Source organism: Quercus lobata, chromosome 11 (assembly GCF_001633185.2).
Source record: "Quercus lobata isolate SW786 chromosome 11, ValleyOak3.0 Primary Assembly, whole genome shotgun sequence".
Lineage (NCBI taxonomy): Eukaryota > Viridiplantae > Streptophyta > Magnoliopsida > Fagales > Fagaceae > Quercus > Quercus lobata.
Genome location: NC_044914.1, coordinates 22449195 through 22521283, shown reverse-complemented (window position 1 = coordinate 22521283; position 72089 = coordinate 22449195). Strand labels below are relative to the sequence as shown.

The 72089-nt window shown below is 33.5% G+C and overlaps 2 protein-coding genes and 1 pseudogene across 2 annotated transcripts; all 3 read left to right on the top strand.

Annotated features, from left to right (window-relative positions):
- The first annotated feature begins 13986 nt into the window (after window positions 1-13986).
- On the top strand, window positions 13987-22520 carry LOC115969258 (NADH:quinone reductase). Its single transcript, XM_031088864.1, has 6 exons — window positions 13987-14446; window positions 17621-17833; window positions 18613-18708; window positions 19976-20121; window positions 21537-21756; window positions 22045-22520. The coding sequence occupies exons 1-6, from the start codon at window positions 14312-14314 to the stop codon at window positions 22231-22233; spliced, it is 999 nt and encodes a 332-aa protein (XP_030944724.1). The 5' UTR covers window positions 13987-14311; the 3' UTR covers window positions 22234-22520.
- A 13539-nt stretch (window positions 22521-36059) lies between these two features.
- Window positions 36060-45109, top strand: LOC115969324 (7-deoxyloganetin glucosyltransferase-like). The gene is made up of 3 exons (XM_031088949.1): window positions 36060-36576; window positions 38553-39472; window positions 45074-45109. The coding sequence occupies exons 1-3, from the start codon at window positions 36060-36062 to the stop codon at window positions 45107-45109; spliced, it is 1473 nt and encodes a 490-aa protein (XP_030944809.1).
- An 8776-nt stretch (window positions 45110-53885) lies between these two features.
- On the top strand, window positions 53886-62728 carry LOC115966588 (annotated as a pseudogene).
- The last annotated feature ends 9361 nt before the right edge of the window (window positions 62729-72089 follow it).

Genomic DNA, 72089 nt, shown 5'->3' with positions numbered 1-72089 from the left:
CTGTTTGTCTCTATTTCTTCACACGGACTACACCTCCTTAAGCTAAAGCTCTCACTTTTGTGTTTCTTGCTCACTCTAGAACTCACACACAAAAATGGCCGAATGGCCTTTGTTTTCTTTGTTTTCTTCTTTTCAGTTTCAGCGTGTCTCGCACGCCTAAGTCACTGCCCAAGAAATGGCATGCTGACTTTGGAAGCTTTGCATCACTTCTCATTAAATGGAAAGTTGAATTTGAAGACTCTTGGAACCAAGCTCATAAATAAGCTTTGACAAGGTATGGGCTGGACCCACACGGTGCTTTGCACCCAACACCACGAATATAACTTTATCATCCATCATTAGTAATTTACCAGCTTAAACAATTGTGAAATTTAAGATTCAGCTTAGGTCCAATGACCAATGCACTAGACTTGATATGATGTTTTCTCGTGTCCAAGAATTGTCACGTGGCAACAGCCTATTGGGTTGAGTGCACAAAACGTATTGGACCTAAAATTTTCCCTGAAAATATTGTAAATTTGGTGTGCCTCTAGACTTATCATAGCAGGTTATTAGCACTGAAATGACATGTTTGACTGCAATAAAATAACTCTTGATATATAATAAAAGCAATTTAGCATATGCATCTAGTATAACTATTATTGAAATCGGCGAGGAATCACATATAGGTCAACCATTGATATTACTTTATTATCCATATATTAACAATTTACCACCTTAGACATTTGTGAAATTCACTAGCAGCTCTACGTTTAGTTCATGGTGGTCACAGGACCACCCTGAGTTGAATTTTTTTTATTATATATAAATTTTAAAAATTTATGATTTTTTAATCCTTAAAAAATATTTATGACCACCCTAAATTTTTTTTTAGGTCCAACATAATGAAATTTTGGACAAAATTTGGTGCCAAACTTAGTTGTAAACTAAAACTATAACTCTACTCAATAATTTTTTTATTATACGTGAATTTTGACAAATTCACAAATAGATTACATTTCTTCTTATATCCTCCATACTTGCAAAATTTGAAGAAAATCAAAGATTAATACCTATATCATCAATCCAATCTTTAAATTTCGAGTTTTTGTAGTCTAAAATTATATATAAAAAATAAATTTATGGATCAAAAGTAAATAACATACAATTAACATGAAATTTGACATGCGTTTTAAGAATATAAAAAACATGCAATTCAATAATTAGATTTTCAAAATATGTGGTCATGTTAATTTATTTAATGAGAGTTATAGCCTTAGGGTACAATTAAGTTTGTAGCTAAATTTTGTCCTTAAACTTTAGTCCCTTTAATAATATATTAGGTTCTTACAAATGAAAAGAAAAATCCCAAGAATATTTTTATCTAACAAAAATTTTGATAGAGGTGTAACTTGCAATATTGGTAATGAGACTATCATGAAAAAATTTCAAAATTAAAAAATTTGTAGAAAGACTTTATGCATTTGTGTGTGTGCGTTTTTTTCTTTTTTTGGATCAATATATGAAGTTCTCTTTAATTAAATTTTGAATAATTTAAGTTTCTTAATGACCATCTTAAAAATATTCCTAAAGCTGCCACTGGTGAAATTTATTATGAATTTTGTTGTGCCTCTAAACTTATTGTGAATTTTGAAATGGCAACATTTTTTTTTACTGTAATAACAGCAACTCTTGGTACATAATAAAAACAATTTAGCACATACAACTAGTAAAACTATGAACGAAATCAGTGAGGAAGTTTTGACATTATCATATAGTCTTATGTTCATAACCACATAAGCTATTCTCACAGAAGCAATGTAAGGTCCATCATCCGGCATACATTCAAGATAGACCCCAAGCTCAGGCTGGCACCTCCCAAGTAGTACTTGCTACCAATTGCCACATGTCCCATGAAGAGGCAAGCTCCGGCAACATAACAGAATAATGCCACAAGCTATTTCAGATAACTAGAAGACGAGCAAAGCACTCTTATTTGATCAAAACCCAGGGGCGGAGGTATGTTATAGTCAGAGGGTTCAAATGAACCCCCTGACCCGAAATTTTTTTTATATGTATATAATATTTATAAAAAAAAAAAAAATTATTTTGAACCCCCTGCAATACAAATTTGCACCCCCTCACCATCAACCTGACCCGGTGACCCCTTTATTTTTTAAAGCCCAACTTAAACTCTAGAAAAGAAAGAAGTCCAAAAGAAAATTTTGGTCTTTAATCTCAGAAATAAAAAGCCCATAAATCAAAATTTGAAAAATCATAAAAAAAGGGTCAAATAAAACCTAAGAATTTGTAGCTGCCTAACCTCCAAAATCTCTCATTATCCTTCTTCACTCTCCATACCCAAAGGAAAAAGGTTGCCTCTGCTTCACATACACAAAATTTGCCGCTGCCTGACTGTCCCTAATCTGCCGCCACCGCCGCTTGGTCTGCCTTTTGCCATGCTTGATCTAGTTTTTCAGCTCTCTCTTTCTCTCTTTCTTTCACTGTGAGAGTGTGTTTATGGTGTTTTGTACCGCCACCCCTGTTTGTTATCTTTTGATTTTTTTTGTTGAGTTTTTGAATCTTGGAACGTGCGTGTGACTATATGTGGGAGCTGTGGCGTTAAGAACTGTGTTCTGAACTTCTGATATTTGTTGTTGAGTAACTCAACTTGAGTTTTGAGTCTCTAAAGTTTGACCGTGTGTGTGACTGTGTGGGGGACTGTGTGGGGGCCTGTGGGGTTAGTGGGTTAGAGACTTATAGGACTTATTACTTTTATTAGTTTATAGTGTTGTTGAGTACTTGAGTTAGAGTTTCTTTACTGTTGGGTGTTGGCGTGTTGTAAAGTTGCTGTGAGTGTTTTATTGATTTGATATAAAGTTGGGTTATTACTTGTCACTTTGACAATATGACTAATTTGTAACTTGTGAGTCAGTGGTTGTTGGCTATGTAATTTGGTCAATACATTAATACTAAAGAAAATAAAAATATAAAATATTTAAAGAATTGTAAATTTATAAATTAGGGATCTCACTAGAAAGATGGTGGAGACATATAAAGATATTATATATCCATTGGTATATTTGCTTGTGAAGTTGGTTTTGACCCTTCTTCTTGCGACTGCAATAGTGGAAATATGTTTTTCAGTAATGAAATATATCCAGAATGAATTGCACAATTGAATGAAGGATCAATGGTTGAATGATTGTTTGATTGTGTACATTGAAAAAGATATAGCTCGTGATTGATAATGAATCTATCATGCAATGATTTCAAAATATGAAACCTCATAGAAGACAATTGTAGAGTTTCATTTTTTTTTTTTTTTGTGATATTGATATATTCAAGTCTCTTTTGTTTTAAATTTTATATAATTTATGTTTCTTATTGACCCCCTTGGACAAAAATCCTGGAGCCACCCCTGTCAAAACCAATTTTTAAATTAATCTTGGTCTCTTAATTACCTTGCCTCGTTTCTCAAGGTGGTTCTCACTTTGCTGTAGTTACCTTGAGATTGTTCTCAAGATAATAACACTAGCTTAAAATACTATCTAACTTCGTAGGGTTCAAAACTATCTAACTTCGTAGGGTTCAAAAATGCCTAACTTAATAGGACTTTTGAATTATGCACAAGTTAACAACACAATAATGAGAAATGCGAGAAATTATAAGATCCACATAGTGGACAAGTGACGTAGTCTACCATTCCACTAAAAAATTCACACTTGTTTAATTGATTACTGACTAAACAATTTTAAACAGATGTGAGTCTTTTAGTGAAATGGTGGACAAGTGGCGTGGTCCACCAAAGGACTGTATAATTTCTCAAAAAATGCTAAATGACTAAGCTTCTAAAATCAAGGTAATTATTGAATACTCTCAGAGTACCATAAATGCGTACTCCCCCATCTTACATAACTATGGGTCTCCGAGCATCCACATCAATATGTGCAAAAAAAATTTCATTTTGCACATCTAAGGGTGTGTTTGTTTTTGGTGAAAATCACTTCCGGAAATGATTTTCCGGAAATGGGGGTGTTTGGTTGGTCCGGAAAATAGAATTTTTGGGAAATTGATTTCCGTTGACTGAAAAAAAATGGCTTTGACTACGGAAATCATTTTACACTTTCATTTTTACTTCAAAGTATTTCCGGAGAGAGAGAGAGAGAGAGAGAGAGAGAGAGAGAGCAAGCGCGCGAGAGGAAGAAGACCGAGCTCCAATCCAGTTCGACGATCGCCAGCGAACCCCGAGCTCTAGTCCGATGATTGCTTCGCGAGATCGCAATTGACACTTCGCAAGATCGTGCCGTCGATTGCGATCTTGCCTTCGCGAGATCGCGTCGTCGATCGCGATCTCGCCTTCGCGAGATCGCGCCATCGATCGCAATCTCGCGATCATGCTGTTGATCACGATCGACGACGCGGTCGTCGGACTGGAGCTCGCGAAGCACCGCGCCGTCGAACCTAGTCGAGCGTCGAGCGTCAATCGTTGATGATTTTTTTTCTGGGTTGTGGCTTCTGTTTTTCTGGGTTTGTCTTTTCCTTCTTCTTTTCCAAACACCAGAAAATATTTTTCAGAAAATTTTTTGAAATGCAACCAAACACATGAAAACATTTTCCTTTCCGGAAAATAGCATTTCCGAAAAATGGAATATTTTCCGGAAATGCTTTTACACGAACCAAACACAGCATAAAACCTACTTTTTCTATTTTACACACTTATTTTTACAAAACATCCACATCAGTTTGTTTATTATACACATTTATTCAAATAAAATATTCATTTTTTTAACATTGTGAACAGTAACTGTGAGAGGAGAGAGAAAGGAAAGGAGATTAAGGTGAAGAGAGGAGAGAAAAAAAAAAGAAAAAAAAAATCATTTACACGGTGTATATATACACGATTACTGTTCATTTGCAAGACCATGGTGCATATTTAGACATTTTTACAAAAACTGATGTGGGGGGTTTTTGGGTTAAAATGTGTAAAATTGAGGACTTTTTGTATTTTAGAAGACTATTCGTGAGCTGGTGTGGTTGCTCTCACTAATTAAATTTATGGTGGAACATACAATCCATGTGAAAGGGGGGGCTACACATTTATGGTAGTTCTAGAGTATTCAATAATTTTCCCTAAAATGACTAAGTTAAAGTACTAAATTACGTTACAGTGACTAGCAGATTGAAGTGCATCATCTCATAATTAAAGAACTCAAAAGTAAATCATATCAATTAAGGCTAAACTACCACATATCATCTCGATTGAAGTTAAATCTCAGGAAATCAAAGGATTCAAACTTATTAACACTAAATTGCTTCAATATGGATGATTAATTAGATCAAATCACACCAAACAACTATAATTGCATCAAACTATTGGATATTTGATTGAAATAAGATTACATGTACAAGGAAACATTAACTTACAAACATATGATGGTGATCTTCTTACAGGTCTAAATGACTACCTAATTACAAATTGCTCCCTAAGAATCTAAACTAATAATCTCTGAAAGTGCTCTAATTTATGCTCTAATATGTTCTCTGGGTTGTGTGCAGTCCTTTCTCTTGTTGAATGAGGCCTTTATTCAGAGGAAAAGGATGATGGTTTTTTCTAGCCTATAACTACCCTATTATGCTAGGGAGGGGGTAATTATTTGCAGTAACTAACCACCACATTTTTTTCGTGTAATGACACCTGTCCTCCAATTGCTACATCCTAGACAATTGTTCCAATCCTCTTCCATGATTCGTAAGAGTCTTCGCCATGGCATAAGTGTGTGTGCATTGTGAGAGACTGTGCCCTCAAGTGGAGTCACGTTGGTGCCTCTCAAACTGATTATATATTCATCAAGATCAAGGGTTTTATATGAAGTTACCATTTATTTTATTTAAACAAAAAAAGAAAAAAAAATATTTATTTCATTTAATAATTGAACTTTACATTAAATAGAAAATAACATTACAAGGTCTTGGTGCTAGATACAATCTAAGAACCCTTAATTTAAGTTTGGAGACTAAGTTATAAGGTAAGAAGGGGTTAGACACACACCTTGCCCAGTGATACTAGTACTCTAGGTAGAGGTTTGTGATGCGGTGCGGTACGGTTTTAGACCATTTTTAGCATCGCACTTTGCGATGCGGTTTAACTAAAACCATAACTACACTGCACCTTATTTTTGCGGTCACATGTGCTATGCGGTGCGGTGTGGTGTGATTTAGAGTTTAGCCAAAACTATAACCATATCGTATCTCATTTTTGCGGGCACATGTACGGTGCTATCTATAAGATGCGGTTTGAAGTCGGTATATTTTTCAAATTTTGGGCTTTTCCTGCCCAGCCCAAAACTAATTTTCCCCCTTTTTTTAGGCTGAATTTTAAATTATTGAGCTAGTTTTTCTTTATTTTGGGTTGACTTTTCTAGTTAACACTTGCTAGGGTTATCAAACTTTTTTTTTTTTGGTTGAAAATTAGGGTTATTAAACTATTAATAATATTTTTAATATTAAAAATAAATAAATATATTAATATATAGAGAGGGTGCGTGTGGTGCGGTGCAGTTTTTGTGGTTTTTTTATTATAAAACTACAAACTGTACTACACCATGCAGTGCGGTGTGGTACACTATTATTTGCAGTGCAATGCGATTATGTCATTTTGCAGGCGATTTTGGTGCGGTTTTTGCGGTTTGCATGGTTTATGTGGTTTGATGAATACCCCTAACTCTAGGCTATGGTAGCTGTTGACACCCTATTTTGCAACCCATATTTAACCTCACATGGAGGGTAAAAGGAGAATTTCACATTGAAAAATAGGCATTTTAATTGTGGCCATTAGATCCTTAATTTCATTACATCAAAATGATCTTGATATTGTAACGATCAAATCGACTGGTCATAAACCCTAATTGGACCATCAGATTGAAAGTTATCATCAAATCAAGTTTTAATGGCCAAGAGCATTATCACAAATTGAGTCTGACTATATGTGATTATGAACAATTGATTTCAATTGTTATAATTATAATCAATTTGAGATTAATGACATGTCATAATTTGATTGACTAGGACTACATTTTATGGTAAAGTTGCACACACTTAATTAATTAGATAGTCAAACATTAATTATTCAATGAGTAATTTGTAAAATTATCTTTTTAATTAGGGTAAACTTGGAACTAATTAAGTCTAAAATGAGAGTGATTGGAGCCTATTAATGTTAATTGGAAATTAATTTGGGACCTATTAATGTTAATTGTACTGAAATTATTTTCTAACAAATGACCTTTGCTCACTATTTCGTTGATATCTCTCAGAATATTTTGAATCTGTGAGTGAGGTTAATGTTTCCAGAAACTAGACATCCGGGGGCTTCAATTTGAGCATAAGAACAAGACAATTCCGTTCAAGATTAAGTAAGATATGATTTTTTGAATTTGGCTCTGCGGGTTGTTAGAACTTACAATAATTACGGGAAAATCGAATTTTGCTTGCTCATTACTCCCACCAATCTCTACATTTAATGCACCAGTTTGCCCCAAAGTCTGAAATAGGGTCTAGGTTCATGATTCTTTTTTATCATTTGTCAACTCTCATTAAATGACCTTCCATTAATATTTTTTCCATTACTACCAGTGGCGGCTTTAGGAAATTTTCTCAAAGTATTCCTTAAGAAGCATAAATTACACAATCTAATAAAAAGAGAAATTCATATATACAACAACAACAACAATAAAAAAAAAACACGCAAATACATAAATTTACAATTGCCTTCTACGAGTTTTCATATTTTGAAATTGTTGCATGATAGTCTTATTATCATTGTTACAAATTACATCTCTTTCAATATACACAATCAAACAATCATTCATCCATTGATCTCCCATTCGATTGCGCAATTCATTCTTTATATATTTCATTGCTAAAAAACTTATTTCTACTGTTGCAGTAGCGACATGAAGGGTCAAAACTAACTTCACAAGTAAATAGACTAATGGATAAGTCTCATGCTTCCCTATCTTCACTAAATTTTTAGCAAGTTCACAAACTCCTTGAAAATCAGATGGATAGAACTATGCTAGACGTATCAACTTTTCCTTATCAAAAGCCACAAATGAATTACTTGGATTCAAGCAAGTCATACAAAGTAGCAAATCGGTATTTACCTCTAAAAAATGGTTGTTAAGCTCTTGAAGTTGCAAATCTATGACTGTGTAGAATAGCTCAACACGATAATGATGTAAATTTGTATTTTGTTGGGTGTTGCATTGCGGCCTCCCACTAACTACAAATATTTCATCCATGTTCAAGGTAGGAATATCATGTGTGGTACAAAATGAAGACACTTTAGTCAATAAAGATATCCATGCATCATCTCTCATCACTTGCAATTGTTGCTTAGACACTTTAACAAGATCTATAGCATTTACTATATCTTGATTTTTTTTTTTTTTGCAATGCTATTGACAACTCATTTGTGATTCCTAAAATGTTTTTCATCAAGTGTAGAGTAAGGACAAATTCAAAAGATAGAATTGTCCTCATAATAGATCGAACTTCAATTTTTTGGTCGAAGATGCCATCTTCTTCAATAATTTCAAGTACATCAACAACAACAGAGAACATCAAAATCAAGTTGAGAATAGTCCCATAATATGATTTCCAACGTGTATTACCAGAACGTTTAAAATTTGTCTCTTGATTCAAACCTTACCCACTTTTACGTACACCATTCCCTAATTCTTCTTTAATTTTTTCAAATTATGCATCTCGAATAACATCTTGTCTCTTACAAGAGCCTCCAACAACAGATACTAAATTACTAATCACATAAAAAAATTCAGCAATGTTAATGTGGTTTTTAGCAATGGCAACAAGAGTCAATTGAAGTTGATGAGCAAAACAATGGATATAAAATATTGATTTATTCTCTTTCAAAATTAAAGTTTTGAGACCATTAATATCACCTTGCATATCACTAGCCCTGTCATAACCTTACCCACGTAGTTTCGATAAACTCAAATTATGTTCACAAAGTAAACATTCAATAGCATATTTGAGTGACAAAACTATGGTAGTTGCTACATGTACAATACCAAGGAACCACTCTACAATAATTCTTTTTTTGTTCACATAGTGAAGAACGAGGGCCATTTGCTCTTTTACTAAGATATCATGTGATTCATCAACTAATATTGAAAAGAATCCATTGTCAAGATCCTTGATAATGGCTTTGGATGTTTCACGTGTAATTGCATTCACAATGTCTTTTTGAATTTCATGGTGGGTAAGTTTGCAATTTTTCGAACCTTTTTGCAACACTTCATTGATAGATTCATTGTGATCCTCCAAAAATTGTAGAAGTTCAAGAAAATTTCTCTTTATCACTTGAACCTTGAGATTCATTGTGACCACGAAAAGCTAATCCCCGACATAAAAGGAATCTTATGCGATCAACTATTGCATTTAATTGAACCCGATATTCAATTTTATCTTGATTTGATTGCTTAATTAAAACACTTTGAATGTGTTGTTTTTCCTTTATTAGATTTTCACTCTTCTTGACAGCTTGGTTATGAGCACTATTAACCACTCCAACATGGGAATTTAAGTTCTCTTTCTGATTCCAAAGTTTGAATCCCTTCGTTACAAAAGCCTCACCTTCTTTTTATTTACCAACATCTTGCCCAAATAGGTAACAACATAAACAAAATACTGCATCATTGTCTATACTATATTCCAACCACTTTCTATTTATATACCATTCAGATCTAAATCGACGGGGCTTTTCAGAAAAATCTGTTAGAGGGTAATCATGGTTTTGGAGAATAGGTTGACAAGGGCTTTTTGTAAATAATATCTTCTTATTTCATCATGATTATTAAGATGATAAGATGATATCTTTTCTCGCAGCCCAAGATCTGAAGGAAGATTTTCTAAGTTAAAGTCAACATGAATTCGCTTAGAAGATGAAGATGAATCTAGCACGGGAGATGAATCTTGGGTACGTGGTTTTTTTTATCAAATAGTCCATAATTCTAGTAAAAGAATAAACAATAAACTATAAGTTCATTTGAAATATTAATAAAATTATTAATTATTGTTGTTTAGTTGTTTTATTAATTTGTTTGTCTTTTTATAAACTATAATTTGTTGTATTGTTGTTTCATTAATTATAAAATTATTAATTGTTGTTTAGCCTAACATAATTTAATTTGTTTGTCTTTTATAATGTATTGGTTAATTAAATTATTAATTATTATTGTTTAATTGCTTCATTATTTTTCTTTACTAACTACTAGCAGTCTAGCACACACCCCACTGTGCAGTATCACACACCCCATGTGCATTATCCACTGCTCAACCCATTGCTTAGTGCCTAACATAATTTAATTTTGTCTTTTATAATTTATTGGTCAGTTAGGCTAACTGCCTCTGCATGCCTTTACTTCCCCAATTCAAATATCCTATCTTACAGCCCTATGGCCCCATCCACTCCCCACTCAATCGACAAGAGTCACAAGAGCCAATCAGATAAATTCACAATACACTAAAAGACAAACTCACCAAGACCCACGAATAAAGTCAAAACAGGGGCAAATAAAGTTATAAAGTAAAGCTGTAAAGCCAATTACAGTTCAAAGAGAAAGAGAGAGAATCGGATAAAGAGAGAGAGGGTCTCATTTCAGTTCAAAGAGAAAGAGAGAGAGAGAGCTTCGCTCTCACTCTCAGACCACAGCAAACCCAAAGATGTAAGAAAGAAGTAAAGTGTAAAGAACTGAAATACCTTAAGAGAGGCCTGAGGGGCAGCGTTGCGGCAGCACGTCGAGGCAAGGACTCGAGGCCAAGTGTTGCAAGCGAAGCAATCTTTGATCCGATCGGATTGATCTTTGATCTCCGATGCTCGATGTGCTCTGTTGCTCGAGTTTGAGGAGGAGGCGCTGTCGTGCCGATGTGCTTGGTCCGTTGGTCGTTGTCGTTGATGATGTTTTTTTCTTTAGGTTAGGTTTTTGATTTTAGTTTTTGCTTTACCATTTGATAAATCAGCAGACGCGTATTAGGTTTTGGTTTTTTTTTTTTTTTTTTTTTTTTTTTTTTTTTTGAGAATTCGTTTGGGTTGGCCCGGTTAGGTATTTAATTAATAATTGTTTTGATTTAAAAATTTGTTTGGGGTTGGTTCTGTTTAGGATTGATGTTGGGCATTTTTTCCCTGGATGGGCTTGCTTTGTTACTTTTTTTTTTTTTAACGTGGCGCCGCCCTTGACTACTACTATATAAACCCCCCATTCTCCATTCCAAAGCACACAAAAAACCCCATTTCTTCTCCTCTCTTGAGTTCTAGTGAAGTAGAATAGTTTTGTCATATTTTGGTCTTCTTGAGATTTAAGGTATTGAGTGAGACTCACTCTCCCTCTCCTAGTTCTTATTTTCTACTCCACTTTTAGGACCTTCATCAAGAGTCTCCTCCTCCACCATGTGGATCTTGCATGCAGGTATAATCTCTTCCCCTAACTTTTTTTGTTTTTTATTTTATATATTATTATGATGAATTTAAGATTAAAGCATGCTAGTGTTTATTTAAATTCCTTGAATATGTTTGAATGTTCTTAAATGTTCATATGTATTCTTCACATGTTCATGCATAACACTAGTTTTGATCTTAAATCCACATAAAAAAAATATGAAAAACATGTTTATTTCATAATTCTCTCAAATCCTTGAATTTAGGATATCACCATCCACACACATTCAATAGATTTATTTTTCAATCCAAATGCAATGATTGGTAAAAGAAATTATGGTTCATCACATGCACACACATTAAATTCAACATGCAATTGAGTGATTTGGATGATATGATATAAATGTCGGCTACCATAGTCTAGAAGATCAGTTTCACAAGGCAATACGGGTGTTTAACACCTTCTCATCTTGTAACATAGCCTTCGAGCTTAGATCAAAGGTAAATAAATCAATACTTATCCATGTAATTTTTAATTTCTAGATTGTAACTAGGAAACAAAGTCATGTATTTTTATCTTAAATTGTATCTAGGACCAAAGTCATGTAATTTCCTATGATCAATGTACATTCATTTGCAAATCAATAAAATGAGGAATTTTTCAATTTTGGTTTTCTTATTTATTCCAATAATTAAGTAAATGGTGACTCCATTTTAAAACCCTTAATTTAAAGGGGAAAATATAATCAATCGAACCTCCATTCTGAGAGATAATAGCATGACTCCACCCATTCACGTGAGTTTGGCCCAACACCTAAAAAGGGCCGGGGGTGCGGTCTCTCACAGCTGCCAATGGTCATGCACATCATTCATATAAATAACAAGTCTTCAAAATCAATTGCATATTAAGGTTGAAAATAAACATGTCATGTGATCTTCATTGGAATTAAAATAGTTACATGTGATTGTGAGTGGATGGTAAAAAGCCCTAAGTCTATCATGTGAAAATTTTATTTAGATTGAAATTTAAATCATGGTGCTTGTGTGTGCCAAGTGATATGAATTAAATAACAGACATGTTTTAAATTGGAATTCATAGCATCCTAAGAACTAGTGGGGTTGTATGCATGAACATGTGAAGAACATCATACAAACATATGAAGAAGATTTAAAGCATATTCAAACAACCAACATGTTTAGATTCTAATAGCTAGCATAATAGTACAACAAAACATGTTTTTCCTAACACTAAAATATAAAGAAATTAACCTACAATCAAATCTAGCAATAAGCAAAATGAGAACAAAGGGGGGATAACTCATCAAATCCTAAAAATGGAACATTTAAATAACATTGGACTCCAAAGATTTAGGAAGACCAGATTAACAATGCTATTTCTTTACTTCTTCTTAGATTCAAGGGGAATTACTCTAGGGGTCTAGAGGGGAAGTATAGAAGAGGTACTCATTTAATACCTCAAATTTTAGGAAGACCAAGGTATGACAAGTACTCCTACTCCTTTAGAGATGTAGGGGAGTGGGATTTTGGAATGAGCATTCCACCATTTTTTATAATAGGGGAAGAGAATTCTAGAGGGAGGAGGCATTTAATTTAAAGTCAACATATGTGGGGGGTTGGTGCATTAATTTCGTGGTTGGTGAGAGTGAAGAGCAAGCAAATGGGTTAAAAATCTTGGTTTTTTCCTAAAACTTCTCATAATAGCTAGTAAAGTCCATTTCAAAAAATAATATCTTACTCGTTTCTTAATGGAACTACTTTGTTCTTGTGCTCAAATTGAAGCCTTGAATGTCATTTCACATGGAGCAAATGTCATTTCTTGGAAATAAGTTTCAGCCCAATTATTATTAATAGACCCCAAATTAACTCCTTTTTAGCATTAATACTAATAGGCCCCAATTAGATGTACTTTAGAGTTAATAGGCCTCAATTATCATTAAATCAATAATTTAAAAGAGTTATTTCACCAAAGTTTAGGTCATCATTAATGCTTTATAGTTGCCAAATTAATTAAGTGCAAAGAATCCTACCATTATTTGTAGTCTTGACCAATGAGATCATGTCATGTCATTGGTTTTAAATTGAATTCTCATGCAATCAAAATTAATTGTTTGTAATCATACATGACCAGATTCGACCACGTAGATGCATTTTAACCATTAAAACTTAATTTTTATGATATATTTTATTTTAGTGGTCCGATTGAAGCCCATGACCTATTATTCTGATCTATACTACTTGAAGACTTATTTTATATGAAAGCAACAATAGGAAATCAACAGTCAAATACAATCTTACCCTTGAGGCATGAAATTACCATTTTGCTAGTAGTTTTTTTTTTTTTTTTTTTTTTTTTTTAGAAAGAAAGTAATGACAAATAAATAGAGACAAAGAGGAAAATATTTTTAGCTAAAGGTAGGATAAACTATAAAACTTATAATAAATGTCTAAACTATAAAGTCTAAAGTACATAATTGATAGAACCATTAATGGATGTTGTGATGCGGCGTGGAGTTTCTCCCCATGTGCAACCCCACGGTCCCACCCCCACTCATTGTGAATGTAAAAACTCTAAACCAAGGACGTCTTGGCTTACGTTTACCAGGAGTCCAGGAACATCAACCAACTCATTTTAAGGATCGTGCAGAGAGAGAGAGAGAGAGAGAGAGAGTGTACAATAACACTTTTGCTTACATTGTGGAAACTTCCACAACATCCCCACACGGCACAATCCGCGGCCCCCACAATAACACTTTTTTTTTTTTTTTTTTTTAATATATATACAGTATTGGGTTTTAGCCAAATCCACCATTGGAGAGTACTTGAAAGAGAGAAAATATAGGAAGAGAAGAAATGGGTTGGAGAGGAATTTTGGGTTTTGAGTATGGTATAGTGCAGGGACCATTGGGACCTGATATTTCTTCACCAGAGCTTGTTGCTGCTGTTGCTAATGCTGGTGGACTTGGCTTCCTTCGAGCCCCTGATTGGGTATTTCTCTTTTTTCCTTTTCCTTTTCCCTTTTGACTCATGTGAGTATTGGCCAATACATAACTACATCTTTGATCATATACGAAATCTTAATCAGTCTTGTGTAGTACGGTTTTATAACGATCCAATTTGAAAATCCTATCAGACTAGTTGAACTCAGATAATCCTTGGATATTATAGGTATGATTTCTCAAAATTCTGAATTAGAGCCTAGGTAATATGTTTATAGATCATTTATATACTGTGACCAGAAAAGCCTAAAATCTTTTGTGATGATAATGGACAATGAAATTAATCTTAAGGCCTCGTTTAGTTGATAGTTTTTGTTAATTCACTTTTGCTGTTGACCTCTTATTTGATTGTGCTTATTTGTGTAGTTTTTCAATAATGTTATTTTAATTGTGATTATTTTTTAGGTTGAATTCAGTTGTTCTGTATTAATATTTCAAAGTGGTGAATCAGAATTTTTTTTTTTTTTTTTTTAATTTTTTTAATTTCAAATCTATATAAATGTGTTGGAAAATTTGTATTTTTCATGCGTGCCAAGTTCTTGTAGAAGATAACACCTTGCAAGCCGTTCTTATTAAACTTTTCTCAATGTTATGTCCAAATGATATAGTTGAAATCACTAAGACTGCATGGATTGGTTAAAAATCCTCATTTGCTTGAAAAGTCACTAGATACTTATCAGATGATGTTAAAGGCCAGTGATGCATGTGAAGCATGAGACTGGTAGATGACTAGGTTTGTAAGGTCAATAGACAGTTGGTAGGTTGGGCCAATGAGATCGGTGGACTGCAAGAAAAGGAAGCCAAAGTAATATGACACTTGAGAACATTGTAGTCAAAGTTGTGCTGGGAACTCGCCTAAGCTCTTGGGCGAGGTGAGGCACCCCTAAGGCACCTTTTAGGCTCTTGGGCAAGGTGAGGTGCTCCTAAGGTTCCTTTGAGGCTATAAGGCGAGGCATGAGGCACTTGACTTTAGAGCCTAGGTGAGCAAGGCAACCACCTTAAGCCATAAAAAAGTTGCTAAGGTGAGAGACTCAGTTTTTTTTTTGTTTTTAATTTTTAAATTTTTTATAGAAGTTTGTAAAACCTATTTTTAGATGATTAATTTAAAAATGCATGTTATAAAACCCATTGTAAGATAAATTAATGGGTTTGGTTAACCGGTGTTTTTAGGGAATTTGTTAATGGATCATTTTAGGAGAGTTTTAATATATCTTTTATGGGAAATATAAAAAGCTTTTAAAAAAATCAAATTACTTTTTTCTTTTCCCATAAAAAGTTTCTAAAAATACTTTTTAAACCAATGTCCTTAGGGCATCTATTAACTTTTCCCTAAATTAATTTACAAAATTTTGTTGTAAAACTTATTGTTTGATTAATTAATTTATAGTAGAACCTTGTTTTAAAACCTATTGTTAGAATAACTAATAGAGGCTAAACCATGTTAACCCTATTTTGAAATAACATGATGGACCTAATTTCTTCATGCAACGCATTTAATAACACTTCATTATAATGTTTCAATACACTAGGTACAAATAATTTAAGTACTATATGTATAACAAATATATTAAGATTTGTTGCCTCGCTTTATTCAGGCTAGTGCCTCTTTGTCGCCTCATGCCTCAGGTGATAGAAGGCCTTGTGCCTTGAGGTCACCTTTTGCCTTTGGCTACCTTACTTGAGAAGGAAGCATGAAAATGTGTTTGGGATTTTGTCCAAACGTTGTTTACAGCAGGGGATAAATTAAGACTAAGCTTTGTAGGAGTGAAAGCAATTTAGCATGAGAGGGAACATGTACACTATTCACACTATGGTATAGATCAAGATGAGTCCTATAGAGTGGCTAACAATGGTGGTGAGAGAGTAAACTGGGCTCTGCTATACCATGTCTGTAAAGATGAGATAGGGCTATACTATCATGTGAGGATAAGAAAATATCACAAAGAATCAAAGAGAAGAAGAAAGAGAAATAAATAAGTAATCGGTGTGTTTTGGCCTTAGAAAACTGCATCTAAGGTGGAAAACCCTAAACAGCTACATCACTCTAATTAAGTTCTCTATTTATGATAATGAAGCCATTTATATGAATTAGATAGGGCAACCCTAGACTAGCCATAGGGATATTGTGCTTCTACTATAGTTAGGATTAATTACTTGCGCTTAAATAAATTAGGATTTGATATACAAACGCGCTTGGCCCTTTATATGAATATTGATGCAAACAAATGTAACTTAAATTAAACTCTGAAGCACCTTTTTAGGACTTCTCTGTTCAGTTGGAATGTTTCATTTTTCATTATGGGCTTGGAGCACTAATCTAGCTAGCTTGCCTTGTTGATATGCTCCTTGGGGCAAAGTGGAAGACTAAACCCTTCTATGGGCAACTCACTGGTGAGTAGGAAGTCTCAAATACAAATAGAATTTGGAATAGAACAGCTAGAAGTAGAGATAGAAAAAAGGGTATTGAGTAATTTTCAATGAAGAAGTGGAGTGGGGATAGTAACTTGGGTAAGCTTGTTGAGTTGACTCGGAATAGAAACAAATAAGTTCTTTAACAGCCAACGAATTGAAAGGTGGGAATTTGAATATGTTGTTGGGAAAAAGAGGTTGAAGAAGTTTGCATTTGGGTATGCCCAAAATAGATCTAATTGGCATTTAAGAAAAGGCAAGGAGGAGACGAATCAGTTTGGAACTTTTACTTACTAGACGCTAGCAAGATCATTTGATCTTTTCTATTAACGGTATGAAATAGATACCCCTTTTACCTTAGCACATTAGCGTAAATAAACCACAAGGTGCATCTGTGTTTAATAGGCAAATCACAAGGATGACATATGTAATTTAACTTATGTCAAATATGCAATAGAAACCCCATGGAGCCATGAGCCATATGGTTCAAGGGTGTCATCCAGTTCTCCCATAGGGGATAACCTAGGTTCAAAACCCCCCTTGTAATAAAAAAATGGAAACATTGCTTACATTTTAGTGTGCATTTATTGGATTAAGAGTCCACTAAAACCTTTTTGTTCTATTCCTTTTCCAGGAAAAGATAGGTAAAACTTTTCCATTTTATTACTAGTTTGATTTATGAATGCGCTACAGTTCTAACTTTAATTGAAATTTTTAGCATACATTGTTTATCTTTCAAGTTTACCTGTTCCAGGAGTCACCAGAATACTTGCGGGAGTTAATAAGGAAAACTCGAACCTTAACTGACAAACCATTTGGGGTTGGTGTTGTTCTGGCATTTCCCCATGAGGAAAATATAAAGGCTATACTGGATGAGAAGGTAGCAGTCTTGCAAATTTCCTGGGGTGAATGTTCCAAGGAGCTTGTACTTGAAGCTCATCGTGCTGGGGTCAAGGTTGTTCCCCAAGTAAGTGTTGACTACATATTTTGATTTAGAAATTAAAAAAAGAAAAAGAAAAAAAAGAAGACATGTTATATGGGTAATATTGCGTTATTTGGCTCATTGACTTGGATGTGCATGATATTAGTGGCCCAGTGGTACTGTAGCATTTTCATTTAGTCTGACACATTGTAATCATATGAGGCACCATTAATTTTGCCTAATTGAATGTATAAAATGCATTACAGTTCAATTGTGTCAGAAAAAAGCAAAACAAAGAAAGAAAGAAAGGTTCAAAGTGAACACGTTCAACCCCAATGGGTAGTACAATCAAGTGAAGAGAATGTCTTATGAAGCAAAGATCACAAATTCAAATCTCCCATTTCTCTCCCTTAAGGCCAAATGTCACTTATAAAAAGAACACAAAGAATATATCCATACCTATTCAAAGTGGGCTGATATGTGACCATTGAAGCAAACCATGTGAAAAAATAAACATCAAAGTCCTTTCCATCATTTTACCAAAGTTTACTGGTGGCTTTGGTGTAGAATCTTGTATCTAATTTGGTTTGCATGCACTGTACAAAATCAACTATTGGCCATTGAAGGTGTTCAAAAAGTTTTGCATTAATGATAATACTCTTAAATTTTAAATGGCTCAAAGGATTCATTTATTGGGTTCTATTTGAATAACATAAAGGATTCATGTTGGGTGTTAATTCCTTCTCACAAATGCACTTATTAGACTGCAATTCCAATTGTTTTCCTTGGTGATTCTCATGAATTACATGGATTTTCTGTTGAAGATTGGGAGTGTAGAACAAGCAAAAGAAGCAATTGAGGCTGGTGTGGATGCAATTATTGTCCAAGGGCTTGAAGCAGGAGGGCATGTACTTGGGAAGGTATCAGTGATTGTTGTTTTTAGAAGTATTATTGTAATTTTATGCAATTATATATATCTGATAACTAGTTGTTTGGACCAGTAAATTATTATGCAATAACTTTTGCAAATAAGAAACTCAGAATGGGAGAAAGAAAGGAAAATATATTGTGGGTGGAGAACCTGACCTTTCAAATTATGCACAAGTTAAAGTAAAGAGAACAAGGCCCACAGGTTGAGAAAAAGTAAAAAAAAAAAAAAATGGAGAAGATAAAGGAAAATAAGATAAACAATTTATGAGTCTTCATTCTTTGAAATTCTCTTTTGGTCTTGCCAATGTTTATCAGAATATTTACCAAATTTGGCTTATTCTTATAATTATTTTCCTTAGCATTGATGTTAGACATTCATCATTTGTTCAGCATGCCTTTCCTCTTGAACATCATGTGCCTTTAAAATATAAGCTTGCTTGTAGGAATTGAAGAATTGAGGACAAAGTTTCAGTTGTATAACATAGCAAATTCATTTTTCAAAGCATTTCAAGCATTTGAAACCTTCTAAATTGTTCATAGTAGACTGATTAAATTTTACATTGGCCATCAACTTACCACAAGCCTCATTTTTATGGGCTAGGGACTGGTTGAGACTAGTTATGCTAGATGGTACTGAATGTTAGAGGTAACATATTCATAAAATGAGTGTAACTAAAAAGAAAATGTTAAGATGGATGAGTGGAAATATAAGGAAAAATAAGATTCAAATGAGATAATTCATATAAAGATAAGGGAGGTCTCTATTGATAAAAAGATGAGGGGGAGTTGCTTGAGATGGTTGGTCATGTTTAGAGGAAAGTGATTAATGCATCAATTAGAAAAAGTGAGTTGGTTCAAGTTGAGGGAATGAAAAAAGGTAGTGGAAGGCCAAAACTAACTTTAATAAACGTATTAAAAATGGACATTTTAATAAGGGAGTAACACAAAGTATAACTTTCCAGTATCTCTGGTTTACTCCCTAGGGGTGGGTCCAAAGGGCCATGCCTTGGTGAGGTTCCACGTCATAAAAAAAACAATAATTATTAGAATTGAAGTGTGATTTGAACTGTTGTCTTTACAATGGTGTCAAACTGAATTTTATAGAAGTTCCTTGTGAGTAGCATTAAATATATTTTGCATTGATGAAATTCAGTTTATGTTGATTTTACTTCTTGGTTCTATGCTGTTCAATTTATACTCGTTAAATTGAATAATTAATTATGTTTTGACACCCTTGTCTTGTTCAATTATTCTCAGGAAGGTTTGATATCATTTTTGCCAAGGGTAGTTGATCTTGTTGGTGATAAAGACATACCTGTGATCGCTTCTGGTGGTATTGTGGATGCACGTGGTTATGTTGCTGCACTGGCCCTTGGTGCTCAAGGGGTTTGCCTAGGCACCAGGTTTGGAACATTTTAATTTACTGTAAATACATTTAAAAGAACTCATTTGGTCAACCATGCAGCGGTATGTTAGCATGCATAGCATACATTTAGGTCTGGTTACACCTATGATGTGTTTAGGGAAAGCCAAGATAGATCTTTGTGTGTGGTTTTTTCCGTTTTCTTTACTCCATTTTCATTCTCCCCTCCATCCACCTATCAACACTCCATCCTTTCCCCATGGAACACCACCTTACCTAACCTTCACACCACATAACTGACATCCTACATCAGCCCACCAAGAGTTTCCAATTCCAAGATTTGTTGGAAAACATTGAAACCCAACCATATTTGGTTTAACTGTGCCTCACAAGCTTCCTTGGGTCAGTTTGCTGATTGCCAAAACTTTGTCAGCCATATATGTGCTTCACTGAACTTGCTTCTCTCTCTCACCTCAAGATGCCACCTATCTTGCCTGAAAATTGGCCTTTTCAACTGGAGATTGACCCACTTTGGTTTCACAAGTTTCCCATCCAATTGAAATAACCCTTCATCAACTAGATCAGGTGTCTGTCTGGTGGAAGCATCTTAACTGGGGTGAAGAACTTACGTAGAGAGGCCAAAGAGTTTTCTGGCCTAATCCCACCACCATCCATGGCATTTGATAATCACATGAATGTATAATTATTAGGCAAGTCCAGACTAAGTTATTCCTGGATTGTAATGCACCAAATATGTGATTTGAACTATTTAATCTTAACTCTAATCTGAATCTGGCATGTGAAATGGGACCTTAGACAAGTATGCTGCCATAAAAGAGGGATTTTTGGTTGACAGACGCAAATGTGATTATCTCATATATATGTTTGAAAAGGATATTAAAATGATGTTAATTTGTTCCATATGCTGTAATATAATTGTTAATTCTTTTGTGTGTGTGTGGTTTTGTTTTTTTTTAAAAAAAAAAAAAAAAAATCTGAAAAAGATATATATAAAGCTGTCACTAAGATGTATACACATTAATTTGGGTTTTATTACAAATAATATTCTGGGAATGCTGCTATTTGCTGTGCAGGCATGATAGAATTCTGCCTTCAAGTGCTTTACAAACAAAAAGGAATTCTTTTCATGTCCCAATGATCTCAAATATTGGACTCTTGTCCTGGAAGTTTGCTTCATAGCAGGATAACTTTTATTAAATTCATTCTATTTTTTTAACTTCGGAGAAATAGATGAGATAGTTATGGTCAAGCATTCATGGTTAACTTGATATTATTTTTCAAAAAATAAAATCATGGTTAATTTTAAGATAATGGAATCTGGACAGGGCCCATAATTCTCAACTTTATTTTACAAATCCTGACCTTATCTGTAAACGTGGACTATTTCATAATGTTGTTATAATTATAGATTGTTATATTGGAATTGTATTCCAGGTTTGTTGCAACTTTGGAAAGCTTTGCTCATCCTACATACAAGAGGAAGTTAATTGAACTTGACAAAACTGAGTACACCGATGTATTCGGCCGTGCAAGGTGGCCTGGTGCACCAGAACGTGTTCTGCAAACGCCTTTCTTCAATGATTGGAAATCCCTTCCTCCTCTTGAGAATGAACTCAATCAGCCTGTTATTGGTCGTTCAACAATACATGGTGTGGTGAGAGTCAACTTTTTCATATTTGATAACAATAGCATTTTGTAGTTTAGCCTTATTCCCTCTCCTATCTTAAAGTGTTTTTTTTTTTTTTTTTTTTTTTTTTTTTTTTTCATATTATTTGATATGATGACAATCATTTTGAGGATTTCAAGATGTGATCTTTGCAAATGCTTAATTTCTATACAAATTCATTATAAACACTGGTTTTTGTATTGAATTTATCCCAAAACTATCATGATCATTCTATTCTAGTTGTTCTGTGCTTAAACTCACTTTCTTGTTCATTAGGAAAAAGAAGTTAAACGTTTTGCCGGTACTGTTCCAAATTCGACAACCAGAGGTGATATTGAAAGCATGGCGATGTATGCTGGCGAAGGTGTGGGCCTTATCAAGGAAATATTACCTGCAGGTGAAGTTGTCCAAAGACTGGTTGAAGGAGCTCAGCATCTGATCCAGCAAAAATTGAGTGGCATATGACCCAAGGTAAAACTAGATAGCCAAATGGCTTCTAAATGTGGTTGATTTTGCAACTCGATTACTGTAGAAAAGGTCTGAATTTTGCCATATTCAGAGGCTATAGAAGAGCGGATCATTGGCAATTTGCTGTTCATACCATGTCTCTTGTTTGTGTGTGCATGCACAAATGTTTGCATCTCTGTGTAGCTTTCTCAATAAATTGTCTTGTAAGCATTTGTATCCTAATGTATGGAAATAAGTTAAAGCAATGGAGAAAATATTTAAGGAAATGGATTTTTTTTTTCTCAGTTTGGTTTACGTTATATATCTGCCTCCTCCTTCTCCATATCTTCTATTGCCTACATGGGAGAAGCTCCATAGAGTGTGAAGCCATGGAATAGATCTGCTGTTGTCAATATTTGGAATTGAAAGAGGAAGAAGGGATCTAGTGTGTGAGAGATTTTTTGGTGAGTACAAGACAGTTTTGAGACTTTTTGACTGTAATGATGTAGATGATGTTGGGATCCCTTTTTGAGGGTGGTCAAGTGTCATTCGTTGAAGAGATGGCCTTGTTAGTCCTGAACTTGTTTTTGGAGCCAAGCTCAGAACCTGAACATATATTTGGAGCTATGCTCGGAACTCACACAGAGGAGGCTTAGTGTCTATCATTGCAATTTTAAGCCTATAACAATGAAGCCCAAAATTCCGGGTTAAATTGATTATATCACAATTAAGCAATATGGCGATGGGGTGGGGTGTGGTTGGATCATGGGCTGCCCCATCCTTGTCCCGTCTCTTTTTTGAGGAGGGAAAAACTTGCGTGGGGTGAGAGTGAGGTAGGTCGGGTTTGGAGCGGGTTGGAGATGCTTTACTTATCCTATTAAAATTGATGAGATAAAGATGAAAGAAATAGAAAAAATGTAATCGTAAGAGCACCAAAAGAGAATGAGAGACTAGATGTTTTTTGAAAATGATAATGAATACACACACGAGCATTCAAGGAGATGTGTGGGAAGACAGGGCGGGATGAGCAAACCTTGTCCTTGCCTCGACATCTCTTTGAGGCTAAGAAAATTTGTGTGAAGCGGAGTAGGGCAAGGCAGGTCAAGCGAGGCGGGGAGCTTTTTCCATCCCTAATTAGGCCTATTAAAATGAAGTCCCAAACTCTAATGACCATTAGTGCACAAGAGTAAATTGATTAAATCTCCTTAAAGACTAAACAAGGGAATATGGCTCTTTGATATTAACTACCCTATTAAATCTCCCCCTTGATATTTTAAAGGGGGAGAGGGAGAAAGAGAGAGGTCAGTATTCTTCCGTCTTCCTTTCTTGCAGCCAAAAAGGGGCGTAATTGGATGGTAATAATATGAGTATTTGGTTGTAAGAATGAATTTTTTGGCTTATTTCTCTTTTAAATAAGGTAAAGATGTGTGTGTGTGTGTGTTTTTTTTTTTAATTTTAAATTTAAATTTGAATTTTATTTTATTATGAGAGTTTTGTCAGCAATCCTTAGTCGTTGGCTTAAAAAAAATAATTTAATAAGATTTGTGCAATTTTAATCTTAATTTTGAAAAGGTGTAATGTACTGCTACTATTGAACAAACTCTATAAGGTTTCAAAGGGGCATCAAATACAAAATAAAAGGAAAAAAAGATAGGCTTATCCTTTTTTGGGCCAATAAAATGTCAATTTTTTTTTATAACAACACCATTTGTCACAATTTGCTGAAGTGGTTAACTGTAAGTGATAGATAATAACTTTTACATGGACTCACTATTCAATCGTATATGTCAAAATTTTAACCAAAGCAGTGGCAAAAATTGTCCATTGATTTTTCACATAAAAAAACTCATTTATTGTACATGTTCTTTCAAAAGTCACATGGCCACATGTGGCATGTATGGTTTTTAAACCCAGACCGTTCAATAAATTGTTAAAGAGACGGGTTCAAGATTTTGAAAGTCAGACCGAAGGTCATACCGAGATTGAACTGAGGTCGAACCGTGATGACATTATAATTAATTTAATTTTTTTTAAAAGATAAATAAATATATTAAATTAGTAAAATGAGAGAAAATGACTAAAATAGTTAAAATAAATATTGAAATTTATCTTTCAAATGTATTTTTTATATCATAACTTTCTTAAGACAAACACAAAATATTAAATTATAAGCAAACATAAATTAGATATCAAGTTTCTTAATCAAGGGAGTTAATAACATAATGGAAATTGTTTTAATTTAGTGAAAAGATGGAATGTGTGTGTATATGATTATATATATATCCTTAACATTTTTGTGCAAGCCTATATTTAAATTAATCTTAAGATTTTCTCAACAGCCCTAGTCCATTAAACGGCCAACCACTTATGAAGTTTAAAATTTAAAAAACAAAGTGGTAAAATCTGGAAGGTTGGCAGACTTGCCCGTTCAAAAATTACTTAAATAGTAATACAAGGTCCAAGTAAATGGTTTACAGCCAAACATTTGGTAAAAGTAAGAGATAAGTATTGAGTAAAAGATAAGGGATAATTCCGGTGCCATAATTTGTGGTACAATTTGTGCCACAATTTGTGCCACAACTCGCTCATGTGAAGACATCTCTCCATTAATCACACATCGCCGCATAAGCGAGTTATGACATAAGTTGTGACACCAATAGTGCTCAAATATGAGTGTTGACACCTTACACTTTGACAGCCAAGTATTTACTATCTAGTAGGAGACCGTGATAAAAACAATCGATGTTATGAATACCGTTCTAGACCATTTTGGTTTGTTTAGAAAAATGAAATATTTTGATATCAACTCATTTTAGTATACCGTTTCGAATGTCTCAGGCTTCCCCCCCCCCCCCCCCCAAATATATATATATATATATATATATAAAATTTCATATCCTATTACTCTTTAAAAAACTTAAAATTTATATTTTCATATATTTATAAGACTTGTATTGATAAAAAAAATAATAATATAAGACTTGTAAAATTAATTTAATCCAACTCATAAGTCTTAAATTACTAGTATTATTGATTCTCAAAAAAAAAAAAAAAAATTACTAGTATTATTTCAATTAAAATACACATTAATTCTTTAATGCAACAAAATGCCGAAATTGAAATAAGATGGGGTAAGCACACTGCTCAAGACAAATTTATTTCCAACCTTCTTATTATCATTTTTCCTCACCAATTATATATTACCTCGATTTCTAGTTTCTACACTACCCACTTTTGAATTTCATCCCATCTTCATCTTCACTTTTATGAGTTTATCACAGTATCACTTCTCTGCGTCTTCTATCAGTAACAAATGCCGCCTCTTCTCCAGTTCTCACTTTTAGTTTTTTGAAAAAAACTAGAAGTTCATCTTCATCATCTCATCTGCAAAGAATAGCAGACTTCAGAAGAGCAAAAATGCAGAAACAGAAAAAACGCAGAAAGAAAGAAAGAAAAAAAGAGAGAAGAAGAAGAAGAAATGGATCGAGATGCAAGCTCAAGATCCGACAGAAGATTCAACAATGACTGTAAGTATCCAAAAATAATAATAAAAATCTGACTTGGTTGAACCGTGAGTTGGGACTGGGGAAGAAGTTAGTAGACAGGGGAGAGTTGTTATTGCGTCATGAATGATGTAACTTTACTCATTTTGTTTTATAGTAAATGATGTACTCATTTAACTCGTTTTGGAGAGTCATTATTATTGGATTGGGTTGCTATACTACTACGTTACTTCCTTCCATTTGGAATGATTTGAAAAGCAAAAAAGAAAAAGAAAAACATTGTTTAGGATTTAAACCCCGTGACAAAATTGACAATGACTTGGTTCTCTGTCTCTTACTCTTCTTCTTCTTCTTCGTTGAAAATTTTGGTCACCACTTTTTAATTTATTTTAAAACAATGCCGCGTGGAGCCGCCGCAGCTTTCAGAGTTTCAATTAGTGACTATTCTAATTCAATCCTCAAATCTCAATAGTCAAAGACACAAAAGGCAGGATCGGCACTCAGTTTTTTATCGATTCGCTATGATACGTGATGCAGCTATGAGGTAGCTAATTATCAAGTCAAAGTTGTTGACTCTCCGGTTCCAAACCAAACCAAACCCCATTTACAAATTGTATTACTTCTCTCATGTTCCCTTTAAAGAACAATACTACTGACATGAATCGTTTGCGTACACCCAATTTTACAATGCAAAGAAAATGTCATCCACTCACAATATTACTAGTCAACAAACTGTACAAAGATTGGGTGTAAGCACAGCTACGCAATATAATAATAATACTACTACACATGGTTTTGTTGGTTTTGTTTTGTCAAAGGATATACATGTCATTTGACCATCTGTTTTAATATTCTCCCGACTTTCCTCATCCATATCCAATAACTTTCAAAATCCTATATATATACACCTTACAAATCAAAGTTATAAATTCCAAGAAAAAAAGAAAGAAAGAGAAAGCTTCCTTTCCATCCAGCTTTGAGAAAAAGAAGAAGAAGAAGAAAAAATCATGGAAGGTTTAATTCCATTTTTTCTCAATGCCATCAAGAAGCCGAAGCCTCACAACAAATATAATAGAAGCAAGTCAGAACTCTCCAACCGTAGCTACCATTTGTTAAATGCAGAAGAATCATTCAGTGGCTCATCTCATAGGCGAACCAGGTCTGAATTTCAGCCACCAGCCATTGAGTTCGTACAGCAAAGACCTGGTAATGGATACAACCCCTCGTCCGGTGTTCACCAAAGGTCTACATCATCTTCTTCGGTGGGTTCCTATCCCAGCCAAGTCCCCAACAAGGCTAATAATTTCGCTGCTATTCATTGTTGATGCAAATCATTCCCTTTTTTCTTTCGTGTGTGTGAAATGATTGATATTATTTATTTATTTATTTATGTCATATTCTTTCAATTTTTTTGTGGTGTATAAATGGTGGAGGCCATTAAAGCTTCATCAAAATGATGGGTCTCCATCCATTGTATTATTGTACTTTCATTATTGCTGTTGAATTGTTTTGTAATGGGAAATTGTATATGTCATTATTTATTATTTTGCTTTTGTCTTTATTGTTCAAAGTTTGGGATGAAAAAGAACAGAAGGAAAGAAGAGAATACACGTAACTACTTTTGCTTTATTTTTCCTTGGGCTACTAAGATGTTTTAATTTGCCAGTTGTCTATTAGTTGATCTAACCAATTTGTTAAGACTTAAGGACCGAACCCAAAGTTTGGGATTAAGACTTCTTCTTCTTCTTACGGATTTTGCTCAGTTATATTTGTGACTCTTTCCTTTATCCAAGTTTGTTTGAAGGCCTAGAATCTTGCAACTCAATTGATTGACATCTTCTTATGATTCTAATAACACATCTCTTTCAAACTATCGAATTATTATTTTATTTTTAAAAATGTGTTTGAATATTAAAAAAATGAAGGGGGTATTTGAATTATTTTTTGAATATAATAAAAAAAAAACCAAAATTAATCATTCCTTATCAAAAGTCTTCTCAAACTATTCCTGATCAAGATGAGTAGTTATTCTATAAAATGGAGAATAATAATTCCTTATCAAAAGCCATGTAATCCCTATTCCTTGACCCAACTTAATCTAATTATATAGAAAATTCCAAAAAGCCCCCCTACTTGTCGGTGCTCTCTCTCCTTTCAGACCTTTCTGCCATATTAATCTATGGTTTTCAAATATAATAAGAACTGGCGAAAATCTAAAAAACCACAACTTGCGAAAATCTGAAAATCATATACTACGTTTTTCATAAAACAATATTTCTTTATTAAACTACCATGGTTGTTTTTGTTGTTGTTCTTCTTTATTATTATTTATTTTATTTTTTGAGAATCAATCTATGGGTTTTCAGGCCATTAGTTCTATATTAAAAATATTTTTCGCTAGTTAGTCTATGGCTCGGCTCCAACAATTGACCTTTAATTATCATCAAATAATCTTGCACAGAAGCACAGATTGAAATTTTAGGTGTTATCATTTTTTTTTCTTTTTTCTTTTTTTTTTATAACATTTATGGAGTTATTCATTTTGAAATTTGAACAAAAGAAATATATATTAATTATAAAATTGTTCAATTTATACAAAGTGAGATGTTAAGTTAGATTCTAAATGTAATTTTATAAATAAGGGTATTTAGGGAATTGAATTAAATATTTATTTATTTTACTAGAGTAAGGGTTATATTCCTTTGTTGCTACCAAACAAATGAATAGTAATAATTATTCTATTACAACATATTGTATTTTTTGTAGTACTTATTTCTATGCCTATGTAATCACTGTTATAATATACCAAACTTGTCCTAAATGAATTGCACTAGAATGAAGGGAGACATATAATCAAAAATTCAATTAATAAGTATTGCGCCAATTGCATGGTGATTATCATGCTTAATGCTCTAATTCAATTTTTTACCTAAGGTCACGGGACACGATCTTATTAGTCAATCTAGGCCACTTCAGCATATCTACTAATCTCCTTCTACTAAATATATAAAAAGTGCCATCTGTCAAAAAAAAAAAAAAAACTATATAAAAAGTGCCAACAGCTCAATTCTACGATAACCTTTGGTTTAGTCAATTCGGTGAGTTTTGAGTTGGCTTTTTTATTTTTTATTTTTTAATACGCTAGAGTTTTGGTTTGTACTCTTTTTGTTTTTTCTTTTAAATATTTATATGTGCCGATGCAATATTGTTATACTCACACAAAATATTCTTACAAATAGTTTTACTATTATGGAGTTGTCAATTTCTTATAGTTTAAAATAAAATAATAAAATATGATATTGAGACCAATTATAGCTGAAAATAAATGTATTGTGAAAATATTATAACATCTTGTTGTTGTCATAATATTTTCACAATTGTCGAGATCTCAATTCCTTATATATTGAATAAAATAAAATAAAAAGAAATGCTAAATCTACAACATTTTCATAATAATTTAACAACAAATTTTAAGTAACAAGGTATTATTGATAGATTAAAAAAAAAAAATTGAAATCAATAGTAGGCCCAGTTTAAAACTAGTAACAACTTGTCATTTAGAATTTGTTGAGAAAATGTTGTGGACATAGCATTACTCTAAAATAAAATAATAAAATATCATACTATGACCCACCATATCTAGAAATAATAGTATTGTAAAAATATCATAACATTTTATTGTGTTCCCCTAGACTTCTTTTTTGGATTAGTCAATTTGTTGAGCCAAAATTCATTGTTTTATGCATAATTTTCTTAGCCTAACTTTTTTATTTTTTATTTTTTATACACATTTTTTAAAGTATTAAAAAAAAAAAAAAAAAACACTTTCACCCTTTATGTTTGGGGTAATTGTATTCCTTCCCTAAACTAAAGTTGAAAATTTCCCTCCTTTATATTTTGTAAATGAGCATATACCCCTACTAACTACCGTTACACTCTTAGATAAATCCTAACAAAATCTTATAATTTTTAAAATATTCTATTATGCAATGTCTAAAATACTCCTCACTAAATTTTAATGTCCCATTTTTTTGTTGTTGTGTATTTTGAATTTTATGTGGTATTCATGCTTGGAATGTGAGAATTGTGATATATGATGTTCTATTTGTTATTTAGAGAATACTAATTTATTAGGTTTAAATCTTTTATACTTATAATTTTATTTAATGGAAACTTTGATGACATATGTCTTTTTTTATCTTATTCTTTTTAGATTTATTTTCTTGCTTAAAAGGGTTTTTAATTAAAAATTGAGTAAACTAAACATTGTAGTTAGGCTCATAAAATAAGATAATAAAGAAGGAAGTATGGATAACAAAATCTTCATTGTAGATGGTTGTAGGTATTTCATTTGATTAAGAGTTTCAATTGTAACATATATTATCATTCATTATCAAAATTAAATATTGTAATAATGTCTTATCAAAACTTAGTTGTTTAATGTTGGAAGATTATGACATTCTTTATCATTCTTAGTAGAATTTTTTAGTGAGTACATATTACCTTAGCAAATAGGTTCTAAGAAATTGTCATAGTAAATAGCAAGGTCGGCTCTACACTATAAGCAAATGAGGTAGTTGCCTAAGACCCTCAAGTAGAATAAAGCCCCCTAATTTTAATCAATAGGGTTATTTCTTTCATTGTAATAATATTAATTAAGCTCAAATGTTAGCCAATAAATAAAATAATATTTTTTATTAAAAAAAAGATGCTATGTTCATAGCATTTTTCAAAATACTTTTATTATAAAGTCATATTTCCACTGGCATGTGGCACTTCCATGAACCTACTTAGTCATACTTTTACCCTTAGAACTACAAAATCAAAGCTTAAGTCCATGAAAACTCATAAGTTTGGATCATGAATTGGAGTTGGAAATGACATCCCAACTTAATGTGGTGCAAGTAACGTGATTTTCCTGAGAAATTTGTTGCTTCAATGTGTACTGATATGGAGTTCCAAGCCTTGACTAAAATTTCCAATTATTAGGATTGTTATTGATGAAAAAAAAAGTAATTTCATTAGTCGGTTCAAATTAGAATCAATAACAACTTACCAGATATAATTTGTTGTAAAAATGTTGTGGACGTAGCACTTTTCTAAATAGTTGGTTATGCAGTGGTATGGACTTTGATGATTTTATGCACAAGCCCAAATAGTTTTATGGGCTTGAGCATTTTTTCTCATAAAGATTTTTTTTCGGGGGTAAATTAGGGGAAATATTGTGGGCCCTAATCCGCATAGAGAGAAAATAAGCCTTCAGCAGTCAGCACATACCGCGTGGCAAATGCCAGGGGATCTTGAGGCCCATTTCGAAATGAGAAGAGGAACACGGGCATGTTTCATGAAGCAAGAGAAGACGTACACAAGTCTGAGTAGAATCTGTGAAGAGAAGATATTGGGTCAAAAAGCCCAAATCTTGAATTGAAGTGATGGATCATATAAGCCCATATCAATATATCATGACGGAGAGTTGATGGGTTGTGTGGCCCGATCTTTGAAGGGATTTAGTTGGATTCCTTGGGAAGCCCATTGACTGCACATAGTTTTTGACAAAATGTCCAAGTGCTCTTGAAGTTTTTCAAAAAGTATTCTTGAAGTTATTTGGGCTTTTGTTTCTCAAAAAAGAAAAAAGAAAGAAGTTATTTGGGGCTTTCACTTTGTACAAGTTTTTCCCAACACTCATTTTCTATGTCATAGTATTTGAGTTGGCATTAGGAAAAAAAAAAAAAAAAATGCACCATGTTTCCTAGATAGCAACCAGTGAGTCATGAACGACAATAACTGAGTTTTTTTAATCACAATTTTTGAGATGGTTAATTGTTAATGGTAAATAAAAAAGTGAAACTAAGACCTGTAAAGATATATCAACTTAACAGTTATGAGATATATATTATTGTATGTGTAGTGTTACTCATGACAATGGGATGAGGAAATCACATATGTTCAAGGGAATTGTTAGATTAGATACTCGAACAAAAGTGAATACTCTTATTTCTATTAAAAAAGAAGAAGAAGAAGAACAATTTCTTTCTTTCTTTTATTTTTTATTTTATTTTATTTTATTATTTTATTTTTTGGTTTTTGAGAATCAGGGGTTTTTTTCTTTAGTTTGTGTGCTTCTTTGTTTTGTTTTTTGAGAATCCTTATTCTTTTTTTCCTTTTTTTTTTTTTTTTTTGATAGTGAGAATCCTTATTTTTAGTGTGCAGATTACGATGGAAAATTAAAATTATTTTATTATTCAGCTTATTTTTGTTACTATTTATGGGCCCTACTGTACTTTTTAGTATTATTCATGGATTTCACTGTACTATTTCAACAAATTTTTACATTTATCTATAGTAATTTCAATAATAAATTTTCAATTTTAGCAAAACAAGCAACATTTAAATACACTCTTAGTATTTGGTAGTGATGGAAGACACATGTCACAAATCCGTATATTCAACGAGGAAGGGGGTACGTGGGTACCACAGATTTAAAAAAGAAAAAGAAAAAAGAAAAAGTAATCCATGCACGAAACCCAGCCATACTTATCTCTTAGGATTTTTTTTCCTAAATAAAATTTAGTTTCAATTTTTTTCTTCTTTATAGATTCATATATATACTCTATATAGGTTTTCCACATCTAGCGGTCGTGGTGGCTTTAGAATTTTTTTTTCTTCTAGGGAGTCAATAGTGTTGGAGTTAGGAATCGTTTGAAGAGAAAGTTTATTTATTTATTTTGTTTAATGAAGAAACAATTTTAACACTAATGCTATTTACTCAATATTTTCATAATAAAATTTAAGTGGCAAATTGTTAAAGGTATGTAAAAAAGTGATGTTAATTGTAAGTCTAGATAAAAACCAATTACAATATACTACTTAACTTTTATTGTAAAATTATTGTGAAAGTAGAACTAAAATAATTATATTTAAGCTTATTTTAATTGAGTTTAAACAAAATTTTGGTTCAAAGTGATCAAAATTTTTATTTAGGGGTCAATATATATATATATATAATGTATTTTTTTGGGCCAGGTTAGGGGGTTCAAATGAACCCCTTGGGCTTGCTGTAGCAGCGCCCATGACATCCACACTTTTATTAGTTTATATATTATTCTATGTTGATATTATTTCTTAGTATATATATAATATCCTAGTTGTTAATAAAAAAATCAAGTTTTGTGAAATAGATTTCTCAAAAAAAAAAGTGAAATAAAATCAAATAAATATATAATTAATTATTAGTAAATAAATTTATGATCAAAATTTATATAAAGATATAAAAATATGATTTCAATAAAATATTCAATTATAAGTTTTTTTTTTTTTTTTTTTTTTGAGAAGCTAAAATGGAGGCTTCTATGGTTATATTACACCCCCGGACAGGGTGCCGGTCGGAGGTAGACAGCCGGGGCCAATCTCGGCGTCAGCCGCATCAACGATTGTGTGAGGGTCAACCCCACTAAGGATGCCTACCAACGGACTCCTGCGGGCAGCGGAACTCGAATCTACGTGTGTTGTACGAAGCGTCTGAGCCTTACCCACTCAGCCAAGCCCCCGTTGGCCAATTATAAGTTTTTAGTTTGCCGACACAGTAGATAATGTTTTTTATTTATTTTTATTTTTATTGTATTGTACTGCTTTATTTAATTCATTGAGTAATATAGTGAAACTTTATTATTAAGATTGGGACTATTAAATACTTTTATGATTAAGTGACGTTGCAATAGTATAATTTTATTAATTAGTTTCATTGTCGTAAGCTTGAATTTTTTATATTTATTTAAAATTCTAGTTATTATAATTATACAAATAGAGTTTATTTTGATAGTAAACATTTTTCAATATGTTCATCCAAAGCCGAATATATATATATATATATATATATGAATATGAAAAACTTTGAGAGAGAGAGAGAGAGAGATAAATCGAGTCTCAAAAAGGTTATCTAGATAAATTTGTTACTAACAATTATAATATTATAATAAACAGAATATAACAATATATATATATATATATATATATATATATATAAGTGAAAAAATCTCACAAACTCAAGAAATATAAAAATGGCCCATTTGAAGTTATTGTCTTAATCCATACAATACATGGAACCATAGCCAAATGCTGACACCGAGGTATAGAGACCTAATAGCAAAATATTTCTGATTATTGTTTTCTTCTCCATTTCATTGACAAAAGCTAGCAAAATATTTTAAAGTTCATGTGAATACCTCAGATCGACATGTATAAGAGTACTGATTGGGTTTTAATTTGGGAAGAGCACGGGTTAAGTAAGCAATGACATAAGGTCAAACCATTTAAATATATATGTAAAAACTCCATCACTCCAACATGTGGTTGCACATTTCAGCTACATGTTAAGGAGCGAGTTGTCATAATTCTTTGTTTTTAGCCAAAATTATGCATTTGACTAATTTTGTTAATACTTAAAACTAATTAATCTGCATTATATGTCCGGCAAGCGGCAAAGATTGAGGGGGTTGTCCCTAACTCATGAAATGGAGAGTTGAGTTCAGCCTTTTGAATGTGTATAAAGACAAAATTTGATTACAAACTTGATTGTAGTCTTAGACTACAACTTCACTCAATATTATTTTATTTTATTTTTTCTGTTGGATGTAAAATTTGATAAATCCAACATTGGATTACATTTTCTACTTAAGTTCTCCATGGTTGCAAAATTTTCAGAAGATTAAAAATTAATAGTTATGTCATCAATCAATTCTTTAAATTACAAATTTTTATAATCTAAAATTATGCACAAAAAATGAGTTTATAGATTATATAGTAAATAATATCCAATTGACACAAAATTTGATATATGTGTTAAGAGTGTAAAGACCATGCAATCTAATGATTAGATTTTAAAAATATGTAGCAATTTTTTTTTTTTTTTTTAAAGAAAGTTGTAGTTTAACAAATTTATAGTCAAACTCTGTCCTAACTATTTTTTTTTTCACCGGGAGAAAAATCATTTTATTGTACCAAAAAGCACAACATGTTAAATTTACCAAACACAATGTAGAACTAAAAGCCTCCCAGATACTTTGCCAGTTTGCCCCTCTAATATGAAAAAAAAGAAAAAAAGAAAAAGAAAAAGGAAAAACTCAAAAAGAGTTACATGGGCGCATTGACTAATTGAGGGATTCACGTCAGTTTTAACTTTTAAATTACTTTAGCATCACTTTTGTTTTTGTTTTTTTAAGCATGATATCACTTTTTTGAAATACAACATTTATCTTCTCCCAAGATTTACGCATGTCACCGTTCACGGCATTTTAAAAGCTTATCAAACTTTTGTTGCTTTCGGTACAAGGCCAAATTTAAGTAGAAAATATAGCTATAAAATAGGTTGTGGTTTAAAATTATAATTTTATTTAATATTTTTTTATTGAAAATGAGTGCAGCATAAAGGCTTGTGCCATTGATCCTAATGGAAATGGTTAAGATAGATTTATTGCTTTATTAAACAATATTTTTATAAAATAAAGTTCAATTGTGCACAAATATCCAAAATAACACATTTAACAACAATGAATTTGTGCTTGTAAGTTAATAAATCATTACCAAATGTCGTTTCTTCTTTAAAAATGTGTATTTATGACTCATAATTGAATATTTATTAATTCTTAATATGTGTTTTTAGGACATTTGTTAATGGTACTCCCATTTTAAAATACCCATATTAGGGAATACAAAACTTATGTTCGTTTGTACTTTACTCTATGCTCTATCAATTATATTCTATTGTGTTTATTTTTTTTCTCTATTTTAATTTTTAATTAGTATTTTATAAGAAAAATAAAATTATTACATTGCAAATTGTGATCGAATGGGCATAAAAAATTGGACAGATAAATTTGTGTTCCATGTGTGGTAGGTTTGATAGTTTCCACCTTAAAGAATATGGTCCGTTTAAAAACAATTGAAAATTAAAAACTGAAAATATTGTAACAAAATTTTTTTTAAATATATAAATAGTAATGTAAGATCTATCTTTAATATTTTTTTTAAAATAATGTGGTTGTAGGTACGTAAACGGTGCGTAAAACAGTATAACAGTGCGTGATAAGTGTAAAACAGTGTTTTGTCCCTTAACAGCTGAAACGAGTGCAGCAGGAAAAAAAAAAAAAAAAAAAAAAAATCGCAGACGACCCAGCCGAAGACTACTTCTATATCATTAACTTAACTAAACAGCATTGCTTAAAATATTAAAAAGAATAAAATTAAAACCACGTTATGTTTTGCAGTTCGGCTATAAAAGGCCTGGGAAGACTTCTAGTTTTTTGTGTGCAAGTGCTTCGTTGTGACAAAGAGATTTAGAGAGAGATGGGTTCCATTCCAGAAGCTAGTAAACCTCATGTTGTTTGTATCCCATACCCACTTCAAGGCCACATAAACCCAATGCTTAAGTTAGCCAAACTCCTCCACCATAAAGGCTTTTATGTGACTTTTGTAAACACAGAGTACAACCACAAACGCTTACTCAGGTCCAGAGGCCCCAACTCCCTTGACGGCTTGCCAGACTTTCACTTCGAAACCATTCCCGATGGCCTCCCACCATCGGACGCAGATGTTAGCCAAGATATCCCATCTCTTTCTGTTTCCATCTCAAAGAATGGCCTACTCCCACTTTGCAACCTCATTTCCAAGCTCAACAACACTTCGTCTTGGGAAAGGCCACCTGTGACCTCAATTATCTCCGATGGTTGCATGTCCTTCACTCTTGACGCTGCTGAGAAATTTGGAATTCCAAATGTGCTTTTCTGGACACCTAGCTCGTGCGGCTTCTTGGGTTATATGCATTATCGCCATCTAGTTGAACGAGGTTTAACACCCCTTAAAGGTATCATCATCATATATATATATATATATATATATTTATTGACCGTGTTATTTGCTATAAACCCTACTATACTCATCTCTTTCGTCTGCATCACTAATTTATTAACTTATCTAATTATACGTACGCACGTTAGCTTTTAATGGTTTAATATTGAAGGAATTAGTGGTGGCTACAAGAAATTTTAATTAAAAAAAATTTAGTAAAAATAGAACTTAAATATATCAATTATAACATGATAGTAATACATACACATGTTACAAACCCACTGTATTTACAAATTATTTAATTATATAAAGTTATATTATATCACTTTATGTGATATTTATAGTATACATGAATATATTCACATAAATAACATTATAACAAAATAATAATAATATTAATATTAACGCACACAATCAGTATTAGAGACACATTCCACACTTATAATACAAATTTATAATAAAGAAAGGAACACTCATAACACACCACTCTTTACTTTTATGGAGATATCAAGATAGTCAGATAGGGTAGAGAGATGAGATGAGATTTATGAGAGAGAGAGAGAGAGAGAGAGAGAGAATGATCTGTGATCTATGTTGTTGTTTGATTTTGGGCTTAGCTAATCTATGATGATTCAGGTGTACAAAAATATTTTTAAGAGTAAAGTAAATAGTAAAAAATATTTTATATATATATATCTATTTTTTCCATCAAAATAAACCTCTCGAAGAACATGTAGCACCACCCCTGGAAGGAATTCAACAATAGGTTGGATTCCATATACATATAGTACATAATAAGCTAGCTAGCCCTCAAACTGTCTATATCGTACTTGAGTCAAATCCAATTTCAACGGGTAAGGGTTCCATATAGAAGCTAAAAGGGTTTTAATTCTCTTACCTCCACTTTTTCACATTTACTTTTATGTGTTAAAATGTGAACATTTCTGTATCAATTATAAATATGTGTATGAAATAATGAATGTGAACTAGTGTAAAAGAATTTGTTTCCTTTTCAGGCACCCACATGAAATACACCCTTACTACTACATGATTCTCACAAAAAAGAAAAGAAAAGAAAATAAATACACCGTTTAACATCCCAATCTATAAGTATACGTTTTACGAGAAAAAATTAATCAAAAAACGTTTTTTACTTGGGTAAGTGAGTCACAACAGAAAATGTGATATTTGCTTGACTTTTTATATATATATATATATATATATTTTTTTTTTTTTGAGAGACTTTCAACTTATGACATCCGCTCCTGATAATAGCTCTTTATTATTAAACCAAGATACCAATTAGTTTTTGGTGTAGGTAGAGATTGAACCTCAGATTTTTTATATAACTATTAGAGACTTTACTTATATATATATATATATAGAGAGAGAGAGAGAGAGAGAGAGAGAGAGAGAGAGAGAGAGGGGGGGGTGGGGAAGATTCAATTCATGAACATTTTTGGAAAACTGTTAACAGTGAAAGTAAAAAATGTATAATCAATCTAATCTATTTAGTCTTACCCAGGCTTGAAAATCTTAGCAATAGTTAAAGGTGACCATGAGACTCACATAAATAAGGGTTCATATCAATTTATTAACGTATTCAGCAAAAATATCAATATATTAACGTGGCTATGTAACTAGTGTTAGTATATGTACCTGTTTTGTATATGTGCATGCTTGGATAAATATGTGTAAGAATGCTTAATGAATATGTTCTTTATGTTTTGTTGTGTACATATTTTAGTCATGATCCCTTATTATGCCTTGAAATAATGCATATGGATAATTCTTAATTCAAGCATAATCAATATCCCTTATAGATAAACCATTGTGTGTGTAAATATATAATCTATCTTCATTAACATTTTCTTTATGTCAAATACACCCTGTAGCTATTGAATTATCATATCGAATTAGCATACACTGAAAATTTGTATGCTAGTTTTAATATTTTAACATTTGAGCACTTTATTTTTGTGTGATTTTCAGATGTGAGCCATCTAACAAATGGATACTTGGAAACCAAAATAGATTGGATTCCTGGGATGAAAAATATTTGCCTTAAAGATCTTCCAAGTTTCATTAGAACTACAGATCAGGACGATGTTAGTCTTAACTACCTTATATGCCAAACAGAGAGAGCTTCAAGAGCTTCAGGTATCATTTTAAACACATTCGACACCTTTGAACAAGATGCGTTGGATGCTCTATCCTCCATGCTTCCTCGTATATATACTATTGGACCACTTGTGTTGCTTGCTAATCAGATTAAGGATGAAAATTTGAAATCAATAGATTCCAATCTATGGAAAGAACAACCGGGTTGTGTGGAATGGTTAAATTCAAAAAAACCCAACTCTGTAGTGTATGTTAATTTTGGTAGCATAACTATTATGACGCCTCAACAGCTCATTGAGTTTGCTTGGGGGTTAGCAAATAGTGAAAAGTCATTCTTGTGGATTATAAGACCAGATCTTGTGGTAGGTGATTCAGCTACTCTTCCTCCTGAATTTGTAACCAAAACGAAGGATAGAGCCATGTTAGCAACTTGGTGTGCTCAAGAACAAATCCTGAAGCACCCATCAATTGGAGGTTTTATAACACATAGTGGGTGGAATTCTACACTTGAAAGTGTGTGTGGTGAAGTGCCAATAATCTCTTGGCCTTTCTTTGCTGAGCAACACACAAATTGTCGGTACAGTTGTACTGAGTGGGGCATTGGAATGGAGATTGATAATAACGTTCAAAGAGATGTAGTAGAAAAACTTGTGAGAGAGTTAATGGATGGTGAAAGGGGTAAAGAAATGAAGAAGAATGTAATAGAGTTGAAGACCAAGGCTGAGGAGGCTACAAAACCTGGCGGTTCTTCGTACAAAAATATGGAGAAATTGATTGCTGAAGTTCTCCAAGTTTGAAATGTTTAATCCAAAAAAAAAAAAAAAAAAAAAAACACATTCAAGTTTATAATGAAGTTTCTCTCCTAGTCTCATCAGCAATATGTGACCATGTTATATATTTGTAGGAAACCTATTCCCACTTCTGTTGCAATAAACTCCAATGATGTGATTTGGCTAATTAGTATTCTATTTCGTAAGGGCAATTATTTGCTATTTATGCTTCATATTTGATTATTTGTTAGATGAAATGACATACAAGCATCTGCATAATCTTATCTAGTTTTATTTTATTTTATAATTTCGGGTAAAACTTAGGTATAGTTCCTTAAATGTTATACCTTAGGTCGCCCAATTAAATTTAACCATGTGTTTATATTATGTTAGGGATATCGATAGAAAATCATGAAAATTGAAATGTACTTAAAAAGCATGAATGAATTGCTATATTTAAGACGATATTTGTACCCACTCAAATGAGTTTGCTAAAAAGTTGTGGGCAAATCATCTATATATAGGATGCAACTACACTTGAATTCTACATGTAGTAATCATGGAGAATCTTGTAAATTTTTATTGATAGGCCAAGAATGTATTGACCCCTTATGGTAAATTAACAAATTAATTAGACAAGTTAATTAATTAAGTCAATTAACATGCAATATGCATGGTAGCACAAACAAATTACCAACTAAGTTAAATGCAGAGAAAAAATAAATTTGACACGGTAATTTGTTTACAAATAGAGAAAACCTCTAAGGCAAAAACCCAACCAAGTGAATTTAAAGTCACCACTCCCGAGAATCCACTATTATCAAAATAAGCGGTTACAAATAAAGGAATTCCAGTACCTTATATCAACCTGTAGTTGAACCCTTACCCCAATACACAATTCGACTTGTAATGTAGTGACAATTTCTTTTTTCAATACACGACTTCTAGTATGTGAGTAACCAATTGATACACGAATCCAAGTACGTGACTAATATACCAACTTGAAAAGGATGTTGGTTATAAAATTCTTCAGTTCATTCATACGATGAAAATCAAGAAGTTCATTGGTCACAAAACCTTACAACGTACAAACACAACAGCTTCTTCAAGAGAAAGATTGACTAGGGCAAATTATCTTCAGTTACAATATGCTTGCAACAACAAGTGCAATAACCTTATGAGGACCCTTAAAATCATCCTTATATATGTCTAGGGTTATGAGAAAAGAAAATCTAGACACATAGCTTGGATATGCGTGAAAAATAGTTCTGAAAAACTGATTTTCGTAATTCTCGATAGATACAACTATTGAGCTATCTGTCGAACTTCACATTTTAAATCTCGATAGATACATCTGTCGAGTTATCTGTCAAGCTTTAAAACATAGCACTTCTTCACTTGATTCTTAGACAGATTTGCATAGCTTCAATACTTGAACTTTAACTTTTGTTCCTTAAAGTATTAAACACATCCTAGATCTACCAAATTACAAGTAAAGTGTGTTTTGTCAAAGGATTAGTCAATTCTAAATGACATATGTTCTTAACATGATCCACATATGTCCTAACATTTATGTATGAGGTATGAAATTTATAAAATCTCTCATAATCTTCTCAATTTTGTATATAATTAAATATGAATTATTGTATATTGTCAAGATTTTAGATTGGAAAATATTAGTAGATAATGTAATCTAGAATCATGTTGTATACCCTTGACTCATTGTGAAGATATGAAGCGGCTTTAAGATTGAAGACATGCTTTATTTAGAAGCTTGCTCTAGCAAACCATTGCTAGAGAAAATCTTTAAACCTTGCTTGAGATTTTGAATCTTTGATATTGAATTAATTAAAACTAATTCCTTTAAGATTAAGAACAAATCATAATCCAATGCATTTAGCCCTAAGTTTAAAAAATGCATCTTATTAGTTAAAACTTGATATGACTTGATCTTTTGGTTCTATGGTCCAATTTTGGCATTTAACACATTTTAATTGTTATGACCTTTGATTTTTTTTTTTTTTTTTCGAATTAAGTTATTGTTCATCTAACCGCTTTTACAATATTATCCTTTGCTTGATAAAATTACAATTTTACCCTTGGTATGTGAACTAATTCCTGATTGTAAAATGTGGTGTCTAAGGAATGCCTCACGTTTGGTGGAACTTAGTGATTGAACATCAATTTTTGATTAAAATATATCGCAAATCAAATGTTGATAGCTGATATGCATCCATATGACTCAAAATGTAATTATGAGAAATTATTTTTAATTGGTCCTTTAAACGTCTAATTTAAAATTAATTACATGTCATAATCCTATTTGATAAGGTTCAAAACAATTATGTGGATACATGTATTAAGTAAAACATGTTATTTAAATATTAATAATTTTTAAATAAAAATATAATTTGCAATTTATTAATATTGAAATAGGCATAAATGCACTTTTAGTCCTTACATTTTATTTTTATCACTATTAGTCCTTAAACCAATTAGCGTGTCTCATTTTAGTCCTTTCCGTCAGCCAACTAGCGAAAAAGGCTGACGTGGCTGACGGAGTGAATAAAAAAATAATATAAAATGCACCGTTGTCCACTGTGGCCATACATGCTCAGCCATGTGTCTTTCCCACCCTAATGAGTGAACACATGATTATCATGTGACCACATTAGCAATTGATAGGGCGCATGAATGCTATGAACCACTCATCTCTTTCCCCAAATCAGTCCTACACCATAGCCAAGCTCAGCGAAATTCTACAGCCATCATCAGCCCACAACCCAGAAAATCAATTGCCGAAGAAATCAAACCCAGAACAAGGGTTTAAAGTTTAAACATTTTGACCAAAGAGACAGAATGCAAACAGTATAAAATCTAAGTTTTACTCACAAATCATTAAATTTCGAAATTTCATCAATAGGAACCTAATAACAAGTCCATTTCCTAATCAATCCAAATTACAAGGGTTTAAACATTTTGATCAAAGAGGCAAAAATGTAGGCAATTTAAGTATTGGGTTTTGATTACAAACCATAAAGTTTCAAAATTTATTTAGGAACCTAACAATAAGCCTAATTTCACAACCATCACAACTCCCATTACCCAAAATCACATAAAAACCCTAAATAGCAAAAATTTCATTAGATAAATATTGGGCTGGGACCATCGGAGTAGTGTGCTCCAAGAACCAATCCAAATTCGTTTCTCGAGAACCACTCAAACTCAAACCCAAACCCAAACTTGAATCAGGAACCACCGAACAATCTGACTTTGACAAAGACCAGGAGGTTGAAGACAATGACGAAGAAGAAGATGAACAACAAGCCCCCATGATCATTGTCATCGTCAACGATAAAGCCCTCTGCTACTATTGTTGCTGAGGGTTTCTCCCTCCCTTTCTTTCCTCTACTATTTCAAGAAAAGTTTACTATTTCCTGGATTTGATTTTTTTGTTTTTTGGGTTTCATTTTTTGGGTTTGGGTATTTGATTTTCGGGTTTGATTTTTTGGGTATTTGATTTTCTAGGTTTAGGTATTTGTTCTGGGTTTGACTTTTTTAGTAATTGATTTTTTGGGTTGTGGGCTGATGATGGTTGTAGAGTTTCTCTGAGCTTGGATATGGTGATTTTAGGTTGTAGGTGTGAGAAAGGGATTCACTGAGCTTGGCTATGGTGTAAGACTGATTCGGGGAAAGAGATGAGTGGTTCACAACATTCACGTACCAAATCAATTGCTAATGTGGTCACGTGACAATCACGTGTTCACTTATTAGGGCGGGAAAGACACGTGGCTGAGTAGGTATGGCCATAGTGGACAACAGTGCATTTTATATTATTTTTTTATTCGCTCCGTCAGCCACGTCAACCTTTTCCGCTAGTTGGTTGACGGAAAGGACTAAAATGGGACGTGCTAATTAGTTTAGGGACCGAAAGTAGTAAAAATAAAATGTAGGGACCAAAATAGAAAAAAAGTCAAAATATAGGAACTAAAAATGCATTTACACCTATTGAAATAATCATGTTCTATAAATCAGCCAAATCTTGATATTTTTCGCATGCAAACAACAATTTTCCAATCAAATAGTAAAATTTTTAGCTATCATTAGGTCCAAGTGTTGATTAGCACTTGGATTTACCCCCATTTGCCGATCGGCAGGCAGAAGGGTAAAGACCCTTTAGCTGCAAAAATTCCAAATTCTTTTCAAATTTGAATCAGATTCTCCTAGGTTTGAGAAAACTCAGTTCTAGTGGCTCCACCCCTTTTTAGAGCTTTCTTCACCCTCTATAAATAGAGAGAGGTTCTCACCATTTAAGGCACCCCATCCCCTAACATTCTAGAGGAAGTAAGAAGTGTTTGTTGTATAACTGATATTCTTAGTCTCGAAGTGTGAGTGAACATCTTCTTGTTGCAGTTCTAGGATCCCAGCAACAATTATTTTAGAATCCAAGAGGAAGCAACAAAGTGAGGCATCCATGATCGTTTTCCTAATTAATCATGCGACAATCTTCCTAATCTCAAGTTGCAACCAAGCACCTTGTTGCCTCACTCCGCCAAAAGCTCTTAAAGAATTGCCTCCTCTTGTTTGTTTTAATTATATGTAGGTAAGTTTTTAATTATTTTCATGATTTTGTTATTGTTATGTTTGAATTAATATGTTTTTAGTTTTGCCATGAGTGTTGTTATTCTTGTATGATCAAGTTTTGCTACGATGTTGCCATGCTTGCTAGGATCTAAATATGAAAATTCATGTGTGTTGTTCATAAATAATCATGTGTTAGATCTTATATAGAGTATTATCAATTTCATGCAAAATTTTGCTTGTTCTTGCCATGTTCCTGAATTCTCAATGTATGTCATAACACGCTTCAATTCCTTTGCCATGATTCACATACATTAACATGTTCTTATCTTGTTAATATAGTAGTGTCTTGTTTGATTTTAAATTATCACTGACAAATTGTCCCTCGATTCCTCCCACATATTAAATCTATCTATGCTCCTCATTATTCATATTCAATCATATGCTTGTTTTCAATTCCTTGGCCATGCCAAGACTTACATGCAATAAGTTCTTTTTAATTCTTTCACTACGCTCACATGATTCTTCATCACTTGATCACTTGTTATGCTTTCCAAGTTATGATTTCTATTTTCAAATTTCTGATTTTTGATCAAGTTGTATGTGAAATGGCATGCTTGGTTTTGTTTGTGACATATTAAATGCGTGCATGATAAAATATGTAAATTGACCACCATAGTTTAGAAAATTGGTTTTTACTAGGTAATGTAGGTGTCTAACACCTTCATATCTTGTAACTTATCCTCCAAACGTTGATCAAGGTTTCTAAATTAGTGTTTTATCCATAAAATTTATATTTAGTAGAATGTAACTAGAGACAAAGTCATGCACTTTTTTTTTAGATTGTAATTGGGAGAAATGTGTTGTAATTTTTTCTACTTTATGTATATTCAATTATTCAATGAAATTCAATTTGTCACATGGTATTATTATTTTTTCCCAATTTTTAATAAAATTAGTGGCGACTCCATGTAAAACCCTTGATATAAATGGAGAAATAATTTCAATTGAATCTCCATTTTGAGAGGCACTATCACAAAGTCACCCATTAACATAGGTTTGGCCCAATCAACTTAGAAACATGGGTGGGTTGAGGTCTCAGTTAGTGGTAGTTTGAAAATTTTCTAACCTGTTAATGATGGTTTGATTGAAATGTTCTCTCAATTTTCCCAATTTGACCTATGCAAGAGTCCTATGTACTGCTACTGCTGAACAAAGTGATCATGGTTTCAAAAGGGAATGAAATGCAGATCCAAAAGAAAAAGGATAAGAGGCTCATCCTTCTTATTAGGACTACTAAAACACTAGTTTTTCTATGATCACACTTTTTGTCCCAACTTCCTAAAGTAGTTGATTGTATATGGTGGACAATCACTTATATGAACTCACCACATTTTTTTTTTCAGTTGTCAACGTTAAGAATTTTAGCAAAATTTGTGATATAAAAATGATGTCAATAGAATTTTTCATGAAAACCTTGCATTGTACATCCTTTTAATTAAAACTCACATGGCCACATGAGACATGTTGAATTTAGGCATATGGCAATTCCATGAACTTATTGATGAGCTATTGAATCATAGTTTTACCATTCAAACTACAAAATCCAAGCTTAATCCCATGAAAAATCTGTTAGATTTATGGTTAAGTGATTAAATTCATCATTTCCTAATAGCTTAAACTTTTGGGACAATCGGTAATTTAACATAGTATCAGAGCAGGAGATCTTGAGTTCGATTCCTGACTTTACTCTACCTCCCATTTAAAATGTTAAATTCTCACTTGTTGGGCCCCCACTTATTAAGGGGAAGTTTAGGCCCACAAGTGAGGAGGAGTGTTAGACTTATGATTAAGTGATTAAATTCATAATTTCCTAACAGCTTAAATTTTTGGGACAATCGGTAATTTAACAAACTCATAATCTTGAATCGTGAATTGGAGTTGGAGTTGACATCCCAACTTGATGTGTCACAAGTAATAACGTGATTTTTAAAAGAATTTACTTTAAGGGAATGGTTAACAATTTGATTTTGGAACTATTTTTAGAAATTTTTTATGGGGAAAAAAAAAAAAGTAACTAACATCTTATTAGCTTTTTATATTTCCTATTGAAAGTGATATTAAAATATTTCTAAATAATCAATTAGCAAAAACTCTGCAGGCACCCATTAACTCTTGCTTTAATCTACACCATCATGGAGTTCCAAGTCTTGACTGTAATTTGCAGTTTGTTGCCCTTTTTTTCTAAATGAGGAGGGTGATGCTGACATGGTTGTAACATAAGTAAGCCAAGTATGTTAGGTTTAAATAAGACACCCGTTTCTACCAAAATAAAAAAAAAGGAAGTGAAGTCTTGTATTTTCATTTCATTAAGGTTGGAGTAAAGCCATGTAATTTTCATGTTTAAGCATTATTGTAATTTCAATAATATATCAATGAAGTTTATTTGAAGTTAAAGCCATGTAATTTTCATGTTTAAGCATTATTGTAATTTCAATAATATATCAATGAAGTTTATTTGAAGTTTTCTTAATTTTTGTTTTGTAATTAAATTCAGCGGAGATTCTATACAAATCTCTTTGGTTAAGGGGACAATATCGAAAGTCACAACTGGAAATTTTCTTTATTACTTTAAAGAAGACTCTTGGTAGGCTGTTAGCCTCGGGTCATGGGTCTCTCTCTCTCACATGGATGTGTAAGAGATCCTAATTAGAAAAAGATTTTTAATTTATGAGCCTCTTGGTTGGTTGAGTTCTGTCTGGAACATTGTACACCTCTTTTAGGTGGGTCCCTTATGCATTTACCTTCTATTGTCTTTAGAATGCTAATGCTATATCTAAGGACTTTTTGGCATTTTATGCCTCAAAACCATTTGCATCAGAGAATTGTAAACCCAACTATTGCAAAAGTTTTTACAATAGTGCTACAGTTCTCTTCTCTCTCTCCTCTATCTCATTATTTCAGTTCTCTTCTCTCTTTTCCTTCTCTGTTTCTCCATCTGCTCTCTCCTTTCTTCAGACCCAAACACTATTCTCCTCCCAACATCAACATCACACATCTCAGTGGATCATTTTTTCTGGTGGGTTACAATCCAGAGGGTTCTATGGTTGCTTTTTTTTTTTTTTTTTTGGTTGTGATTGATGCTTAAAGGGGTTGTGGGTTGTGGTTGGGTCCGGTGTTTGGGTCATTGGTCATGGTTGGGTCGTGGTTGGGTTGTGGCTGAAGTGGGTTGTTGGTCGTGTATCGGCGAAGCTTCACACGGCCTCTCTCTCATCTCTCATCATGGATCGATGAGTTGGGTTTGGATCAGTGGGCTGGGATCGGTTGATGGTGGGTTTGAAACAGTGGATCTGTTGATTGGTGGGTAGATCGGTTGGGTTGATCATCGGTAGCTCCGATGGTGGCTCCGGTGATGATTTTTTTTGAATGGGTTTGCTCTAGTGGGTTTCAAATCGGCAGCTTGGGTTTTTGATCGGTGGCTTGGGTTTGTTGATTGGTGACTTGGGTGGTGGGTGAGGTGGCCGTTGTTTGCTCCAACTAGTTTGATGCTTTGTTTATGTGTGTGGCTCTGTTGATGGTTTGTGTTTGTGTGTGTGGCTTTGTTGATGGTTTGATGGTTTGTGTTTGTGTGTGTGTGGCTTTGTGTGTGTGGTGATGGGTTTGGATAGATTGATCAATGTATCATGGGTATGTGTGTTTGGCTCTGTGTGTTGAACCGGTGCTAGAGGTTAAGGGAGAAAGAGAGGAAAAAAATTGACTGTTGGAAAGCCCAAGAAAACCAAGTTTGAAAAAAAGTGACGGTTGGAAAGAAATAATAAAGAAAGATTAAAAAAATAATATTTTAATAAAAATAGAGTTTTGGGATGTTGAAGGTATTGTAAAATAGGATGGTATAATGATAAAGTGACTTTTTGGAATAGTAAAATAGAGTAGAATTGGAATTTTCCAATGCTAACGCTTTTACATGGCATGGTGAGTAGCAAGTCTCACCTTTATTAGAGCATTAGCATTGAAGAATGCTATTCCATCTCAAAAAGCCACTTTATCATTTATACCACACTATTTTACAATACCTCTAGCATCCCAAACTTTTATTTTTCTATTCTACTCATTAAAATAATATATTTACATAATAAAATAATATATATCAAAACCCAAATAAAAACAAAATCCCAAATCTGCAACCACCTGCTACCACCACTACCACATACAACAGACCCAAACCGAAACCCATGGCCATGCCACCACCCCACGGCAAAAATCCAAACAAATGAAACCCACCTTTGCCACCACAACCAGAGACACCACCATGGCAACAACACACCCACCACCACCATGCAAAGAAACCCACAAAAAATCAAAGAAAAATCCATTCAGAACCCTCATCAAAACCCATCGGAAGCTGATCTCCACGCCTCTATCGGCATTGTCTCCATAACCACGGTCCCATGCAAGATCAATACCCAGCCACAACCACGGCCCCATGCCGCCACTGCACCACCACGACCTAAAACCCATTCCCACAAATCAAACCCCACACCCACACCCACACCACCGGACCCCATTATAAATCACAGAGAGAGGCCACAAACGACAGGAAGGTACCCATCGGCATCGATAGCATTGCTAACCTCCTTGGAAATGGTCTTCATGGCCTCGAAATTGTAGTTGGAGGCGGTGGGGAAGCCGGCCTCGATTATGTTGACGCCGAGCTTGGCGAGCTACCGGGCTATTAGGGATGTAACTGGGGCGGCGGTGGGGGGAAGGTGTGGGTGTGGGAGTGGAGTTTGATGGGGAGAAACAAGGAGTGGGAGACGGAGATACAGAGTGGGAGTGAAGAAGAGTGGAGTGAAATGAGAGATAGGGATAAGAGGTGAGAGATAGAGATGAGAGAGTGAGAGATAAAATATTAATTTTTTTTTTTTTTTTACAATACTGCTACAGTGCAATTCTATTTTTAGAATTGCATTGTAGCAGTATTGCAAAAAAATTTGCAATACTTGCCTTTACAATTCCCTGATGCAGATGATTTTAAGGCTGCAAATGCCAAATTTCCCTTAGATATGGCATTAGCATTCTTCAATGCTAATGCTCTCATAGACTAGAATGACATATGTCTAGCACAAGCTTTAGTCCTTGACTGTACGAGTGAATTTATAAGAAAGGAACCTAACCATGGATCCCAATAACTGAGCAAAAGGTAGAGAGTCAGAATTCATTGAATGAAAACTTGCAACAATGGAAGAACCTACTTTCTAGGTTTTGAACCAACTAGTGGGGTTGATTTCGAGGCACTATGAAGTTTAAGTTGAAGAGTAAACTTTAACGAATAATTGCCGAGTAACAAACAGTAATGATTCCAAGAATTTTGTTCAGGGTGTTCCTATTTCACTTTGAAAAAAATTAGGTCATTTCAGTCTATTTTGGGACATTTTGGTAAATACCGGCTGAAATTCAAGATTTGGCTGGCATGAAGTTTATGCTTTTAAAAAAAAATGTTCTTAAAATCAAGATAAATTTGCATTCTATACACCGAAAAATCTCAAAAGCAAAAAAAAAAAGAAAAAAAAAAAAGAAATGAAATGAACAAAGGTACTTGTACAATAAACTATAAATTCATTTGAAATATTAATAAAATTATTAATTATTTTTGTTTAGTTGTTTTATTAATTTGTTTGTCTTTTATAAACTATAATTTGTTATATTGTTATTTCATTAATTATAAAATTATTAATTGTTGTTTAGCCTAACATAATTTAATTTATTTGTCTTTTACAATGTATTGGTTAATTAAATTATTAATTGTTAGAATCACGAGCCAGCTGTCAATTAGAAAATTTCACAATCACAAATCATAATAACATTATACTAAAAGACAATATCTCACCAACTGACCAACACCAACACACACCAACCAACGGGTAAGAATCATAAGATAAAGCCAAATTCAAAAAGTCAAAAAATAGGCAAAATATTAATAAAGTTAAAACTTCTCTGCTTCAGCCAATCACAGTTCAGATAAAGTTACTTTTCATAGTTTAGATAAAGTTACTCTTAAAGAATAAAGAGATAGAGATAGAGACTCATTCATTTCATTTCAGATTTCACAGAGAGAGAGAGAGAGAGAGAGAGAGAGAGAGAGAGAGAGAGAGAGAGAGAAATACCTTGAGGGAGCATTGGAGCAGCTGAATAGGGAGGCCTAAAGAGTGAAGTCTGAGGTTGAGGCAGTGACCATCGAGCGATCTGCGAGTGATGTGCGAACGATCTCCGATGAGCGACGATGTGCTCTGGACTGCCACTGGACCGATCTTCGATGAGGGGTGACGATGTGCTTTGGAGTTCGGACTGTAACTAGACCGACCTAACATCTAAGGGGAGGCATTGCTCTATTTTTAGGTTTGCTTTAGCTTTAGTGATTTCTGATGTACTAATTTATTGATTTGAGGTTTCTGATTTAGTGATTTGCTCTGTATTGGGGAATTTTTTTTTTTTTTTGAGAATCCGTGGGTTTGCTTCTTCTGTAATCTGTTGGGCTTGTTGTGGGCTTGATGTTGGGCTTGCCATCCATTGTTTTGCTTTGTTACAAATTTTTATTATTTATTTCAGATTTTAGTTGAAATTTTTTTTGGGCTTTTTTTATTTTTTATTTTTTTGCTTGAAAGTGGAACAAATATATATATATTATTAATTTGAGGGTGTTCTTATTTTTTTTTTAAGGGTAAACATATAAATTTTTTTAATTATTATGTATAATTTTTTTTTTCAAGTCAGCGTGTTCCTGGGAACACCCTGAGCATAACGTGGCGTTGCCACTAGTAACAAAGCCCATAGTATGTATACCTTGATTGATGGCTTAAAGAGAATATTTATAGTTCAGTTTAATTTTTATTTATTTATTTTTGGGTTGCTCATTCGCTCCCTATAGACTCAAGTGAGTGGGAGAGGGTATTTCCTATTTCCGTTGCATGCATCCTCATCAAGGGGTCCACCCTCATGTGAGGGTGAAAATGCATGCAGTGAAAACAGAGTATTCTTTTTCAGTGAGTGGATGCATTTTTAGGGTGCTCCACTCAATATTGTATGGGAGAATATTTATATAGTCCCGGAGTAGTGTTTTGGAACTATTTAAGTTAAAGGGGTCGGAATATCTAAGTTAAAAGGGTCGCATGTGGCATGATTACAACAATAAATGTTTGCATGAGGGGGAAAACAACTCTTCGAACAGACTCTTTTTTTTTTTTTTTTTTTTTTAATTTAAATTTTTAGTATCGAGTTTCAAATGTTCTCGACTGAATTTAATGACCTTTTACTTTGTATCTTCCCTCAAATCTCTGAGTGTTCTTTGCTCATATATATTGATCGATGACCGAAGTGTGTTGCTCAGCTGGATGAAGCGGCGTCACCACATGGATGTGGTTTTGGGCTTGACCGATTTGGGCCGAATTAATGTTGGCGCAAGGGCTTGCACAGACTACAGAGACCCTTTTTGATTTTTTAAGCAAAGACTACAGAGACCTATGAGTAGTGAAAGATATCCGTTATTATTGTTTTATTCTCCTTTTCATTGAAAAAAGCGAGAAAAATATTTTAAAGTTAACGTGAAAACTTCGTGAATAAGAAGCAGTTCAGATCATGAGCATTTAAGAGCAATTATCAGATTTTATATTTGCAAAGAGCACGAGTTAAATAGCCAATGGCGTCAGGTCAAACCATTTAAACTAAAGGCTTCAACATGTGGTAGCATATTTTAAGGAGAAAGACTTCAACATGTGGTATAGCATATTTTAAGGAGTGATTTGTTATAATCCTTCGTTTTACTCCAAGAAATTCTGCAGCTGGACTTATTTTTTAATAAGTCCAACTGCAGAATTTCGAAGTTGGGAAATTTACTGCTTTTAGATTGTTGTAATTGGTCTTCAGCCAAAAATAAATATTAGGATACAATTTTTCTGTCACAACTTTTATTACAAGTCACAACCTTGATGTGGTTGACTACTTGATTGTGAGTACTGAAAGATAATTAGTAGATCCTTCTTAAAGATACATAATAAGCAACCAATTACAATTTGTCATGTTAAAATAGTAATAAAATTTGTGGAATAAAATTTGGGGTCTTAGATTAACTAAATAAAAAGATTATTGTGATTGGTTGCACTTTATCTTAATGCCCATTTAGAGCATCTCCAGCAGATTAGGCAAATTTTTGTACTGTTTGGAGAATGAATAGGGACTTTTACCTTTTAGTTACCCACTTTTTCAAATATATTTTCCAACAGATTCTATATCTCATTTAAATATTATTTCTTTATTCATTATTTATTCTTTTTTAATAACTACACATTTTTCAACATCTTTTTATTCAATACTTGATTATTATAATAGAAAAAAAACATTTGAAGAATGAACAATAGTCCATCAGACTTGATGAGTCACTGTTCATGACCCAAAAAAAATTCCAGGTATATAGAGTCCATTGGAGAATGAATAGTAGCTTATTTTGTGGGTTTACTCTCTAAAGTAGAGAGGATTTTGTAATAGGAAGAGTTGACTACTTTTAGTTAGGGAAATGAACATCTATAGCTGATATGCTATATATATATATATATATATATATAAGTTTTGTGTCATAGCTTTTGCCACAATTTTGATGTGGTTGATTATTTGACTAAGTGATGAAAGAAACTTAGTAGATCCTTATGAAATTAATAGACAACCAATTACATTCTATTATGTTAGAGTAGTAATAAAAGTTGTAGTACGAAATTTGTGCTCTTAGATTTGCTTGATAAATTTTTGTTGTGATTGGTTGCACTTTATTTTAATGCCCATTTTAGGTTGGTTTGAAAGGTTCTGCGTTAAAGAGTGGGAAGAGTAGACTACTTTAGACTTATAGCTAACATTCTCTCTCTCTTTCTCTCTCTCTCTCTCTCTATATATATATATATATATATGTATGTATATGTATATTATAGTTAAGATAAAATAAAATATGTTCCATAGTTAGATGAAAAAAGGCATCATATGAAACTTTTGTTTGTGAGTGTACATGCTTCATCGTAAGAGTATTTGCATTAACTCGTGCAAAAAGTCTTATGCATTTTAGCATATATTACAAAAAAAATTGTTTTATTGCAGCGTTTTTTTCTTGGCACTTTTAAAAGCCGTTGTAATAGAGGAGCCTATAGCAGCGTTTTTTGAAACTACTGATATAGAAAATCCTAATACAGCAGCTCAAAACTAGCGCTTTATTAAAGCATTATCAATCCCGGATTGTGAAAATAAGAGATTTATCTTACTACTTGAATTTTTTTTTTTTTTGGTTAAAAAGAAAATTTCTGATACATACCAGCCTTCACTAAGAAATACCTAAAAGTTTGCCTACAAAATTAATGAAAATTGTCTAATCAAGTCCTTTCATGGAGGACTATGCCATTAAACTTCATGATGACCTATTATGAAATTGACTTTAACCTTGAGTAAATTGCAGAATTTTTATCTTTATGTAAAATGATCATTTAACATTGGATATTAATTAGATTGCTCAAAATTATATATTTAATGGTTGCAAGATGGTGTCTATACAAAATTTTAAGAATTTTAAAACACTACTTCAATTAAAACTCAATTACCAATTTTTTTTTCAAACTATTATAATTGCTAATTTTGATTAATACTCATTCACATTTTCCTATTGCATTGATTGGAAATTCCTATTACATTTACGTCACCCAGTGACATTAAGCTTGCATGCTATATCTTCCAACATGACCAATTGAGCTCATAAAATAGTAGGGAGCTGAGAACCCTCTATGCTCTACAAAGGGTTAAGGAGTTGTCTACTCAAGTAGTAACAATGAGGGAGAAATGCACTTGTTATGATGCCATTGAAGCTGAAGTGAGGTTAATGAGGAGGATGTTGACCCAACTATACCCATCGTTTCTCACTATCTCTATGGTAAGAAGTTTGAATTACAAAGTATTTTTTGCGTCCTATTTATTAGATATATGCATGTGCATGTTTAGCATTAAAGCCATTTATTGGGAAACAATAGATTTTAAATTTTCTTTTATTGACAAACAAGCCTCTTAAATGACTATGAGGAGTGATATATATATATATATATATATATATATAAACTAATTTGAATTTGAACTGCCACTCAACATGCATCTCTTAGAAGTGCTTTTGGATGTTAAATATATTATTAGCAATGCGATGTGTTATATCATGTTGTATATGCTAGAGTGGTTGCGAAAGAGGAAGCATAGAATAGGAACACTGAGAACACGAGGGTTACGTGGTTCAACCTTGATGGCCTACATCCATGGAGGAATCTCTTAAGGGCTACATCTTTATCATGTATAAGAGTGTAGTACAATAACTTGTGTTACAATGAACCCTAACATGAGTATATATAGGCAACCAAACCCTAGACTACTAGTACAAGCAGAAATGGGCTTGAGCCTATTGCATTCGGCTAATATGTCTAATATATATCTCTAACATTGGAAATCCTATCCAATATGGCATTGCATAGGAGCTTTTTCAATCTAAAACTGTTCATCATTTGTTGGAGAGATTTTATTTATTTATTTATTTAATATTTTGTTGCTTTAGTGATTTTGTATTCGACCCAGTTTGGCTTTTTTCAATCTATAATTAATGGTACAAACTAGCTAGGCAAATGTTGCCTTGTGATAAAACAATTTTTGCATTTGTCCCACACTTGGGAATCTTTGAATGGTGTTCCTTTCTTGTGAATGGCCCTAGCATGTGTAGTTTTCTAAATCAAAGTTGTTTGAATTTCAATTTTCAACCTGATCAATTGCTTTTTCTAAAATTCATGTCATTTTCAGATAGCCAAACACAAAACATTCACCCCTAGCACCTAGAAACATTTTGACTGAAATTAGAATAAGTTCTTTTTACTAAGGTATGAGAGAAAAGAAAGTTAGTACTAAGCTTATATACCAAGGAAGCTCCTATGGAAGAAAAAAAGAAAAAGAAAGATAAAGGTTCATAATCCAATTAATTTTTATACGACACCTTTCTTTCTTTTTTTCTTCTTTGACTAAAAATTACTATAATCTATTGTACTAAAGATTGAATACTATGCATAGGATATCTATTTATAAGTTTATAATAGACACCTTGTTTCATTGTATTTAGATTTACACTCAAGGACATTAGACTTATTAGCCTGTGCATCTTGAACATTTTCCAAGACATCACAAAAGGCAATTCTGATTGGCACTATCCAATGGGCTTGCATTTTGTCTTACTGGTGTTGTTTATAGATTCTTATGTTGGATTTTGTAGGGGCAGAAAAGTCTTCCTTTTGACAAATGAGATTTGTGTTGGGTTGGGGGCCTAGATCGAAACTCCACAATGGGCTTGAAGCACAGCCCAAAAGCTATTGGTGAAGATTTGAAGAATTCACCTTATTTTATGCCTTGGGTCTAGATGGGATTGACAAGGATTATGAGATGGCTCAAAAATCACTTCCTACAACAGACACGTCAGCACAATAAAAAGCATACTACAATAAAGAAATAGGCCAACAATAAAATAATCAAGTAGTAAATATTCTAGCGGTAAAATGAAACAGAGCAGAATGAACTTCCAGTTGTTAACTATTTCACAGATTAAGGAAGATATTTACATCTTCAAAATCATCATCCATTGGTTCTGGAGAAGAGTCCTCTAATACAATAACATGAGGGAAAAATTCTATAGTAACAATTACATCATAACCTTCAATGGTAAATGAATAAACAAACACCATGGGCTCCATTATAACAAAATGAGGAAACTTAGTGTGAGATGAAGGAAGAGAGAGAGATTCTAGCTAGTGCAGTATGATCATTATGATACCAGGGTATGCCAATGGATATAGTATATGTAGTGAGTAGTGTGGGTCATTTTTGGGTAGTATAAATGAGAGAGAGTGAGTATTTAGTGAAGCTACTAGGGCATTCTGCTGGGGATGGATAAGAGCTTATGAGTAGAGGTGTGAGAGGTATTTGTGAGCTGTAACAATTACATCATAACCTTTAATGGTAAATGAATAAACAAGCACCATGGGCTCCATTATAACAAATAATGAGGAAACTTAGTGTGAGATGAAGGGAGAGAGAGAGAGATTCCAGCTAGCGCAACATGATCATTATGATACCAGGGTATGCCCATGGATATAGTATATGTAGTGAGTAGTGTGGGTCATTTTTGGGTAGTATGAATAATGAGAGAGAGTGAGTATTTAGTGAAGCTGCTAGGGCATTCTGATGGGGATGGATAAGAGCTTATGAGTAGAGGTGTAAGAGGTATTTGTGAGCTAGGGGTTGAAGAACTTAGTTTCTAGGTTTGAATTAAGAATTTAGAGGCTCAGAACCTCACTAAGAGCATAAAGAAAATTAGAGAAAGAGGAAAATAGAGAAGTTTATGAGAGAGTTCTTCTCTATTGGTGTGTCTTGAAGTGTTAGTGGAGAGTTTCATTTATAGTTGAGTTTGAGGTGGTAATTAGCAAATAATCTCTGCTAAATTAGCCTCAATCTTCAAAATATTCTTGGAGAATCATTCATAGGATTTGGCCAAGAGTGGTAAGTTCAGCTTTAGAGTGTTCTTGGTTGTTTTGGGTAATGGCAGCTGGAGTTCTGACTTAGCATTAAATGTTGATTGACCTCAGCTAATGGGATTAGAGCATGTATTAAGCTAATGATCTTAGTTTTGCTGTTGCTAGAATTAGATCTCCCTAAGGTAGATTGTATTACCCCAAGCCAGGTGTCAATCTTCGAGTCCTTTGCTGGGAACTTTGTTGGAGATCCCTTTGGTGCCATTCAAATCACATTTCCCTAAGTTTCCCCATTTGGGTTCATGTGCTTGGTCCATGAACTAGAAAGTACACGTTTTTGGCATAATAGTGAACTGTTTTCAAGTTATTCTAGAAGCTTTCATGGTTTGGTTATGGATGCCTCTAGTCCTTGATTGAATGAGTTGGAGAAGAAAGGGAAGATGACTGGGTGAAGCTTCCCAAAATGTCATGTCATCTCAATTTTGTGACACATGAGAAATGATGAAAATTAGCTTGGCAAGGAAGGGCTTAACCTTTGTTGGACACATGTCCTCTTTTGATCTGATTTGGCAAATTAGAACTAATGGTAATGGGCCCCAGCTATCAACTGGTTGTGCTGAAACTTGACTAGTGGTTAGTCTAACTACTTTAGTTACTCAAGTGAATTTTAGTTGCTGAGATGAGCACATGGATTGGGCTGTTTCGGCTAGGCTTTGTTGTTGGGCTTGTTCATCCATACAAAATGAATAGTTTTGCATGTGTGATATACATGGGCTTTTGTAGTTAATTGATTATGGAAAAAATAAGCATAGTTCCTATAAATTTTGTAATGAGGGATGAGTAATTTATATTTCCCATAAGTTAGGAAATTTAGTATATGAAAATATGTTTTTGCCAAGGAATAGTTTTGGGCTATGAGCATAATGTAATTATTATTGCCAAAATAGTACTTGGGCTTTAGTAAATATGTGCCAAAATAATATTGGGCTTTATAAATAGTTGCCAAAATAGTATTTGGGTTTCATAAATAGTTGCTAAAATAGTATTTGGCCTTTGTAAATATGTGCCAAAATAATATTGGGCATTATAAATAGTTGCCAAAATAGTATTGGGCTTTTGTAAATAAGTGCCAAAGTATTATTGTGCTTTTTGAGATTTTGTAAAAATATTGCCGTGTAGCAATGGGCTTTAGGGTGTTGTGTAGCAACGGGCTTTTAGAAGTGCCATGTAGCAACGAGTTTTTAGAGACGCCATGTAGCAACGGGCTTTTAAAGGGCTGTGTAGTAACAGGCTTTAGATTGCCATGTAGCAATGGGTTTTTAAATGTGCCATGTAGCAACAGGCTTTATAAGAGGCTTTTGTTGGGCTTTTTGGGTTTTGCCCACAAAGTAAATGAATTTGGCCCTTTTTGTGGAGATTTCGCAGCCCAATTTTGGTAGTAATGTGATAAGTATTTTTGTGAAAACCCAAGTTGGATAATATGTGGGATATAATGGGCAAAATCTGTGAAAGAGCCTAAGATAATTTATGAGGCTTATATAGGAAATATTTATGGAAGCCCAAGTTGGGTAATAATATAGAGAATATTTGAGCAATATGTGGGAAGTATGTTGGAAATATTTATGTGGGCCCAAAATAGTTTATGGGCTTGTATGAGTATTTTTTAGTGAGTGAGCTAATGCGATTAGGGCCTGAAAGTTTGTACCTCAACAGATTTTTTTTGTAGTTAAATTGTATAAAAAGTATTTATTGCTTTGTGTTGAAGATCCCTATACCCTTTCCCTTTGAATCAAAAAAATATGTGATTTAATTGGTTTTGGCTTCTTCTCATTCCCATCTTGTGAGCTTTTATCAGTGCTCCATAGTCCAATGGTTTTAAAGTCGGTTTATTTGGCTTCTTCTCATTATTCAATGCCTAAGGTCATATAGGGTTTGGAATTGAGCCACAATTGGTGGACCACTTCCAATTATAGTGGAAATAAACAACTTTAATGCCCTCAATCAATTAATAGACATTTCTTAATCATTTCATGGAATGACCTAGTGATTGATTATGATTGAACTGACCTGCCCTTTTGAACTTGATCTTAGCGAGGTCAATATGCTTACCAATGAGATGTCAAGTCTCACTTACTTTACTATAATAATGCCAATAATGGTGTTATCATATAGGCCCAATCTTCTTCTTCTTCATGCTTTGAGAGTTGAGATTTAGGGGTTTATATTTGGTAGGGTGAAGATCCAAATTCCAGTGGAAAATTCATTATGAGTTGGGTTCGGTTTTTGCCATTACACTTTCTAATCCAAGTGGAAAATTCAACCAAAGTAAAGAGGAGTTATGATTTTCAGGCCAAAGAAGATGGGTTTTTTTTTTTTTTTTTTTTTTTTTTTAATTTTTAAATTTTTTTTATATATTGCTGTGTTTGTTTGTCTAGAAAGTGTGAGCTAAGAAAATAAGATGTTGATTTGAATTTGGATCTTTATTTTTTTTTTATATGAATGCTGTTGTGTTATAACTTTTTAATAAATTATACATTGAAATTTTTAACCTAATATCAGACATGTAAAGTGTACTTGAGTGTGTTTTAATTGCTAACGTGGCACTTGGTAGTAATACTAGTGATATTGTGTCATTTAGCTACTAACTCTATTGTTTAGTACACTAATCTGTTGTGTATTTCTTAATTCGTAGGATGGTGACGATGATTCTACAATGGATATCCAGTCTCCTGGTGCTTAGTGCTTATCATTTGATGATACGCATTAGGCGAAACTTTGGGCCCTATTTTGGAGTAGTTACTATGACATTTTGATATTTATAATAAAGTCTCAAACTTTGATATATAGACACATCATAGTTGGAAACTTTATTATAACATTCTAGACAATTGGAATGTATTATTTTGTGCATGACATTCTAGATAGTTAGAATGTATTCTTTTGTGTAGGACATTCTACCTAGTTGTGTAGAATGTATTATTTTGTTCATAACATTCTAGACACTTGCAATGTATTATTTTGCATATAAAATTCTAGACATTTGGAATGTTATTATTGATATGATGTAATTCAATATATTTAGTTTGTTGGTTTAATGTGGTATTGTATTTGATATTGGAAAATATGAATTGTGGTTCATTACATGTGCTATAAAATTAAAAAAAAAAAAAATTAAAAAAGGCCCTATTGCAGCGCTTTAAAAATCGTCGGAATAGGGTATGGGCATAGGCAAGGCTGTTACAGCATTTTAGAAACGGTGGTATATGGCTTATTTTTAATTTTGTATATGTCCTATACCGGCAGTTCTTAAAGCCTTGGCATAGGCAGAACCTATTGTAGTGGTTTAAAAGCGCTGGTATAGGTCTTGTTATTTTATCCATTGAAAACCTATTCCAACGCATTCGAAAATGTTGGAATAGGTACTACCTATACCAGCGCTTTTAAAAACATTGGTATATGTCATATTCATATTTCCATAAATACCTTATAGGAGCAGTTATAAAACCGCTGGTATAGATAGACCTATACCGATGCTTTATTTTTATTTTTTATTTTTTATTATTATTAAAAAGTGCCAATATAAGCCCTGAAATCTAGCGATACATGTCTTCAAAACTATATGTCAGGACTGTCTCGATACAAGAAAAAGCGCTAGAATAGGGTTTGAAAAGCACCTGGACCTATCCCGGCGCTTTTGAAAAGCATTGGTATAGGTTCGGTGACATTATATTGACTGTCACTGTGTGGTTGTTTAAAGCACCAGGAAAAAAAGCGTTGGGATAGGCACTTTGGGCCTATTTCGGCGCTTTTGGGGCTATCTCAGCAGTTTTGCAAATGCTGGGATAATCCTTTTTTTTTTTTTTTTTTTTTGTAGTGATAAGAATTTATTTATTTTTTATTTTACTTACTTATTTTTCAAAACACACACATCAAATATATCTATTTTACACTAAATTTCATTAAAGAACAAAGTTTGGCTACAAACTTGGTTGTAATCTAAGGTTACAACTACACTTAATATTTTTTTATTGGATGTAAAATTTTATAAATCCGGCATTTGATTATATTTTCTTTTTATATGTTCTATGCCCGCAAAATTTTCAAAAAGATAAAAAATCAATAGCTATGTCATTAATTAAATGTTTAAATTTCAATTTTGTGTAGTTTAAAATTATGAATAAAAAATAAGTTTATAGATCGAATAGTAAATAACATCCGATTGGCATGAAATTTGACATGTATGTTAAGAATACAAAGAATATGCAATCCAACTAATATATTTTTCAAATTATTTTTGTTATTGTTCTTTTCAATTCTTGTTAATTAACAAAAACTATCAAAATATTTAAAAGATCATAGGTAAACATCAGAAAATAAGAAATAGCTCAGATTGAGCCTTTAAAGAGCACTAATTGACTTTTTATATTTGGACAAAGTTTAGAGACACAATTTTTGTGATAACGTTGATGTAATTGATCGTGAATGGTGAAAAAAAAAAGGTCTATGTGAAAGTTATTGTCCATCACTTATAGTTGATTATTTAAATAAGTTGTGGTAAAGGTTCTTGTTTGCATGTGATAAACGTGTTCTACTAATACACGTGTCATGTTGGTTTGTTAGTTAGTAGCCGTTTGTAACATGTTAGAGAAAGTTAGGTAAGGAAAGTTAGCTAGAGATAGAAACCAATTAGTTCGATCACTATGTTTGCTGAAATATAAACAGAGGTGATATAAAGTTCGATAAATTATAGTCCATGTGAAACTTGATATATATTAGAATAATTGTTATGTTTGTGAAGAGCATAGATTAACCAAGCAATGAGATTAGGATAAACTATTAAACATAATGTATAAAGATTCCAACATGCACGTGAGATTAGGACAAACCGTTTTATTTGTGGTTTGTATTATTTGCCGGGCATGGCAGCAAGCATTAACAATATGCCGCATTAGTGGACGTGAAATATTTTTTCTTCTTCTTTTTTTTTTTTTTTTTTTTTCGACCGACTTTCTCTTAAAAAAAATAATAATAATAATAATCACATTTTTATTTAATTTCAAAAGAAAAAAAAATTGTAGCCCGATTACGAAGACTACGATCGGTAAATTAAGACCGATAGATGAGCGAATATATTAGTTGATATATGAGAGGTCAAATCTCAATACCATTGAAGTAATTAAACAAAAAAAATTATTTTTTAAGAAAAAAATAGAAATAAAAGCTACGTTATGTTATGCAGTTCGGCCATAAAAGGCCTGGGAAGACCATCTTTCTGTTTGTGTGCGTAGTTTCATTAGAGAGAGAGAGATAGGTGCTATTAGACCTCACGTTGTTTGCATCCCATACCCACTTCAAGGGACACATAAACCCAATGCTTAAGTTAGCCAAACTCCTTCACCATAAAGGCTTTTACGTAACTTTTGTAAACACACAGTACAACCACAAACGTAACTTCTACTACTTGCTGATTAGATTGAGGGTGATAATAAGTTGACATCAATAGGTTCCAATCTATGGAAAGAACAACCGGGTTGTGTTGAATGGCTAAATTCAAAAGAACCCCACTCTGTATTATATGTAAATTTTGGCACTATAACTATTATGACACCTAAACAACTCATTGAGTTTGCTTGAGGGTTAGCAAATAGTGAAAAACCGTTCTTATGGATTATAAGACCAGATCTTGTGGTTGGTGATTCGGCTATTCTTCCTCTTGAATTTGTTACCAAAACGAAGGATAGAGCCATGCTAGCAACTTGGTGTGCTCAAGAACAAATCTTGAAGCACCAATAAATAGGAGGTTTTGTAACACATAATGGGTGGAATTCAACGCTTGAAGCTGTGTGTGGTGGAGTGCCAATGATCTCTTGGCCTTTCTTTGCCGAGCGACAAACGAATTGTCGGTACTGTTGTACTGAGTGGGAGCATTGGAATGGACATTGATAATAATGTTCATAGAGATGATGTAGAGATGCTTGTGAGAGAGTTAATAAATGTTGAGAGAGGTAAAAAAGTGAAGAAGATTGTAATGGAGTTGAAGACCAAGGCAGAGGAGGCTACGAAACCTGGCAGTTCTTCATACAAAAACATGGAGAAATTGATTACTGAAATTCTCAAAGTTTGAAAATTTTAAAACAAATTAATAAACAACATATGTTCAAGTTTATAATGAACTAGCTTTCCTAGTCTCTCCTGCAATATGTGACCATTTGTAGAAAACCTATTTCTACTTTTGTAGTAATAAATCCAATTATGTGATTTGGCTAAATTAGTATTACATTTCATAAGGTTGTGTATTGTGGTTAATGCTTCAAATTTATTTATTTGTTGAAATGAAATGACACAAAAGCACTTGCATTATCTTATCAAGTTTTTTATTTAGCCTAAAACTTAAATAAAGTTCTTTAGGTGCGGTACTGTAGGTTGCCTAATTAAAGTCAACCATGTGTTTATATTAAATTGGGAAATTTTCAATAATAATAATAAAAAAGAAATGGAAAAATCTTTAATGCATCAATGGATTCCTATATTTAAGAAGATAATTGTGTTAGAGTCATTTTCTATGTATTGACTTATCCTTTGAAAACACGCACTTTACTTATAATTGGGTAGATTTGAGTTGGGTTTAATGTATCAACAAGTGTGTGAAGTTTACTTTAAAAGTGGTATATTAAAGACATGAAGATTGATCCAAGAAACAAGTGGAGAAAAGTTGATTCAATAAAGCTTGACGCTAGGCTCGACATTAGCATCTATCGAGGTTTAATGAAGAAGCTCGACACAAGCTCGATTTATCGAAACTTACGATTTCAGAAATCTCATATCTAAAATTTGGCCCATGATGACTTGGATGTTTAAGGTTTCTCTCTCTACAACACTAAACCATATAAAAGGTTATTTTAAAAGTCATCAAAGACACAGAGACTCAATTAGAGAACTCATACACTCTGTGAGAAGCTATTGTGTTTTGTGCGCCTTAGGGTTTTGAAACTAAGTGATTCGAAACCAAGTGCTTCTTGATCTTCAAAATGTTTTGAAGTGAAAAACTTTGCAGTCAATAACAATCAATTAAGTTACTGGAGTTAGTCATGTACTGGGATCCATACATGTGAAGAAATCTACTATAAGATCAAGTCTAATTAGATATTGGAGTAAAGGTTCAACTGTAGGTTGGTATTTTGGAATAGGCCAGGGTAGTGGTAAAATTCCTCGTACTTGTAACCGTTATGTGTTGATCAGTAGATTCTTGGAAGTGGTGATCTAAAATTCACACAGTGGGGTTTTTGCCTGGCGAGAGGCTTTCCCCATTCATTAACAAATCATCGTGTCAATTTAATTTCTGCTACATTTAGTTTATTTAGTGATTTGTTGGTGCCTCCATGATTTGCAAGTAATTTGATCTAATTAATCAACTTGGGTAATTGAATTAATTAACTGGGGTCAATCTATAACCTAACAAATTGTATCCACCCAAATGAGTTTGTTAAAAGGTTATAGGAAAATGGTCCCAGAACTCCCATAGTGATTTGTTGTCAGCTTGCAGCACTTGTGGGTGCAACGTGCGTAAGGGGAGTATGCCTCGGCCAAGTGGACCGCGGTAGAGAAAAGAAATGAAGTTGCCAGGCCTAGGAACCATGTATATAGTGCCCTTATGTGGAAAGACTAATCTTACTACCAGAGTATAAGTTTGGAGTTTAGGTATGGTTAAGGAAGGTGTTAGACACCTAAGACCACCCGACCTGTGAGTTGGCTTCCACTCATTGTGTCTTATGTCTTAATTTCATTAAAGGCATGTTCACATTGCATTCTAAACTCTCTCTCTCTCACACACACACACTAACATACATCTAAGCATACAACATGACATCTTCATCCCAAACCCTAGCATACATCTATCATGGTGTTGTATCACATATCGCATTCTAGGTAGCAAACAAACAAACATGTATTACATGGGCAAAAACATCACAAGTCTAATTCAAACATCATATTATTGAATCCAAGGCATGGCATACATTCTTACACATTATGTTTCATAAAAAAAAAGATCAAGGTCATATCACAAGCAAATGCATGTTTATATGTATGCATGACTTACCTTACTTACCTTATCGCATCACATTAATGCATGATCATATGAATGCATGTTTATGGTATATCAAAGATTTATAATTGAAAGAAAACCCTAATCTAATGTGTGAAGAATAAATAAACACTTAAACAAAGAAATAGAGGATTGAGTAGCATAAAACAAGGCAAGATAGAAGGATATTGCATAAACATAAAAAAGAAACAAAAGTAAAAAAAGTTGAATTAAGGTTTTGGGCCTGCGTACGAGTATGCATACGTAGGGCCTGCGTACATGGCCCAATTGTATGCATATCCATACTTTGAGTATGCGTACGCATACACACCCAGGAACCCTAACCCAGAAAAGTAAAGCAAAAAAACAGAGCAAAAACTTAAAATGATAAATCTAACAACCTAACATGCTTAAAAACAATAGAGAGGGAACCTAAACTAAACAAGCATATTACAACATAATCAAATCAAGAAAAGCAAAGAAAATAGAAATTAAAAGAAGAAAAGAAAAGAAAAAGGTTTATATACCTCAAACAAAAAAGCTACTTGACTTGTATTTGACCATTTCCCTTAGTCAAATCTACTCACACCAAAAAAAGAAAAAAAAGAAAAGGATCTTAAAACTCGAAGACCAAGACTAGAAAAGGTTTCAATAAAAAAAAATTGACTTGAGAATATTTTGTGAAGAAACTCCTTCTTTGATTCACTATTTCTTGTGAATTTTAGGTTTTCCATTAGGATTTTCTATATATCTTGAAAAGGTACCATGTATGCCTTTTTATATTGAGAAAATAGGGGCTTGGAATGGCTCTTAGACAATGTGAGATTCGTTCCAAACCTCAACTTTAATATAGAAAAACTTGTCTTTTATAGTTTTTGGAACCCTACCATGTGTACGTCTACACATGCATGAAACTTGCATATGTAGATCTAGAGCATGCATAGGGGTGTCCACGGGTCGGTCCGGGTTGGGTTTATGCCCAACCCACAATCGACCCGCTTCCATCGGGTGAACGGCTGAATGACCTGCCGCCGACTGCAGACAACCTTGGGTCGAGTCGGATCGGACTCCGGTGGACAACGGTCGGGTCGGTCGGCCTCGTACTGACTTACAATCACCGGATTTTCGCCGGATTGAAGCTGAAAATCAACCCATCAAACCCAGATTTGAGCAAAAATCACGGATCTAAGCAAAAATTGAAGCAAAAACATCACGTGAAGCTCAGATTTGAGCGAAAAATTTATCTCTATCGCCGGATCTAAGTGAAAATCGAAGCACAAGCACCAAATCTTCGTTGGATCGAAGCTCAAAATCACCACATTAAACCCAGATTTGAGCGAAAATCACTAGATCTAAGCAAAAATCGAAGCAAAAACCACATCAAGCTCAGATTTGAGCGAAAAAATCATCTCTATCTCTGTATCTAAAGTGAAAATCGAAGCACAATCTTCATCTCACCGCCGGATCTAAGGAATAAAACCTAGATCTTCACCGGATCAACCCAAAAACTACCAAACCTTCACCGGAATATTGATGAATCTGAACGGATCTACATAACTTCGGCCTTCTTTCATGGGTTTCCTCGGTCGGATCGGGTGTATCGGGTTTTGAAGAAGAAAACCCACCATCTGACCCGCGTCAGTCAGTTTTTAGGAGTGGAGACCTGTCTCCGACCATCACCGACGTCGGGTTGGTCGGTTTTCGGATCGGTCCGGACGATTTGGGCGGGTGGGTCGGTTTACGGGTTTCCGTGGACACCCCTAAGCATGCATACGCATACGCGTGCCTATATAGGCATGCCCTAAGGTTTTCATGGCCTTCTTTTCCAAAAATAGATTTATTTAGCTCATAAAAAACTTTCCTTAAGTTAAATTAAGTCTGATCGGATCCTAAACCAACCTTGAGCTTTAGAGTTTTAACATCATTAGGGAATGGGGGCTTTAGTCATAAGGGATACAAAGTGTAGTGTTTACAGCACCTATAAGGGGCTTTTATTAAGATCCAACAAAGATGAAAGAATAAACTAGCCATGGTGAAGTATTTTCACATTTGGTGTTTGAAATCATGTTTATGGTTCATTTAAGGAAGATCCATTTTTGTTAAATCTTCATTTTCCCACTAAGGTTGAGCTTCAAATCGGTTTGAAGTTATCTTCTTCCAACAAATTATATGATGCTTAAAGAGTCACATGATATTTTTAATGAGTCATATGGCTTGTTTAAATAATACACATAAATAATCCTATAAATCGCCATGTAATGAATTGAAGGAAATAGTTTCAAATCAGATTGGAGATTGCAATTTTTTTCATACCCACTGAAAGTTCGTAACAATTCAACAACAGGTCCTTGCCCAAAACAATCCAACAACTCTATTAGTATATATGTAATTCACTTGTTAGGAACATATGTTACTATTTTATGTAATTGGCTAATCCTTTGACAAAATGCACTTTACTTGTATTTTGGTAGATCTAGAATGTGTTTAATACTTCAAAAAACTGTGTTTCAAGATCAAGTGTATAAGTCATGCAAGTCTGTCTAAGATTCAAGCTGAAAAGTGCAAGTTCATTAAAGCTCGATAGCTAGCTTGACAGCTAGCCATCTATCGAGCTTGAAGAGTTGTTCCAGCCTCGTGGCTTGATAGCTGCTCGACAGCATCTCGACAGATAGGCATCTATCGAGGTTTATGAAAAACAGAATTTCAAATCTGTTTTAACTCTAATCTTTGATTATGTATTTGGGCTTTCCTTTCTCACAACTTTAGACATATAAAAGGTTTACTTTAAGGGTCGTCAAAGGTGACACAAGTTGCACAAGTGTTGAGCAATGTTCATTCAAGCAAATTGTGATCGGAGCATTGTTCTTGTGTAGAAGTTGCTGTGTTTGTGCACTGTAGGTTTTTGTGATCAAGCATCTTCTCGATCTTCATCGTGGATGAAATGAAGAACTTTATAGCCAACAACCTTCTTTAATTGGTGATTGAAGTCACATGCTGGGATTTGCGCAATTGGTTAGTCACGTACTGGGAGCCGTGCATCAAAAGGAGAGATTGTCACTACAGAACAAGTCCAATTGGGTATTGGGGTAAGGGTTCGACTATAGGTTGGTATAAGGTATTGAGATTCCTTTACTTGTAACCGTTTGTTGCGATAATAGTGGATTCTCGGGAGTGGTGACCTTAAAATCATCCGATGGGGTTTTTGTCGTGTTGGTTTTACTTATTCGTAAACAAATCATCGTGTTAATTTATTTTCTGCTGCATACTTAGTTTAATTGGTGATTTGTTTGTGCTACCATACGTTTGTATATTAATTTGATTAATTAGTAAACTTAGCTAATTAATCAATTAATTCATAACAAGGGGTCAATACGTTTTTGGTCTATCAAGTGGTATCAGAGCAGACACACTCTGATTAGGTTTTAATCTTTGCTGTGTTTGATCCATTGACTTCTGTTGTCATGACTGCAACCGACTTGAAGAGATCTTTTAATTCAAATACATCTTGTTTTTCTAATCTCTGCTTGTTTGAATGTATCAGAAAATACAATTCTAAAAGTTATTTGAATTTACTTGTGATGACCATTGTAAAAGATCTCAATTTTCCTAAGAAAAAACTAGACTGTCTCAGAATGAAAATGTACAAAGGAGTTCGTCTGAGAAGAGTGAAAGTTAAAGATTTAGCTCATAAAAGGCACATAAGAGAAAGAACCATTCCTATTGATCTGTCATCTAAGCACGAAGTGTGTTTTATGATGAAGTCCGCATTTAAAGTTATGGAGATATGTTTGTGGTACCTTGACAGCGATTGTTCAAGACACATGACTGGAGACCGATCTTTCTTCAAGGTTTTCGAGTCTAAGGAAGGTGGAAATGTCACTTTTGGTGATGGGAGCAAGTCATAGATTAAAGGAAAGAGAATCATCTCTCTACCTGGACTTCCGGACATTGCAAATGTTCTATATATGGAAGGTCTGAGGGTGAACTTGTTGATCATAAGTCAAATATGTGATCAAGACTTCATGGTACTATTCTCAAAAGGAAAGTGTCTTGTCATGGATTAGTCTGGAAAGAAACTCATAAGTGGCGTTTGCACTCTAGACAACTGTTATGGATTAGTTCCTGATGCTAATATTGTGTGCAATAGCATTCGTTTGCCAAGTGAAGATCTATGATATCAACAGATGGGACATTCTAGTTACAAACATCTTTCTGTTGTATTAAAGCATGAATCAGTCTTGGGGATACCAAAGCTTAGTAGAATGAGTAATGTAGTGTGTGGACCATGGCAGCTTAGGAAACAGATGAAAGCTAAGCATCCTGACACTCAGACAACATCTACATCTAGACCATTGGAGCTTCTACATCTGGATCTTATAGGTCCAACTAGAACTAAGTCTCTTGGTGGTAAGAGATATATCATGGTTGTGGCAGACGACTTCACTAGGTACACTTGGGTCATTCTCTTACGATCCAAGTCCGATGCTCCTGAGCACATTGAAACTTTGCGCACAAGACTGCAGAATGAAAAGAGTCTGAAGATTGATCGAATTCGAAGTGACCATGGTAAAGAATTCGAGAACTCGTATATGGAGTCCTTTTACACAAGATCAGGTATATCTCAAGACTTCTTTGCTCCTATTACTCCTTAGCAAAATGGTGTAGTAGAAAGAAAGAATAGGGTTATTCAGGAGATGGCCAGATCTATGTCACACAACAAAGATGTGGCTAGAAACTTGTGGGGAGAAGCCGTTAACACTGCATGTCATACGGTTAATAGGGTGTACTTCAGACCCAGAACTAAGAAGACTTCATATGAGTTATGAAAAGAAAGAAATCCAAATGTGAAGTATTTCAGAATCTTTGGAAGTACTTGTTTCATCCTTAAGGATAGAGAGAATGTGGGAAAGTTTGACTTTCGGAGCAATGAAGGTATATTTTTGGGCTACTCCTCCACAAGCAAGGCTTATTGGGTATACAACAAAAGAACTATAAAGGTAATGGAGATAGTGAATGTTGTTATTGATGAGTCTTCAGATTCCGGTTTTGAGAAAGGTATTAAGGAATTTCCCAAAGAAATTCTTCCTCTTGAGCCTAAGGAAGTTCAAGAAATTGTTGAACAAGAACCTACATCTCCAAGTACTCCCGGTACTCCTAGTGTTGTGGAAGATTCTGCAGATATACCCACTTCACTAGATTCTGAATCTCATGAAGAGAAAGGACCTTCCTCCAGGATTAAATTAAATCATCCTCCAAAAGTTATTGTGGAAAATATGAATGAACTCACATTAAGGAAATGTACAGTTGATAAATGCGTTAATAATTTTGTGTCTTATTCTTGTTATTTGTCACAGGTTGAACCCACGAAAGTTGAGGAAGCTCTTCAGGATGAAAGTTGGGTCGAAGCAATACATGATAAATTGATTCAGTTTCAGAGGAATGATGTCTGGAATTTAGTATCTAGACCAGAGGGTGAGCACATCATCAGCACAAAATAGATATTTCGCAGTAAGACTGATGAGAAGGGCAACGTGATTCGCAACAAGATTCGGCTTGTAGCTTAAGGTATCACAAATGGAAGGAGTAGACTATGATGAAACATTTGCCCTAGTTACCCGTATGGAGTCCATCAAAATTCTCCTTGCCCTAGCATGTCATTTGAAGTTCAAATTTTATCAGATGGATGTAAAGACTGCTTTTTTAAATGGGCTACTTCAAGAAGATGTCTATGTGACTCAACCAAAAGGATTCATTGATCCACACTTTCCAGATCATGTGCTGTATCTCAAGAAGGCACTTTATGGCTTAAAGCAAGCCCCTAGAGTTTGGTATGATCGGCTCACACGATACCTAGTGTCACATGGGTTCACAAGAGGAAAAGCTAATCAGACTCTCTTTATCAAAAAGGAAGATGGCGAGTTGATAGTTGCTCAGTTTTATGTTGATGATATCATTTTTGGGTCGACTAAGGATGAACTTGTTCATGGCTTTTCAAAGTCATGCAAGTTGAGTTCAAGATGAGCATGATTGAAGAGCTGACTTACTTTCTTGGATTGTAGATTTGTCAACTAGATTCAGGTATATTCCTATCTCAATCTAAATATGCTAAGAATTTTGTGAAAAAAGTTTGGTTTGGAATTTGCTAGTTCTGTTAGAACCCCTATGAGCTCAAATGTTAAACTCACTATGGACTTGTTAGGCAAAAGTGTAGATTCATCTCTGTATAGAAGCATGATTGGTAGTCTTCTTTATCTTCCTGCTAGTAGACCTAATATTAGTTACAGTGTTAGAGTGTGTGCTAGATATCAAGCTAATCCCAAAGAATCTCATATGACTGCTTTAAAAAGAATTATAAAGTTTGTCAAAACCATTGCTAAGTTCGGTGTGTGATACAGTAAGGACACAAATGATGTCTTAGCTGGGTATTTTGATTCTGATTGGGCTGAGAATGTTGATGATAAAAAGAGTACATCGGGGGGTTGTTTTTATGTGGGTAACAATCTGGTCTCCTAGATGAGTAAAAAGCAAAACTCCATCTCTTTATCCACTGCAAAAGCTGAGTACATTACTGTCGGTAGCTGTTGTACCTAACTCCTATGGATGCAAAAACTCCTCCATGATTATGGTATTTGTCAAGAGCATCTCACCATCTATTGTGACAATACCAGTGCTATCAACATCTTTAAAAATCCGATTCAACATTCTCGAACCAAACACATAGAGATTCGACATCACTTTATCAGGGAGCTTGTCAAAGATGGTATTCCCACTCTTGAGTTTATTCACACTGATGATCAGAAGGTTGACTTGTTCACCAAATCTCTTAACAGTGAACGTTTTGAATTCCTTCATCAAAACATTGGTGTTATCTCCATGGATTGATCTCTTTCTCTATTCCTTCTCCCTCATGCATTTGCATCTAGTTTTTATGCTTTGCTCTATTTAACATGTTTTTATTTGTTTTCAATTTTGTTTTTGATATAAAAATAAATAAATAAATTGAAAAATAAGAAAAATACAAAAATAGTGTGTATTTTGTGTACATTGGTACTTGTGTACTTTGGATAGCCATTGAAACAAAGTTTTCTAAACTTTGTATCTTTTGTAACTTAGATGAACATCTCTATGCACAACTAAGCAAGTGAGCTTTGTGGCTCATATTTGTGATGTCTAAGGTTAAGTGATCTCTTGTATTTAACGCTCGTATCACTCTTTTTGATGGAAAGGACTAGAAAATCCTAAAAGAAAGGCATAAATAACCATTTCACCACTGTTGCCCGCCAATCATGAAATGATATTTATATGCTTCGACATAGCAAAAGTGCAATGTCAATGGCATTTGTGTGCTTAGGCATAGCAAAATTGGAATGTCAAATGCTTAACATAATTAAGTATTTCTTTT

Coding starts and splice junctions, on each gene's coding strand:
- LOC115969258 (XM_031088864.1), top strand. CDS start 14,312: ATGGGTTGGAGAGGAATTTTGGGTTTTGAGTATGGTATAGTGCAGGGA. Junction 17,834..18,612: donor GGGTCAAGGTTGTTCCCCAA/GTAAGTGTTGAC, acceptor TTTCTGTTGAAG/ATTGGGAGTGTAGAACAAGC. Junction 20,122..21,536: donor GGGGTTTGCCTAGGCACCAG/GTTTGGAACATT, acceptor ATTGTATTCCAG/GTTTGTTGCAACTTTGGAAA.
- LOC115969324 (XM_031088949.1), top strand. CDS start 36,060: ATGGGTTCCATTCCAGAAGCTAGTAAACCTCATGTTGTTTGTATCCCA. Junction 36,577..38,552: donor AGGTTTAACACCCCTTAAAG/GTATCATCATCA, acceptor TGTGATTTTCAG/ATGTGAGCCATCTAACAAAT. Junction 39,473..45,073: donor TGATTGCTGAAGTTCTCCAA/GTTTGAAATGTT, acceptor ACTATCACAAAG/TCACCCATTAACATAGGTTT.